Raw genomic sequence first — 72,089 nt, 5'->3', positions numbered from 1 at the left:
TTCTTGTTCTTAGTATAAAAAGACATACTTTGGACATACTAATTAATTATGCTTACTTTTAAGATGTAGTGGTACTCTATCTTCAGAAAAATATTGACTGAATATTTATCAAATTTTTAAGCTTTCTGTACTTACCATCAAATTTACTTTTTGAAGTATGACATGTTTTCGAACTCAAGTAATCAGCTGCATCACAAATTGAACTTTTGGAATCTCGTCCCATCATGTATAAATTTCTGTAGATGCCTTGGCATCTATTAGACAACATTTATTACTCATTAGTCAGTAAATAATAAATAAATTACGTATTACATAAAACAATAATTTTCACCATTTTATCGTTTTATGTATATGGGACAACTGATTTAATTACTCTCCTATCAATATTCAATAATTCAATAAATCTCAATATAACTTTCCCAGGCATAACCACACAACTAAAAGACCAAATTATTAATGAAATCAGTAATGTATAATCAATAGGGAGCTACTATATACCTCCATTGTCTGTAATTAGTATGCAGGCACTAAACATTAACAAGTCACATATTCAAACTACTTGAGCGAGTTGTCAGTTCACCCCTCTTCTCATTACATTTTGGATGATGTTTAGAGGTTGCTAATTCAGTCAATGTCATTGAACATCATTTAGTTGGAGATGAAGAACCTACATACAGGTGAGTGAGGAAGGATTAAGAACTGTGATTCTATGCCCCCCCCCCCCATTTTTATTTTTTAATTCCCTTTCAAACATCTTTCGTTATCTACATAAAATTGTGCAGTACTCCTTGCATGAAAGACATGTTCTGGTAAATTAATCACGCCAAGCCATTAAAAGTTTGTATTTTATTACTCTGCAACTACTGTCAACTTAAACGGTCGTCTTCTAGTAGAATCTGGGTTCAATACACAACCAATAAAATATTTTTTTACTAAGAAACAAGAGTAAAAGTGGAACAAAATATGGCATCCATTAAAACCATTAAGCACTTACCTTCAAAATTTTAAAAAATGTGGTGAATACCACACACCTAATGCTGAGTGAATATGTAGCCATACAAACACTAGTAGGATAAAAAAAGAACCTATATATATCATATTAGCTACATTAACATTTAGTGATAATATGCCTTGCATATAGTACGACATCATCAAGTTCAAAACTGAATTAGGTCTATACACTCATTTATAGATCATACATGGTATCTAGAACTGTCAATGTGTAAGATAACTAGTGTTACTTTATATATATATATATATATATATATATATATATATATATATATATATATATATAAACAGACAACTCCAAAGATATGATCCCCAATACTAATGCTAAAGGATAAAAACAATAAGACGGCCTATAGTGATAAAAGAAATTCAGAAATTTTAGCAACAACATTTAACAAACTACTAAACTGTGAGGATCCTCCTGAGCTTCTTGAAATAAACACAGAAACTCCAACAAAAACTCCACCAGAAAATATAAACCCACCGACAATTCAGGAAGTCTACAAAGCTTTGAGTGAACTCAACAACTAAAAAACAAGTGGAGAAGATCAAACATTTGTAGAACTCAGGAAATGTGCAGCAGAACCCATGAATATATCACTACATCAATGCATAGTTAAAATCTGGGTCAGAGAAGAGCTACCAGAACATTGGATTACAGCTATCATACACCCATTGCACAGAGAAGGAGAAAGATCAAATCTGGACAGCTACAGAGAGATTTCACTATTGGTTTGCACCTATAATATATTGTCAAGCATTCTCTACAATCGCTCTAAAGATCAACTTGAAAGAGAGCTAGGAGAATAGCAAGGAGGATTTAGACTCTGGAGAAGCTGCCCAGAACAGATTATCACATTAAAATTAATAATGGATGCCTACAAAAGGAGACAGAAGCAACTTGTCATAACTCTCATAAACTTCAAAAAACTTATGATTGCGTGCTATACTGGACATATTAAAAAATTTTGGACTTCATCCCAAATTAATAAAAATGATAAAAATAACCTTTACAAACATGAAGTCCAAAGTAAAATTCAGAGGAGAACTATCTGAGACATTTTCGATTAAAACAGGGTTAAGCCAAGGAGATGGTCTATCACCACTGCTCTTTAACTGTGCTCTTGAATACTTGATGTGATAATGGTACAAAGAAAAGCTTAAAAACATAAGAATAGGAACGAAGAAAAATGATCAACCTAATTTTTTTGGGATTCACAGTTGACTTGGCATTACTAGCTAATAATGTACAAGAAGCTAAAAATCCAATAATGAACCTGCACAATACAGTGCAGAAATTATAACTCCTGATATCTTTCAAAAACACCTATGGTAGCAGACCCACTAGTAATAGATCACGTAAAGTAGACAACAGAAAAATTAGAATAGTGAAGGAATTTAAATATCTTGGAGAGATTATAACACACAACTTGGATGAAAAATCTGTTTGGCAAGAAAGAACCAATAAAACGATAAAAGCTCAAAAACTAACATGGTCTACAAACGATAAGAAATGTCTATCAAGTCAAACAAAATTAAAACACAAGATAGTGGTTCAGCCAGAGGTTAACATACACAAGCAAGACTCTTTTTAAAGTCACTCAGAGAAACAGAGTCGACAAAATACTAGAAGTAGAGAGAAGAATATCTAGAACACGCATAAATAAAAAATACCAGAAGGAAGGGCAATGGCAGATAGTGTCAAATGAAGTAGTGTACAGGGATGGAGCCCATCACAGATACTATATGTAAAAAGAGGATTTCTGTCTTTGGTCACGTAATGAGGACACCAGAAACTAGATTAGCAAGAAAAATTATGCATAAACTGTGGAATCTTAAGCAACAATTAGGATGGATCAAGGAAATTAAAGAGGATATGGGAGAACTAGATATAACCTTGGATGATCTGCAAAACAAAACAGAAAATCTCAAGAAACTGAAAGACAATAAAATAAGATTTAAGCCACAAGTAGACAAACAACACACAATGACATGGATATAGACAGATGAGTAAAGACAGGAAAGACAGAAAGAACGAAACATGCACTTAGTGAAGAAGAGGACCAGGAAATGATTGTCTAAAGTGGTCCAATGAGGCTATAAAAGCAAATAATAATATACGAGGTGCGGCTAGAAAAAAACCGGACTGATGCTGGAAAAAACATTTATTTACAATTATTTACAATTTCATGTTATCTCCTTCAATGTACTCTCCTCCTCGGTCTCTACACCGCTCCATACGAATTTTCCACTGTTCATAGCAATGCTGCAGATCATTTTGGGTTAGTACATACATTACTTCCGTCGCTTTTTCTTTTACTGCTTCAACAGTCTCAAATCTAGTTCCTTTCAAAGCTGACTTGACTTTAGGGAAAAGAAAAAAGTCACAGGGGGCCAAATCAGGTGAGTAGGGTGGATGATCTAAGATAGGAATGTTGTGTTTTGCCAAAAACGTCTTCACTGACAACGCACTGTGAGCTGGGGCATTGTCTTGGTGAAGGATCCATGATTTTTTTCTCCACAAATCGTTCCGTTTTCTCCGTACTCGCTCACGTAGGGTAGCCAGGACGCTAATGTAGTAATGCTGATTCACTGTTTGTCCCTCTGGTACCCAATCAATGTGCACAATCCCTTTGATGTAAAAAAAAAAAAACAATCATCATTGCCTTGAATTTCGATTTTGACATTCGTGCTTTTTTTTGTCGTGGAGAACCAGGAGTTTTCCAATGCATCGATTGGCGTTTAGTTTCGGGATCGTAAGTAAAAAACCACGATTCATCGCAAGTAATAACATTTTGTAAGAAGGTGGGATCACTTTCAATGTTTTCCAGGATGTCAGAACAAATCATTCTTCGGCGTTCCTTCTGTTCAATTGTGAGACACTTTGGAACCATTTTTGAACACACTTTGTTCATGTTGAAACTTTCATGAAGAATCCGCCTAACACTTTCCTTGTCAACTCCTGTTAACTCAGACACTGCTCTGATTGTTAAACGGCGATCTTGTCGAACAAGTTTACCGATTTTTTCAATGTTTGCATCAGTTTTTGCTGACAATGGTCTGCCAGTGCGAGTGTCATCACTGGTGTCTTCGCGGCCATCTTTAAATCGTTTAAACCACTCAAACACTTGTGTTCGCGATAAACAATCATCGCCGTACACTTGTTGTAACATTACAAACGTTTCACTTGCAGATTTTCCTAGTTTGAAACAAAATTTGATGTTAACACGCTGTTCTTTCTGTACACTCAACATTTTCCGACGCACAGACAAAACGTCAACTACTTAAAACAGACGCCACGGGCAGACTGAGTGCAGGAGGCAGATGAAACTCGAGCAGTAGGCGGAGCGAGAGTCACGTGACAGGCCACGCGACTTTCAGCCTTATTGCATTCGTTTTATTGTTTCACCAGTACTAGTCCGGTTTTTTTCTAGCCACACCTCGTATATTAGCTACTTCATCTCCATATTATATTACACTTTACATGTACGTTCTCTGAGAGTGGAAAACATATCATTATAACATTATTAATCAATAATTAAATTATACAAATTAACTAACTTATGAAAACAGTATGTCACAAAATATAAAAACATTTTAGACTGTAAAAACACTTATCCATATGTCCCATATAATTCTTTACAAAAATTGTGTAATCATTATATGGTATGATAAATGTTACAGACTTTTATTATGATATTATAATCTGTTATATTAAAAGACATCATATGTAGCACATACTCAAGGATCTATACACATGTACTAAGGTGTTATCACATAAATAATCTAGCACTAATGTATTCCCAAATACTGATCATTTCAGAAGAGAAGCAATAACTGTAATATAAATGTACATTTTAAAATTCAAATCTTCAGGTATAAGTAACTCATCAGTTTACTAGTGGGAGTGGTATCTAGAACACCTAACTTTCATTGGTTTTTGACACATGTTTACTGGAACAAATTAATTGTAATGCACAGTTTATAGACACATTGAATAGTGAGATATAGTGGCTAGGGTACCACACATGTTGTGCACTGTGCATACGTATGTGTATTCTGTAAGTGTCATAGTCATAGATTAGAAATTTAAGGTATATATAATGTTGTTTTTCATTGTTCTTTTAGTGAGGGTACCATATCTAATAAATGAGTCTGTAGCACCTCTACTTATGTTTTCTGTTATTTATATGGCTATTATTACCAACATAGTATAGACTATGTGTAGAGGAGATAACTCAGAATTTTATTCTGTGTATAATACATGTATGTAATGAATAACAGTACTATCAAGATCAGCTTATGTATAGTTCCTAGAATAATTTAGCATTAGTTACACTAGTCAGTAGTAGTCAGTAGTATTTCTATTAGGACTCAACAGCCATATTTACTAGAACATTGCCATTAGTTCATTGCACATGATTATTACAGATATTACATTGGTAACTTCCCTTGTGCATTCAGCACACAAACAGACTGACATAATGTGTATACAGTAAAGTATAAAATCACGCCAATATATCAGATACACAATGTATGATACTGTGTGATGAAATAGCTTACTTATGTAAGGGAGACAGGTAGTCTTGTAAGGTTAATTTTGTGTGGCGAATTTGGTGACAACTAATAAAATTATTAACTGTTATAGTTCTGCATACTCTCAAATTAATATCAACATACGACATGTAAATTTTATTGACACAGTGACATGTAGACAGAAGTATAGATTTTTGATCACATCATTATTATTTTAATTGAGAGATTTGACTTAATGTAGGTTTTCATATCAGTTGTAACAACAGAAGAATGTATGCAGTACTTATGGTTGGTAATTCAAGGAGCAAACTTTACAGACGAAAAGACACCTCATTTGGAATTGTTCATTCCCTAATACTTGTGTTTCATTATATGTGGCCAGTGGTCTAAAATAAGTGTGAACAAATTAGGCAATATATGGCATTGTAATGTGTTAATTGTTCATTGACAAAATTTCATTAAAATTCCCAATAAACATCTCATTTCTGAACTATGTCTGTTCATGTATAATAAACTAAAGCCAATTTATCAGTAAATACATTTTCTACAGGATAGTTGACACTTAATAGAACACTTGACTATACACTTGACTCATTCAATGATTTTAAGTTATGGAGTAATGTAAGGTGGAATGACTACATAAAGTAAATTGTAAGAAAATCCGATACTAAGCTGAGATTAATCGGAAGAACCCTAAGGAAATGTAGCACTACTGCGTTGGATTTGTAGAAGAGAAAGAAAATATCTAAGAAAGGTCTGCACGTTTTGTCCGGGAATCGTTCAGTAAGTTCAAGAGCTTTACGGTGAAGTTCAACAAACTACAGCAGCAGCCACTGCAAGAGATGCGCTGTGTATCACAGCGAGGTTTCCTGCTGAAATTTCTTGAGCGTACATTCGAAGAAGAGTGGTGCGATGTATTACTTCCTCTCATATACGTAGGGACTTTAAAAAGTATGTTTCACACGTCATCCTTCGTTAAGACTATAGCGTAACGAGAGTGGTGCGCTGTCAGAAGAAAGTACATTTTCCAGGTTTTCTGTTGAAATAATTGTGTTCTGGTATGAATAACAAATACATCACAGTGTGAGAGTGCATCAGCCCAATAACTGGACATATACTCCAAACCTGAAGTACGCGGGGCAGTGTGATTCTTGTGGGCAAACGTCTAAACTGCATACAGATTCGCTATACTATGGAAATATGTGGACCAAATACAGTGTTCTGTCCAACCACAACGAAATGGTGTCAATAATTTGACCAAGGCCACACGGACCTGTGTAACGCTGATAGGGATGACTGGAGGAACTGGTTCACAGCAGTTGCAGAATAACTACTGCGAGAGTTTATCAGCTGATGTGCATCTCAACAATTGGCGCTCATTTCATCAGTTGAGATCGTCTACAATCTCGGAAATTGTCCTCACGCTGGGTTGCTCGATCCCTGTCAAGTATATACAAAGACTCAGGTCAACAAAGCCCAAGAAAGGTCGAATAGAGGAAAAATTTGGTATAATTTGGTATAGTAGTAGGGTCGAGTGCCATGAACAACACATAAGGCATAGTCAAATGAAAAGGAGACATACGGGTAAAAAGTAAATTGCTTGATATCTATTAATACATTTATCTCACTGTGAGACAAAACGGTCAACGTGTTCATGGAAAGATGTTTGTGGTTGTCTATGGCACCGTGGTTGTACCTAGACGTTCATCTTTTCGGCCGAAACAAATGGACGGCCACGAATGTTCCCAAAAGCATCGAAATAGGATGGGGAGAGATTAGGACTGTATGGAGGCCGTGTAAGCGGTTACCAGTGAAACTTCTGCAGTGTAGACAAAACATCCTTGGCAACATTTGGGCCCGCCTCAGGCTGGTGTGATGCATTTGATACCACTCACGCTGTAAGAAGTATTCGAGCCATTTATAGAGGAGACAATGAAACTGACATTGTCGAATACATAATGACAATACGTTACACTTGCGCCAGGTCCTTCAGTGTGGTAGACAGCTGAGACTTCCAGTTGTTGAGCTTCGTTACTTAATAGCTCACTTAAGAACTGGAACTAGCTACTACTGAAAACAACTGCACTGTGAAAACATGAGTCCAGTGAAATTATTTTGTCTATTCATGTATGAGAACTGGAAATGATGGAAGATATAGTATGTCTAAACTGAAAAGTGAGCAGCGCTTGTGGTGAGGGAAGTTGCCTTTCCCGAAAGAACACTACAACTGCCGTACAGGTTGACTGCATACCAATTCCCTGTCCAGCACTGTAGAATAGTGATCGGTGATTAACGTGGGTATTGTCCACGTGGGCTTCTCGTGTTAGTATTGTTAGTTACTAATATCCATATGCTATCCAGTGTTAAGGCGCTTTATGGAAAATACACTCTGCCCCAGGCATGTCTGCACAGAGAGTCGCCACTGATTTATGGGGTGCTCTGCAGGAGAGTCGGTCTAGCTTTGTGAAACACCCTGTTCTTGTAACGTAGTGGTGTAGAGAGAGATAGAGAGAGAGAGAGAGAGAGAGAGAGAGAGAGAGAGAGTGAGAGAGGGGATCCCCTGCTGTGTCTTCAGACCTACGAAGGGTGGAAGTGCGATCTGTCTGCCCTCACGGGTCCGCTCTTTCCCCCCTCTCCCAAAACCCTTCTCTTGCCGCAGCCCCCCCACCCCCCACCCTCGCTCCCATAGCTCGTCACCAGCCACCGGAACACAGTTAGTTTGTCCACGAATACGGTTCTGCTTCGCTTAGATGTGGTGCACCCATTCAATACTTGTTCTTAACAGTAACTTTATCTCTTAAAATATGTTTTTTAATAATCTGCTATTTTTTCATTCCTGAAAGGCGGAAACTTCAGTCCTAGAGAAGAAGTGAACAGTGCATTTTTGTAGGAAATTTAGGTTTGTTTAATTTTGCAGTGGGAAACACTTCCTCTAGAGACTGCAGTTTTCGGGCTATTCACGGAAAACATAAAACAGTAGCTTCTAAACGCCCCCTACCCCGCCCACCCCCACTGCGACACAGTGGTGGATACAGAGAAGCCTCAAGAAGGGGTGCTAAAGATATCTTGAACTACCTTTACTTTTACCGCAATAAAAAATAATCGGGTCACATGCAAAGTTTAAGAAAGTTTTATCTAAACGATTATATTCAAGACAATGCCATCTCATGATATAAAAAAGTTACAGTTGTGGTTCTCTTCCTTAAATGATGAATTCCATGCGCCAATTCTTCCTGGCAAATTACATTGTCAACAGGACAATCAATGTCAGGGTGAGTGTTCAACAGAGCTAAGCCATTAAGTCGATCCTCCTTCATTGTCGACCTCAGCCATGACTTTGTACGCCGTGATGTTGAAAAACTTCTTCCTATTGTAACAATAAATACAGGTAGACAAGGAAATATTTTGTACAGCGTGTACAATGTAGGATAGTCAGATCTAGTACAAATAGACAAAGCTTGCATAACAGACTCACGATCATTAAGGACGTTTATGCTTGCTTGCTTGTATTGAATCTCTCCCATTTGTCTCTTTTTCATCACAAAGTGATTCTTCTTCAGAGAATGGTAATTCAGTTAAGCACTGATTCAATTTATGTGCCAGATCATTAGCGTCATGTTTTAGTTGTTCTGAGTGCAAAAGTATGTTGAATTTTAAATGATAAATATTTTCTTCAGCAAATCGTTCTCTCACGTCATGGTTCAGTGTTGGAATAAAATTCTTTAGTCTTAATATTTCCGCTTCTGGTTGTAAACTAGCTACATATTCGGCGAATAGTCCGTATTTATAACGCTGCGTATCGAAGGTTCTCTGTACAAAACCAGTAGAATATTCGCGAGGTTTCTGGAACAAATGCCAGACAGAATAACGCATCGAGATCACTAGAATGGCCTCGACTTTTCTCGTAGGTATGTGTCAGCTATCTATGTGTCAGATAGAAATGAATAAAATACGATGACGCGGACGCGCATGCTACATAGGAAAGTACAGCTCCAGATCACATAAGAAACAGATTGACCGTCCTTACGGCGGAACAGGCAACCGTAAAAATAATTTTCCCGTCGGTCAACAGATGTCGCAGGCGACGCTACAATGCTAACTGACCTGTCCATGTCACGGAATTGGCAACGCTGTATCTTCGTTGACGTGAATTAGGCTGATTTGTGTTCGGCTAGAGCGCTGCGCGCGAAATGCATTCGTCACACAGCTGACTGTAGCTCATGATCGGCTGTGGTTTTTCCCGAGTTTTCAATCTAAGAATGTACATTAGCTCCTGTAATTCTACAAACCAAGTTTATTTCTACTAGGGATACTTCTCACAATCATATGCGAAATGAAATAAATGAAAAGCAACACACAAACATTTCTCGCGAGTTACTGTTGAAATGCAGACTGTATTGCAGTCGCATAGGTTTTACACTCGCCTTCCATGCCGTCTATTTCCTCTTTGTTATACAGCTCTTCCGATACGGATTATGGCGGTAAAAAAGATCTCCACGTGCAGGTTAACACTATAAAGCTTTCAAAAAGTTTAAGAAACAGATTTTGCTTCCTTTCTAAGTATTTCTGTAAGCGTTCTTAAGTATAACCACATTTTGCATTTGATTACTGTTAGCTGTATACGAATACAATTTCATGTACTCACTTAACAACGATATCTTCGAAAAAAATAAAGGAAGGGCTGCCACGTTATATCAGAATATAAGGTCGACAAAATTTAGACAGGATCGAATGCTTAGGGCTCTTTATTAATTCTTACTCGTAACTAATTCATTGATTTACCTGGATTTAAAATCCACTTCCGTAACCTTTCTTTATCTTTGACGGGAAATCTGAACATTTTTAGTTCAGGATTTGTCCGTCTACTCCATCCACAGTTGATACACTCGCAGGCACTCGGCATGACCACTCGATCCACTACCACCGGTATGTCAGAAACAGCTGTACTTCACAGACGCCAAACGGTGGAAAACTGCAAGCGTTCGGACGATGTTGCCACATATTTTACAGAACGTAGTGCCATCTAGTGGTTGGTGCCACAAGTAAGGGTGTGACACTGTCGCTGCCTGGTGGCCGTTCCCTGACAAGGGTTACGTGCTAGACCAAGCGATCGGGCAATCTGTTTCTTACGTGATCTGGGGTACAACTACTCGATAACACGATTCAGTCGAGTCGACTGACGAAAGGAACGAACGAATGGCATGCAGGCTGACTGGTGGGGGCGGCGCGGGGGACAGTGCGTGCGGCCCCGCGAGGGCGCGCCCCCCATATGTATACGCCACTGCTGTCACGTTTCACCGGTCAGAATATTTAGTAACTTGTTCATGGCATTCCCTGGCTGTAAGAAAATTGGGACTATACGATTTTTTTCCTTTTAATTTTCCTTCCTTGACTGGTCTACATTGCCATTAAGCACAAGAGGCGTCGAAAATTGAGCAAAGACACTATTCTTCTCCACGACAATGCAACGCCGCACCCAACGCACAAATCACAAACTTTCTTTGAACATTTCCAATGGATTTCTGTCGTATTCCAACAGAACATTCTGTAGAAGGCTCCGACTGTTGTTTACAGAATCTTGATGACTATGTTGAAAAATAGAGTTATTTGTCTGTGTCACTTTTAAATGTACTGCAGCATTCAATACATTTACTTGAACCCCACATTAATGTGTAACTTACTTTTTGAATTTCCCTTTTACATCTCGCGAAATGATCAAGACGAGAAAATATGAGAAACTGGAGCTCGTGTGGATGTTTATCCACAGTCGTTCTTTACGGACAGTCGAGGGGAGGGGGCGGTGGCAAAAGGTTGTGGCAGCAGAAGTAAACAGCCCCCCCCCCCCACCTCCCGTGCCACACACTGTAAGGCAGCTTGTGTGGTACTGTTGTAGGAGTATACGAGTAGATGCAGCTGTACAATCTCTTAGAAATTCTAAGATTATCTCGTAACCCTAACTTTAAGTACAGATCTGTGTTCAGGTCCTTCGGAGATAAGTAAGTTACGTTCTGCGGTGTCCTTGAGAACCACATATTCGTTTTGCTGAATTTCTCAAATGACAACATCTTACATTTGTACTGTTTTTACGACTGGTTATTCACGATCGCGATTCCGACCTGTTGTGCCGTTCTCAAGTGACAGCTCACTGTAAAATGCGTCTATGCATAACGGTTCTTTTTAAGAGAACTACATCTACGCTTTGCAGGACACATAATGCTGTGTGACGGAGGGTGGGTTTGTGTATCTCTGGCACTTTGCCCTTTTCTTATCCAGTTGTGAATGGTTCACGGGGAGAACGATTGCTGGTCAGCGTCCGTGTGAGCTCATATCCCTTTACTTTTACCTTCTCGGCCTATTCGCGAGATGGGCGTAGGAGGAGGCAACATATTGGTTGACTCTTCTGGAACGTACACTCTCGGAATTTTAACAATAAACCACACCGTGATGCAGAAAGCCTCTCTCGCAGCGCCTGTCACCTATTCTGCATGCATAATGAGACAGAAGTCTTCGTCTTTGATACAGAAGAACGTAGCACTCCGTGTAACAACCTTTATCAAATTGATATCGTCAGCGCCCTTCATTTCCAGTACGCATTCTCCACGTGTGACATTTGACAACTAACTTAACGGACCCACAAAAATTTCCAGGCGCTAGTGTGTAGAGAAGTTCCGCTATGGGAAACGTACTGCTACGGTCACCAGCAGTCGCAGTTGATCTCCGTATCCCCTCGAATAATTTCAAAAAATAAATTAAACAAAAAGGGGATTTTAATTTATTAAACTTGTTTTGAACAACTTTTCATGGGAACTGTGGAGAATATATAATATATTACATGTTGCCCTGACCGCACGTGGTCTGTGTACATCTTTTCTGTGCTAATACAATTTCTTTTTCATTTATTAGTCATCAATTCTTTTCTCATTCATTAGTCTTTAAATTCAACTTCAAGTATTTACACAATTTGTTGTGCAATCTCGATTTGACTACAGAAATGTTGTCAACAGCAGCACTGTATAATGCCGTAACTCTTGTTGTCAGTTGTATGGTGGAGAGTTAGACTATATGACATGGCAAAGGGCTTGAGCCTAGCTACATAAACAGACTCCCCCTGAACTTTTAAATTAAAATTCCCACTTAATATTACGGTACGTAATTCTGTTTATAAGTTAAAAACTTTGATAACGTGCGTAACTTTTTCAAAAGTAGCTCAAAATCATTAGATGGCGACCAGTGTATCGTGGCCATTACTTTGTGCTACCAATCATTTCTATTTCTACAGCATAAGTTTCAAAACGCTATTTTGTATTACTTCTTAATGTAAATGACACCCATGGTCTCAGCCTCTCTGAATAACTATAAGTTCCAACGTGAAGTTCTTAATCAATGTCGGCAAAGCGAAACGACGCAAAACTACACAAATGCTCTTAATGACTAGAGAAATGATTGGCAGCCTTACTGTCTGCTAACCGGCCACGCAGCTATACTGCATGTGCGAATCGCACGTCATGCGTCACACGGCCAGGGATTTCCATTTAATGAGCGATCGAGCAGCACGATTTGGCCGTTCATGTGCGATCTACGAAGCGATGGGCTTCCCATGTGTTTAGTACAATACGTGTGTAGAGCGTTTTAGTTCGTTTCCCCCTCCTTCTTTCTTCCGTGTCTAGATAACTTTCTTGGCATTTAAATCGTCTTAGTAGCTAAATAATGTGTAGTCATGTTTAGTTTTCGGGCCGTACATTAAACTGTTTACAAAATCACGAAAAAATCTCTAATGGACTATGGATAGTAATAATAATGATAATAATAATAATAATAATAATAATAATCCCCGTGGAGGCCCGGGAAAAGAATAGGCCTCCGGTATGTTCTGCCAGTCGTAAAAGGCGACGAAAAGAACAAAGCACTAATAGGGCTAACCCCCCTTTTAGTGTGATTAGTTGGTTCAGGACAGAACTAAAGAAGCCTCGGACAAGCGCCGTCATGGTCGGGGACGACGCTTGAACCCTATGCCCGCCCACAATGGTAACGACACTGCTAGCCAACTGGAAAATGATTTAAATCCAAATAGAGGTGTTTTGCAGGATATGCTTCCTGCAACCACCCTAGAAGGAAAACAAAGACAGAGGATGAGATGGTCAGATGAAGTTAATCGACACCTCATGTTCTGTTATTACCAAGCAACAAACCTAGGAACCAACACAACTGGATACAGATCACAAGTATACACAACATTTATTACCAGATACCCAGAATTAAAATTTTTAACAGAACAACGACTAGCTGATCAGATCCGTGTAATAATCAAAAATGACAGGATACCCCAGTCAGAATTAGAAAACATCAAACAACAAGTACAACAAATACTGGAACAAAATAATGTGCAATCAGAAGAAGAAGAAAATACAGTAATGGACTCAAACATCCCAGAGCAAACAAACAAAGAACAACACGCACCAATTAAACAATCAGAGGAAAACGAAATCTTAAGACAGCCACCAGAACAAGCACAAATAGAACACGAAGTGACACAGATGTTAGATATAGAAGAAAAATTTCAGCTAACATATATAGAATACAAAGACACAAATACAGACATTAGACCATTCTTGCATAGACCACCAAATAACCCACAAGTCGAAACAACAATAAAAACTATCAACACAATCATACACAACAAAATAAATGAAAACACAACTATGGAAGAGTTACAACTACTGGTTTATATAGGAGCACTCACTACACTAAATATACACACTAGGCAGAGATCAGAACCAACCAACACACAGAAGAAACCCACAAAACCAGCATGGCAACACAGGCTACCGATCAAAATAGAAAAACTGAGAAAAGACATCGGACAGCTAACACAATTTATAAGAAATGAAATCTCTGAAAAAAAACGAAAAAGGTTAGGTAAAATCTCACAACAAGGATCGACAGAGCAATTAGACGAAAAGAAGCAGAAATTACAAGCATTAGCCAAACGACTCAGAAGATACAAAAAAAGTGAAAATAGAAGGAAACAAAACCAAACATTCAACACAAACCAAAAGAAATTTTACCAGACAATAGATAACACACACATTAAAATAAACAATCCACCAAACATAACAGACATGGAACACTTCTGGAGCAACATATGGTCAAACCTGGTACAACATAACAGGCATGCACGGTGGATACAAGCACAAACAGACACATACAAGATGATACCACAAATGCCTGAAGTGATAATTTTGCAACATGAAGTCACCCAAGCAATTAATTCTATTCACAATTGGAAAGCCCCTGGAAATGATAAAATAGCAAATTTCTGGTTAAAGAATTTCACCTCAACACATTCACATCTAACTAAATTATTTAACAGTTACACTGCAGACCCATACACATTCCCTGATACACTTACACATGGAATAACTTATCTGAAACCTAAAGATCAAGCAGACACAGCGAACCCAGCTAAATATCGCCCCATAACATGCCTACCAACAATACACAAAATATTAACTTCAGTCATTAAACAGAAATTAATGACACATACAACACAGAACAAAATTATAAATGAAGAACAAAAAGGCAGAGGTGACATTTCAAGCTAAAACTAAACAAAGGTCGTTACACTACGCATACATTTATTACCAAAAAGCTTTTGATAGTGTACCCCACTCATGGTTACTACAAATATTGGAAATATACAAAGTAGATCCTAAATTGATACAGTTCCTAAACATAGTAATGAAAAATTGGAAAACCACACTTAATATCCAAACAAATTCAAATAATATCGCATCACAGCCAATACAAATTAAGCGTGGAATATACCAAGGAGACTCATTAAGTCCTTTCTGGTTCTGCCTTGCTCTGAACCCACTATCCAACATGCTAAATAATACAAATCATGGATACAATATTACTGGAACATACCCACACAAAATCACACATTTGCTATACATGGATGATCTAAAACTACTGGCAGCAACAAATCAACAACTCAACCAATTACTAAAGATAACAGAAGTATTCAGCAATGATATAAGTATGGCTTTTGGAACAGACAAATGTAAGAAAAATAGCATAGTCAAGGGAAAACACACTAAACAAGAAGATTATATATTGGATAACCACAGCGACTGCATAGAAGCGATGGAAAAAACGGATGCCTATAAATATCTAGGATACAGACAAAAAATAGGAATAGATAATACAAATATTAAAGAAGAACTAAAAGAAAAATATAGACAAAGACTAACAAAAATACTGAAAACAGAATTGACAGCAAGAAACAAGACAAAAGCTATAAATACTTATGCCATACCAATATTGACCTACTCATTTGGAGTAGTGAAATGGAGTAACACAGACCTAGAAGCACTCAATACACTTACACGATCACAATGCCAAAAATATAGAATAATCACATACGTTCAGCAACAGAAAGATTCACATTAAGCAGAAAGGAAGGAGCAAGGGGATTTATCGACATAAAAAACCTACATTATGGACAGGTAGACAATTTAAGAAAATTCTTTATAGAACGAGCAGAAACTAGCAAAATACACAAAGCAATCACTCATATAAATACATCGGCTACACCACTGCAATTTCATAACCACTTCTACAACCCTTTAGATCACATAACATCAACAGATACAAAGAAAGTACATTGGAAAAAGAAAACACTACATGGCAAGCACCCGTATCATCTAACACAGCCACACATCAATGAAGACGCATCCAACACATGGCTAAGAAAAGGCAATATATACAGTGAGACAGAAGGATTCATGATTGCAATACAGGATCAAACAATAAACACCAGATATTACAGCAAGCATATTATTAAAGATCCCAATACCAAAACAGATAAATGCAGACTTTGCAAACAACAAATAGGAACAGAAGATCACATCACAAGTGGATGTACAATACTAGCAAATACAGAATACCCCAGAAGACATGACAATGTAGCAAAAATAATACATCAACAGCTTGCCTTACAACATAAACTTACAAAACAACATGTTCCCACATACAAGTATGCACCACAAAATGTACTGGAGAACGATGAATACAAATTATACTGGAACAGAACCATTATAACAGATAAAACAACACCACGTAACAAACCTGACATCATACTCAATAAAAAGAAGAAATTAACACAACTAATCGAAATATCCATACCCAATACAACAAATATACAAAAGAAAACAGGAGAAAAAATAGAAAAATACATCCAACTGGCTGAGGAAGTCAAGGACATGTGGCATCAGGATAAAGTTGACATTATACCAATTATACTATCAACTACAGGAGTCATACCACACAATATCCACCAGTACATCAATGCAATACAGCTACATCCAAACTTATATATACAACTACAGAAATCTGTAATTATTGACACTTGTTTAATTACCCAAAAGTTCCTAAATGCAATGTAACATATACCGTACAGTTAAAAGGAAGTCACGCTTGATCAAGGTCCGCGTCACCTTCCATTTTTAACCAGACATAACGTCTGAGACAAGAAAGAAATAATAATAATAATGGTAATGATAATAACAGCACTGACCAGATGTCATGATTGTGGAGAAAATGTCACTGACATTGCCACATCCGGTGATAGTACAATGGACGAGAAAGAAATTGAAAACCGGCTCAGATACGAGAACTTGAAAATCGAAGCCCAGCGAACCAATGAAAGTGGTCCCAGTGGTTCTCGGCACACTAAAAGTCGTGCCAATAAATCTGGATCGGCACTTGACAACCTTTGTCACTGTGCGAACTATAAAAAGCAGCTTCACTAGTATCTGTTTGAATTATGCACCGGCGCATCGCTACTGATAAAATGCAAAATCCAGCATAATGACCTCATCTGCTGTGTCTATTGTTGTAATAATAATAATAATAATAATAATAATAACAGCAATAATAATAATAGTAATAATAGCAACTGTGCAAATTATGTGTTGTAGCTTCTAGGACACTGGTTATAAGTAGCGGTGGATACATAAGAATTAAAAATGAAATTGATAACACGACAGCACGACCGGAAACGCAACATCCATCTGTCATCCCAGGGAAACATCAGATACCACAACAGTAGATACTGGACCATTTTCTGGGAGATTATTAATGAATGAAGCGAAACTCCTCCTCAAGAGGCACTTATTAATTTAAGTCCTATTATTTCCTCCTTCTGTCGATGCTAATACAAATTTTCAGTTCTGTGTGACTGAAGAATTGTGAACTTTCACTGTCAGAGGGATCGATGAGCGAGTGCCATGTCGATATCCACACCACAGCACAAAGACGAGTCGCTTTCCCTTTTGTCATTGTCCGTTTGTATATTAATTACCTCTGCTGGAAAACACACTGAATTCTTAACGACGTAACAAGTGATGAAAGGAATTAAGCAACTTCTAAAGCAGAAAACAATTAACTATAAAACGGATACAATTATTTAAATTGTTTGCCACGCAAGGAGTTAATAATAAGGCCTGTTTTGTTTCTGGTACTAGATTTCTGTGCACGTGTCATGCTATACGCTCAGATCACGTTTCTTGCATGATACCAAACATATGGTTCTTCAAGCTTCATTGCTAGAAACAGCCCTAATAACTTTAATTTTTTGCGTTTTTATTCAAAAGTATTTTATGATCTCAGAACAAATTATTAGAACGTTTTGTACACTGGCGTCTCAGCAGTCAAGAGCACGAAATTAAACACAGCATCACAAACTTACTTAGTATATATACAGCATCATAAATTAAAGGAAATGAAGCCTATTCGTGTCAACAACACCAGCCGAATATCATTTAAATTCACGTTTTCTTCTCAACTTTCTAGTCCTCTTTTTCTAGTTTTAAGCATTGGGGACTTTTATCAATTGAAATATGTGTAAAGGTAAAAGAAATGTGGAATGCCGCAAATTAAATTAATGCTGACGGTAATGATGTTATTGAAAACTACTTTTGCCAACGAAAGAGTTGAAATCTATCTTTACAAGCACCTTCTGAAAAGTGGAAAAAGTATAAAGAATGGTCAGAAACAGTCTGCAGAGCTTGTAAGGGTGTTGCAGGGTAGGTTGTGCTGAGGGATAATTGTTAAGAAAAAAATTCGATACTTCGCGTCGTTTCCGAATTACTTAGCACTGAAGTTACTCAATCAGGCGTTGCGCGCGCAAGTTCAAGTGGTCCGGCAGAGACGGTGTCGCCAAAAAGTGTACTTCGTTTTGTTTCCTAAGACCAGAGAAGAGAGTGATACAAAAACTGGACATGGGACGGTAGAAAGGAGCACACCCTAACCAAAGGTTGAACATCCTCGCACGCTATTATCTACGCTGTGAGAACAGCTGACACTAGCTGAGGTGTTGAAATCAGAGGAGGGACATGCCACTCAACTGTAGATCTGAGATATATTGAAAAAACTGTGTAATCTTGAATAGTATTATTCCCCAATTTTATAGTTATTTCCCACATGCTCATCAGGAAGAATACAACCTTATAACTGAATTTGTAGTCATAGAATAAAGGCAAATAATGGAAAATGATAAGAGAAAATGACTGACGTATCCCTTTCTTGATCTAAACAATACTCATTTTATTATAAATATCGTCTAACTAAAAGAATATTATATTTTTACGCATAATATTCTTTGAAGTATTACAACATGTTCATACACAATCCTATTATTTAAAAACATTCATAACTAAACAATACATATCAAAACAGACAATACAGTGGAATACAATATCCTTTTTAGTGCCTTGACTTGTAACAAGGGGAGTTAATTCCACTTTGTTTACTTGTTAAGCAACCCTGTTTATTATGACGGACACACATGTTCATCAATTTTGTCACTCTTGATGTCTGTCCCAAACTTCACTTCTAGATTCATTCTCTTCCACTCCAACATTTACTTTATTAAAGGCACATTTTTTAAAACTTTATCAAAATACTCCTGAAACTACAAAGTGCAACATCCCATAATATCCGAGGTTTCAGGGGAATGGGGTACATGTATGCTCTCGGCACTTCCAGAAAATGAGGCATTATCCCAATCTTAACCAGGGGAAATACATATTTCACCATTCCATTGCTACTGGGTGAAACAGAGACGCATTTTGACTGTACAGTGCACTCGGATATTTTCTTACTGTGTTCCACTACAGTGCTGCCACCGCGCCTCAAGCTCTTTCATGTAATACATCTACATCTACATTTATACGCAGCAAGCCACCCAACGGTGTGTGGCGGAGGGCACTTTACGTGCCACTGTCATTACCTCCCTTTCCTGTTCCAGTCGCGTATGGTTCGCGGGAAGAACGACTGCCGGAAAGCCTCCGTGCGCGCTCGAATCTCTCTAATTTTACATTCGTGATCTCCTCGGGAGGTATAAGTAGGGGGAAGCAATATATTCGATACCTCATCCAGAAACGCACCCCATCGAAACCTGGACAGCAAGCTACACCGCGATGCAGAGCGCCTCCCTTGCAGAGTCTGCCACTTGAGTTTGCTAAACATATCCGTAACGCTATCACGCTTACCATATAACCCTGTGACGAAATGCACCGCTCTTCTTTGGATCTTCTCTATCTCCTCCGTCAACCCGACCTGGTACGGATCCCACACTGTTGAGCAATACTCAAGTATAGGTCGAACGAGGGTTTTGTAAGCCACCTCCTTTGTTGATGGACTACATTTTCTAAGGACTCTCCCAATGAATCTCAACCTGGCACCCGCCTTACCAACAATTAATTTTATATGATCATTCCACTTCAAATCGTTCCGTACGCATACTCCCAGATATTTTACGGAAGTAACTGCTACCAGTGTTTGTTCCGCTATCATATAGTCATACAATAAATGATTTTTCTTTCTATGTATTCGCAATACATTACATTTGTCTATGTTAAGGGACAGTTTCCACTCCCTGCACCAAGTGCCTATCCGCTGCAGAACTTCCTGCATTTCGCTACAATTTTCTAATACTGCAACTTCTCTGTATACTACAGCATCATCCGCGAAAAGCCGCATGGATATGGGGATTTGTCTCTGTGACAAGTCCTCTTTCTGCACGAAACGAAATTTCAACACTGGTTTAGACAGGAAAAAAAATCACTGAACAAATTCCGTCTGAGAACCAACAGATGCGGCACTGTGTGAACGTAACAACGACAGCAATAACTCATATACCCCAAAAATGATAAGTCCCCTTTTTGATCTCAGCGTCTCAATTGTATCTGGCGGGCCGTTTGAATCTGCCCGCGCTACGGTGTCTCTGGCTAACTTCAGTGCCAATTAAGTGGGTAACGGCGCAACGTATCGAATTTTTTCTTAAAAATTATTTCTCAGTGCAACCTACCCTGCAACACCCTTACAAGCTTTCCGGATTGTTTCTGAACACCTTGTATGTAGACCAAACACGAATGTGCCGACAAGAAACTTATTTGCGTTCAAGACCTCGTAAAATTTTTGATAAGAAAATTAAAGAAATAATATGACAAGAAAAGGCAGCCTTAGTCTCAGAAGGATCGAATTCTTGAAAGTGTGGGTACGGTTTTGGAGGTTAAGGTCCCAAGTATCACAGCTTTTCAGTCATTCACCCTGGTTAGCCGCTGTTTACAAGTAATCGACGAAAGGAAAATTCTCAGTTTCATATGATTAAAAAGGTACAAGAAAACAGAACAGTCACGGTTGTGGTGTAATGGTTAACGAGCATTTCTGATGTACAAATGTCAGGAGCTTCAAACATTTTTATTTTCAGTTCTTTACTGAAAGTACTTTCATTCCTACATTAGTTTCAATGTAATTTTTTTCCATTTCTCATCCTTCATCATTTCATTTTAATTGTCATATTCACTATGTCATTTGCTCTTATTTTGTCTTCCAATCATTCTTTTTTCACTTGGAATCTTTGTGCATGTGATTTTACTTATTTTTATTTGTTAACTTTTACGTATTTAATTTCTTTATCATTTTGTATTTTCGTCCATGTTGTTGCATTTATTATTTCCATTCCTCGTATTGCTTGGATTTCGTATTATTTATAATCCCTTCAAGAATTTCTGTTTTAAATGTTTGTATGACAATTAACACTGAAAAAATAACATACATCTTGTAACGAAAACTACATTTTTACACGATTTCACAGCCAGTGTAAAAAGATTATTTCGTCTTTTATTTTTTAATCGATTTTCAAAGTATTAAGCATTATGGTAGATACACAAAAAAAAATTAAAAACACACGCACAAAGATTCAAATCATTGTTTTTTCCAACATTAAACAAGAGCAATTGCAATTGTTTATACATTGATTAAAATGACATGACAAAGGATAATAAATTTTTAAAAGTTACATGTAAACCAATTAACTGAATAAAAATAATGATGAAAGAAATTGTGATGAAGATTTGAAAATAAAAAATTTTAAGGCACCTGATGAGATTCGAACCCACAGTCAGTAAGTAAGTAACAAACGTACCTCAACCACTGTGCCACAACACTGCTCTGCCTAATAGTATCGTTTTTAGGGGTCTCGACTATAACGCAAAATTCTGAATTTTCCTTTTGTCCATTACTTGCAAACAAGGGTCCACGAGGAACAACTGTAGGATGTAACACCTGGTACGTTAACCTACATCAGTGTATTGATCATTTCATAAATTCGAACCCACTCCTCTTGCCAGTCTTCCTGGAATTTAGAAAATTCCTTGTCAAAGCGATAGCAGTTACATTGATCATTCTATATGTGCGGTTTGAGAACTGAGGACAGAGCACTGACGCCACATCAAGAATAGTTATTTCGACGAATCTTGCTGCTGCAGAACACAGCTTCATAAACAAACAAATCATTACTCCTGATGAAAAGAAAATCTCATCCCATGCATGCGCCTACTGGGATTCTACCTCCAAAGAAGGCGTTGAGATCACTATGTGCAATAACAATTTACATCAGACTTCGTTGCGTTTGAAAGCGGGCGTTCGATGCTAACCACTGCTAACCTCTTAACCACCTCAGATGTTCAAGCGCGCCTTCATGACCGATCCAAACTTCCATATGTCATACTGTCTACGACCCCATTGTTCGCAACTTTACTTAGATTCCCGCCACAGGGTTCTAAGGAGACAAACGTATTCAACGCTAGTATTAAGAGTGTCATTTTGCCTGTCAGCGCTTGTAGTATTTACTTTGTACGACCCCTGAAGAAACAGACATTGGTAATGCTCTTGGAGCTGTACTAAATTTATGATATTTATTTGTAATTGCGGAATCTTTCTAACACTAGCTGCATTAGGTATACGTCACCAACAGGTAATATCTTCATTCCTAATGCACTAATGTCAAAAAGAGTACGCAGTTGCTAATAAATTTAATTCTTCTTCTTCTGCCTATCCATTAACGGATGCTGGCGACCACGCAATGCATCTTTGTTCTACGAACCGCAGTATGTAGTAGTTGTTCTGCTTTTTGTAATCCTATCCACTGATTTACATTATTCAACCAAGATTATTCTTGCATCCCTTTTTCTTCTTTTACCCCCGGTCTTACCTTCTCTTGTCGGTTTTAGATGCATATATGCTGACTGGACAAAATTCATATGACACTCCTAATATCATGTCGGACCTCCTTTTGCCTGGAGTAGCACAGAAACTCGACGTGGCAGGTACAGAACATGTCGCTGGAAGTCCCCTGCAGAAATATTGAGTAATGCTGCCTCTACAACCATTCACAATTGCGAAAGTGTTGCTGGTGCAGGGTGTTGTCCACGAACTGACCTCTCTATTATGTCCCATAAATGTTCGGTGGGACTCATATCGGACGAGCAGGGTAGCCAAATCATTCGGTTTAATTGTCCACCATGTTCTTCGAACTAATAGCGAACAATTGTGGCCTGATGACATGACAATATTGTTTGGGAACGTAAAGTCCATGAAGGGCTGGAAATGGTTGCCAGGTAGCCGAACACACCAATTTCCCGTCAATGAACGGTCCATTTGGATCGGAGGACCCAGTCCACTGCATGTAAACACGACTACACCATTACGAAGCCCCTATCAGCTTTCACTGTGCGTTGTTGACACCTTGGGTCCGTGGCTTCTTCGGGTCTGCGCCACTCTCGAACCCTGCCATTAGGTACTCATCTGACCAGGCCACGGTTTCCAGTAGTCAAGGGTCCAACCGAGATGATAACGAGCCCAGGAGGAACGCTGCTGGCAATGTTCAAATGGTTCAAATGGCTCTGAACACTATGGGACTCAACATCTTAAGTCATAAGTCCCCTAGAACTTAGAACTACTTAAACCTAACTAACCTAAGGACATCACACACACCCATGCCCGAGGCAGGATTCGAACCTGCGACCGTAGCAGTCCCGCGGTTCCGGACTGCAGCGCCAGAACCGCACGGCCACCGCGGCCGGCTGCTGGCAATGTGCTGGTAGCAAACGCACTCGTGTCAGGCGTTTGCTGCCATACGCTATTAACGCAAAATTTCACCCCATTGCCCTAACGGATACGCTCGTCATACGTCCCACATTGATTTCTGCAGCTACACTCCTGGAAATTGAAATAAGAACACCGTGAATTCATTGTCCCAGGAAGGGGAAACTTTATTGACACATTCCTGGGGTCAGATACATCACATGATCACACTGACAGAACCACAGGCACATAGACACAGGCAACAGAGCATGCACAATGTCGGCACTAGTACAGTGTATATCCACCTTTCGCAGCAATGCAGGCTGCTATTCTCCCATGGAGACGATCGTAGAGATGCTGGATGTAGTCCTGTGGAACGGCTTGCCATGCCATTTCCACCTGGCGCCTCAGTTGGACCAGCGTTCGTGCTGGACGTGCAGACCGCGTGAGACGACGCTTCATCCAGTCCCAAACATGCTCAATGGGGGACAGATCCGGAGATCTTGCTGGCCAGGGTAGTTGACTTACACCTTCTAGAGCACGTTGGGTGGCACGGGATACAGGCGGACGTGCATTGTCCTGTTGGAACAGCAAGTTCCCTTGCCGGTCTAGGAATGGTAGAACGATGGGTTCGATGACGGTTTGGATGTACCGTGCACTATTCAGTGTCCCCTCGACGATCACCAGTGGTGTACGGCCAGTGTAGGAGATCGCTCCCCACACCATGATGCCGGGTGTTGGCCCTGTGTGCCTCGGTCGTATGCAGTCCTGATTGTGGCGCTCACCTGCACGGCGCCAAACACGCATACGACCATCATTGGCACCAAGGCAGAAGCGACTCTCATCGCTGAAGACGACACGTCTCCATTCGTCCCTCCATTCACGCCTGTCGCGACACCACTGGAGGCGGGCTGCACGATGTTGGGGCGTGAGCGGAAGACGACCTAACGGTGTGCGGGACCGTAGCCCAGCTTCATGGAGACGGTTGCGAATGGTCCTCGCCGATACCCCAGGAGCAACAGTGTCCCTAATTTGCTGGGAAGTGGCGGTGCGGTCCCCTACGGCACTGCGTAGGATCCTACGGTCTTGGCGTGCATCCGTGCGTCGCTGCGGTCCGGTCCCAGGTCGACGGGCACGTGCACCTTCCGCCGACCACCGGCGACAACATCGATGTACTGTGGAGACCTCACGCCCCACGTGTTGAGCAATTCGGCGGTACGTCCACCTGGCCTCCCGCATGCCCACTATACGCCCTCGCTCAAAGTCCGTCAACTGCACATGCGGTTCACGTCCACGCTGTAGCGGCATGCTACCAGTGTTAAAGACTGCGATGGAGCTCCGTATGCCACGGCAAACTGGCTGACACTGACGGCGGCGGTGCACAAATGCTGCGCAGCTAGCGCCATTCGACGGCCAACACCGCGGTTCCTGGTGTGTCCGCTGTGCCGTGCGTGTGATCATTGCTTGTACAGCCCTCTCGCAGTGTCCGGAGCAAGTATGGTGGGTCTGACACACCGGTGTCAATGTGGTCTTTTTTCCATTTCCAGGAGTGTATTTCACGCAGCTGACAACTCAATGCGAACGCCGCTGCTCTCGGTCGTTAAGTGAAGGCCGTCGGCCACTACATTGTCCGTGGTGAGAGGTAACGCCCGAAATTTAGTATTCTCGGCACACTCTTGACACTGTGGATCTCGGAATATTGAACGGCCTAGCGATTTCGGAATTTCAATGTCCCATGCACCTAGCTCCAAGTACCATTCACATTCGAAGTCTGTTAATTCCCGTCTTGCGACCGAAATCACGTCGGCAACTTTTTCACGTGAATCACTTGAGTATGAATGACACCTCCGCCGGTGCACTGCCCTTTTATATTTTCTGTACGCAATACTAGCGCCATTTGTATACGTGCATATCGCAAGGTTGTTATCATTTCTCGCTGTTTATCTACTCTTTGCAATGCTTCAGTGTTTCTTACTATTACTGTCCAGGATATCTTAAGCGTTATGCGGTGAATCCACATTTCAAACGCACCGACCTTCTTCACTGTTGGAATATTTAGTGTGCATCGTTAAGAAACAATTAGAAGTCCAATCCAGATACAGCATCTCACAATTCGAACTCTAGGGTTAAGCTCTGAGTCTATATCTGTGAGAATTTTGTTGAATTTCATGAAAGCTTGTAACCTTTCCGCAGAAATTTATTTAAATGAAAAATAAGAAAATGGAACCATGCGTAACCTCCCCACAAAAATTAAGGAATGAAAATTGACCGAAAACCACACAATAATATTAATTAAATAATGAACCATGAACCAAATGGAACCTCTCAACAGAAATAATAATATCTGGTAAATTTTATAAGGACAGCAGCGCTGACCTTCGGCCCTGTATTCTGAATAACAAAAGCAAAATTCTTACCTCAATAAAAACTGCAACTATTTCTGCTCTTATTTATCGATACAGCTTCGTGCAATGCTGGCGTATATATATACAGGGTGAGTCACCTAACATTACCACTGGATATATTTCGTAAACCACATCAAATACTGACGAATCGATTCCACAGACCGAACGTGAGGAGAGGGGCTAGTGTAATTGGTTCATACAAACCATACAAAAATGCACGGAAGTATGTTTTTTAACACAAACCTACGTTTTTTTAAATGGAACCCCGTTAGTTTTGTTAGCACATGTGAACATATAAACAAATACGTAATCAGTGCCGTTTGTTGCATTGTAAAATGTTAATTACATCCGGAGATATTGTAACCTAAAGTTGACGCTTGAGTACCACTCCTCCGCTGTTCGATTGTGTGTATCGGAGAGCACCCAATTACGTAGGGATCCAAAGGGAACGGTGATGGACCTTAGGTATAGAAGAGACTGGAACAGCACATTACGTCCACATGCTAACACCTTTTTGTTGTTTTTTTTTCACTGACGCGCATGCACATTACCATGAGGGGTGAGGTACACGTACACACGTGGTTTCCATTTTCAATTACGGAGTGGAATAGAGTGTGTCCCGACATGTCAGGCCAATAGATGTTCAATGTGGTGGCCATCATTTGCTGCACACAATTGCAATCTCTGGCGTAATGAATGTCGTACACGCCGCAGTACATCTGGTGTAATGTCGCCGCAGTCTGCCACAATACGTTGTTTCATATCCTCTGGGGTTGTAGGCACATCACGGTACACATTCTCCTTTAACGTACCCCACAGAAAGAAGTCCAGAGGTGTAAGATCAGGAGAACGGACTGGCCAATTTATGCGTCCTCTACGTCCTATGAAACGCCCGTTGAACATCCAGTCAAGGGTCTGCCTAGTGTTAATTGCGGAATGTGCAGGTGCGCCATCATGCTGATACCACATACGTCGACGCGTTTCCAGTGGGACACACTCTATTCCACTTCGTAATTGAAAACGGAAACCACATGTGTACGTTTACCTCACTCCTCATGGTAATGTACATGTGCGTCAGTGAAAAAGACCAATAAAAAGGTGTTAGCATGTGGACGTAATGTGCTGTTCCAGTCTCTTCTCTACCTAAGGTCCATCACCGTTCCCTTTGGATCCCTACGTAATTTGGTGCTCTCCGATACACACGATCGAACAGCGGAGGAGAGGTACTCAAGCGTCAACTTTAGGTTGCAATATCTCCGGATGTAATTAACATTTTACAATGCAACAAACGGCACTGATTACGTATTTGTTTATATGTTCACATGTGCTAACAAAACTAACGGGGTTCCATTTAAAAAAACGTAGGTTTGTGTTAAAAAACATACTTCCGTGCATTTTTGTATGGTTTGTATGAACCAGTTACACTAACCCCTCTCCTCACGTTCGGTCTGTGGAATCGATTCGTCAGTATTTGATGTGGTTTACGAAATATATCCAGCGGTAACGTTAGGTGACTCACCCTGTATATATTTTTATTCTTGGAAGGAATGCATAGGAAAAATTCTTTAAATTGAAATGAATGCTTTTTCTTCAAAAGAGTGGAAAAATTCTTTAAATTGAAATGAATACTTTTCTTTAAAAGAGTTACTTTATAAAAAAATTATTATTGGGGCATTTTTTCTGAACAAATTAAATTTCAATTAACATACATTATTAAATATGCGCAAAGCTGCTTCTTTACCTTCTAAAACAATACTCATCCTCCAGAGTCCTGACCAGAGTCGCAACCAGAGCACACAGCCGACGCATGCCGACTCCCTACTACCGTATCCGACTGACTACTACTGCAGACCCGCGCAGACAAGCGCAGACTGACTTCTACTGTCGACTTGCGCAGACTCGCGACAAGCAACAACTAACAATAAACTACTCTCTGGTCAGAGATTCTGTCATGCCTCGCCCATCGCCGGCGAAGCATACACCTTACAAGCTTTACGGGAATTCTCTAAGTGACATTTTATCTTCATATCTGATCTCTAGCCATCACTGATCCACGTGCCAGATGTACTTCAAGTTGACCACTCTTTGTATTAAGCAGTCACTGAATCGCAGATTTCTATTTGTAAAGGAATCAGGGTGTCGTGTGACAATCATAAAATGCCTCTTTTTGGTCTTGACATTCATATCTAGATTAGTGCTGTAATGTCCTGCTAGGTATCCCGTTTCCGTTAAAAAAGATTGTGTGCTTATTTGACAACATAATTTGGCGCTGAAGATATTTTTCACAATATGACGTTTACCAGTGTGGGGGCTTGCAGAAGGTACCTACAATGAGGCAGACCACCTGGAAAATAGTTCTGGAAAGGGAGTACACAGTTGAGGAAAGCAAAGTTCCAGAGAAGCTGGAATCTTCAGTATGGCAACCATCATAGAAGTCACAGCACCTGAAGTTATTTCCGTGCAAGGATTAGAATGAAAAGAGTTCCTTGTGGCGGAGATTACGCAGACTGAATTAAATGCTTAAGTCATGGGAATGGGATGCACGAGCAGATGATTAAATGCTCTGAGTATTAAAATTCTAATTTGTTGGTTTTATTGGAGACTAGATTAGTTTTCGAAAGCAATTTATAATACCGTAGGAGAATATCGGACGAAGAGAATTAAATTGCAAATGGAGATTTAAAGCAATATTACGTTGGTTCCGCTTCGGCGGAGGTGATGACTTTCAGATAATTCGATTTGTAGATACGCCACGTCATTGCGAAGTTGCACAGAGTACTGAAATAACTTGCAAGAATCCTAAGTATTAAAACGATATGAACCATCAGGAAACACGAAATAACATGTAACGTTCATGTTTATTGAAAAGGTATATGTTTCCATTCACGCGTAAATATTGCAGCTACGTGACTAAGCCACGTCATCATAATTCGACCCCTGTATCTCATGCTGACTGCGGTTATGCTTACGCTGCTTGTAACACTAATAATATGGCGGTATGGTAAGAAACGCTGTTGTGTGCAGAAGGGTAGAGCATGGAGTTACAGAGTAAGTTTAGAGATCATGACGTAACTGGATTGGACGGTCAGGCAAATTCAATTTAAATTGGGTGATGTCAAGGACGAGCTGTATGATCATTATGGGCTGATTAGTGGGTACTGTGCTGGGCTAGGGAATATATACCATCTGTCCAAAAAGTTCCGACAGTGATTTTATTTCTGCTGTATAAATAAGGTCGGCGCGGTAAATAGGATAGCAGTTTGAACTAACAACTGTAAACAACAGATAAACATTCAAATGAAAATACGTGATTTCATAGACCTTTTCAAGTCTCAAACATCTGTGATGTATATATGGAGACTGAAGCGACGAATGAAAATTTGTACTAAGGCCAAGATGCGAACGTGAGTCTCCATGTAACTAGGCAGATAAGCAAACCATTACGCCACCATGGTATAACTGCACGGACTACTCTAGCACGCCTACCTCCTCAGTCCAAATTCCCACTCACGCCTCATCCCACGTGGCATTGTCCTCTAAACTCGAAAGTCTCAAACTTGAACAGATCTCTGGAACCATATAGTTTCATTTGACTGAAGCACCTATGCCTGAGTTTCAGGCAAAATTCCCCATTTCGTTCGATCTGAGGTGCTATTCCAGTACAGCTGGAGAGCTTGTGCAATGCTGGAACACTTTGACGACATAACCGACATTCAAGCCAATATCACGCACTAATTCGGAGTAGGTATTAAAATCCATGGAGAAGAAATTAAAACTGTAAGGTTCGCCGATGACATTGTAATTCTGTCAGAGACAGCAAAGGACTTGGAAGAACAGTTGAACGGAATGGATAGTGTCTTGAAAGGAGGATATAAGATGAGCATCAACAAAAGCAAAACGAGGACAATGGAATGTAGTCGAGTTAACTTGGGTGACGCTGAGGGAATTAGATTAGGAAATGAGACACTTAAACTAGTAAAGGAGTTTTGCTATTTGGGAAGCAAAATAACTGATGATGGTCAAAGTAGAGAGGATATAAAATACAGACTGGCAATGGCAAGGAAAGCGTTTTTGAAGAAGAGAAATTTGTTAACATCGAGTATAGATTCAAGTGTCAGGAAGTCGTTTCTAAAGTATTTGTACGGAGTGTAGCCATGTATGGAAGTGAAACGTGAACGATAAAGAGGTTGTACAAGAAGAGAATAGAAGCGTTCGAAATGTGGGGCTACAGAGTAATGCTGAAGATTAGATGGTTAGATCACATAACTAATGAGGAGGTATTGAATAGAATTGGGGAGTAGAGGAGCTTGTGGCACAACTTGAATAGAAGAAGGGATCGGTTGGTAGGACATGTTCTAAGGCATGAAGGGATCACCAATTTAGTATTGGAGGGCAGCTTGGAGGGTAAAAATCGTAGAGGGAGAACAAGAGATAAATATACTCAGCAGATTCAGAATGATGTAGGCTGCAGTACGTACTGGGAGATGAAGCAGCTTGCACAGGATAGAATAGTATGGAGAGCTGCATCAAACCAGTCTCTGGACTGAAGATTACAACAACAACAATATGACACACTAGTTGAACAACATACCAAAGGAATTTTCTGACAGTTCCACATGATTGTATGAACGTTCTCTGCACTGTACTCAAGTGGGAGAGACTATGTAAAACACATGAAGCACTGAAACAACCATCTCCCCTTATTTCTATGTTTTTTTAGTCGTCTCTCGGAAGTTTTAGGACTGAGGGAGAGCAAATGCTGGAAAATAAATGTGATTTGCACATCGAATTGTGTATGTAATCCAGATGACTCAATAAGGAATTTTTTAATCGACCATTTCGAGAGATGTACACGGGTAGGAGAAATACAATTTGAACCAACAAGTCCCTTATCCACATCTGCATCCGCAACTCTGTTACTGCATAAGTAGAAATTACAAAACTGATGAATCATTTTGAGTTGTTCGGTGCGCCGGGGCTGTGACAAAAGGCTTCAAGCTGGCTTGAGTTTTCGTTTGCTCAATTCCAACCTTTTAGTGACCGGTATTAACAACATTTTAATATAACAAGGCATGTTACATTTTTAATATGGTCCATAAGTTACGGCTTTCTGCCGTTATTAATGATACCGGTTTTGTGAATTTCTCTGCGGCACATGTCTACTACATTGGACACTATAATGAAGTCGTCACAAATTGTCGTCACATATTGCATAACGTCAAAGGTTTGTAATGTTGTTCCTGTATCTAATGTACGTTAACTCACTACAATGCGACATAATATCAGTGTGCTACCCTTCTAAATGTAATAGGCGTTGGAGTATGTGTTGTAGTTTAAGAGAAATGTTGTAAAATGGCTCTGAGCGCTATGGGACTTATCATTTGAGGTCATCAGACCCCAAGACTTACAACTACTTGAACCTAATCAACCTAAGTACATCACTCACATCCATGCCCGAGGCAGGATTCGAACCTGCGACCTCGGCAGCAGAGCGGCTCCGTACTGAAGTGGGTAGAACCGTTCGGTCACAGCGGCCGCCAGAAATGTTGAGAAAGTCATTTATTTTATACCGATGATTATTTATGTCGTAACTTAGCTGCTGGTAAGACGAAAGTAGGATGTTCGTGTACTTGTGAAGTAAAGGAGGAAAAAAGGGGTGTCTTCCATCTTCAGCTCTCCCAGGTATCAATATCGCTTCTTCCCTCTCTAGGACAGTGAGCATACCGGCCGACACTGTTGCACTCCTTTCAGAATGAGTGATAACAGTGACTTAAAACAATTATAATGTCCTTCATATGTAATCCAAATAGACAAAGATCGTACCACTGGCATAATCCTTTAACCTGTAACAATGAGGTAATTATTATTGAGGATGTCTTCAGATATACCTGGGGATATAGTCATCGGTGTGGGAATTTATCCACAAAATAATTGTTACTGAGAATATCCACATCCACCCAAGTCTTTAACCGTAAAGAGCTTGATTTGCGAAAGAGTTATACATTCGTCTGCGGTCTGAAACTAGTTTGTTCCACACAGTAGTTTTGTATATTTATGGCGCTAAATGTAAGCTATTTCGTTGAGATAGCGGAGCAAATCAGAAGCCGTTCATAAACAACAATTCATTTTAACCTGTGTTGTGGAGAATAAGATTTTTTCTGTAAGAAAACCATCAATAAGCTAATTATACATCTCAAACTGGTTCAATATTTTTATTACTTGCCTCCAGTTTCTGATTAAAGGATAGGAAATATAATTTATTTGCAAAAAAAAAAAAAAAAAAAAAAAACTGGTGAGCTGTCAAATACGTCTTCTGAGATGATTGGAAGCATAACAAGATTTTATTTAGAATCCACGATTCGAGAAGCCTGTAGCTGCCTACCACAAAAAAAATCAATTTAAAATAATGTGTTCCATTTTATTCTTCTTACAGCAGTATACAGGATTTTTCGGGAGGAAAGGCCAATATTTTAAACAGTGATAGTATAAGTAATTCTGAACAAAAACTGTTATATGAACATAGGTCCGCAAATTCTTCGTTAGGGAGGTATGGGTACTGAAAGGAACTTTAATTTTGCAAAATTAATGTGCACAACGTGAACGTATACGCAATACAACTGGATCGTAACGTGCTTTGCTTGCAAACAATGCACGGGTACATGCCATGTTTACGCTATGCAACCTCCCACGTATTTGGTCATGTGACGTACGTAGTACGTAGTACAGTCACCCGTTGTTTGCGCTGTAGTGCGGTGTAAGCCGCATTGTGTAGCGTACCGGCGACGGATCGGTTAGCTGTGTAGTGTATTTCAGCGACTTGCTAATTACAGAGCTGCGAAACGAAGTTGAATACAGGAAATCGAGTTATGGGGTGAAATTCTCGGAACTAGACGACTTCAACGTCGTCGAATTTTTCTTTGATAGATATCTACTTTGCACACCAGACTGGGAAGAATTCCGACTGATGAAAAACTTTTCTAACAGATTAGCTAGCTTCGCTATGGAGTGACGTGATATTGCGGTGTGTAGTTCATTAGTACCATTCTCATAGAAACAGTCTCACATTTCGTAAAATGTATCGTTTATTTCACTGTCTAAGTCGCAGTTTTATTTTTACGACGTCACTTTCGACCAAAGTTAATCATATTCAGATCTAAAAATAAAACAGAGTAAAAAAGAAAAGTATTTACTTTCTATTACTGTGTAATAAGTAGAAAAGTGTTACAGATAAGCATTTACCTATGTGGTTGCGTAAGCAGCATGTCATAAAGTAATGTAAATTAGACACTTACTATTTTGCTGTGTTTTATTTTTGGCTCTGAAGATGAGTAACTTTTATCGACACTAGTCATACCACAAAAATATATATATGAAACTGAGACGGCGAAACAAACGATACATTTTAGATATTAATGCAATTGCGGAACATCCCACGACGAAAATGTCGGAAAAATTGAATATACAATTTCTTAAAATCTAAACTGAGATGCCATACGTCGGTTATTGTTGTATGTTATGTCTCATCGTGGTCAGACTTTAGCGGAAACTGTTTGATCGTACACTGTATGTAGTCATTTCCTTAAGAAAGGGCGCCCTGTGTGTTCAGGATGAAACAGCAGTTGTGTCGACTCTCAGCTTAGTTGGAGACCTATCCACCAATCTAGCTGACAGTGGAAACGCTAACCAGTGCATTAAAAATTTTGTAACATGTCTGAATGAATCCACCCCTACTTTCTTACTAAGTGGTTAGCCATCCATGTGTATGAAGTGGACATTCAAAAAAGCTATTATCCCCGTTGAAAATGCCATTCACAGATGGGGACAAAACATTGGTTTTAAGGTGAAATCTGTTCGATCACGGCATAATAGCTCAGAACATTTTATTTATTGTGACATTTCCGGCCGTGAAAGTTTCAATTTTAGATGCGCTTTTAGGTTTTTTATTCAGATGATTTTTCGTACCATTAATTACGAGAAGCATCTCAAGCCAGGATCATTACTGTTTTCTTCAGCTAAGACTCTTGAGTGAGTGTACACTCTCATTAACCACCAACCGTCCAAATAGATGCATATTTCAAACGTTATATTTTAGTATATCATAAGGACGGGTTTTCCAAACGACTGGTGGATATTAAGTGGTGGCACGGTAACTGCCTGACATTCCGAAATTCTGAAGAAAATTATTAGTATGCATTCCTCAGGAATCGTCGCAGCAGTTTCGCTTATGACAACAGACATCGTTGAAACCACGAGATATGTAAAGTATTTTTATATCTAGTAAGGCTGCTGGTGACCAAGCTGTTGAATCCCTAACTTCAGCATCTCCCGCAAATTCAGGCAAGTCCATCTCCAGCAGAATACGAGCTGTTCATAGAGCACGCAATACAGAACACAGGTAGGTCGTCTGTACCGGGGTACTAAGGTGCGTTCGCATCTGGTTCATATAGATGATGACGATTGGTGTGTGGGGCACTCAACTGCGCGGTTATCAGCGCCCGTACAAAGTCCCAACCTTTGCTCAGTCCAATCTCGCGACTTTCCCCCATCCTTTTTCTACGATAGAAGATTAAGCTTTTATTGAACTGCTGTATTGTCTGTAATCCAGTTACATAATTCCAAATCGATATGTGCTAAGTGCCAGTTTACTAGGTGCTCAGTCAATGGTGACAAGTCTTCTTCTAACACCTTCTTATAACAAATTGTACCACCTTCAGTGCACTGGCGGATGGAAGCAGTAATTTTTCTTCTTCGCATCCAAGTTACGATACGGAATCGACTTCATATTGCACTTTCCCTTCCAAAACTGCGAAGTCATATATGTTGAGTGGTACTTAAGTAAATAAATTAGTGAAATTAAAGTGAACTAGAACTTAGAATATAAATGAAAAACTTGGTTTAGTTTAGAGAGTTACATACTGGCATTCAGCGGGCAAAACAGCAGAACAGAAGAGACAATGACCGTGAAGTCAGCAACTTCCACATAAGCGGGCGCTGTCGATTCAGCCGTCAGGGCATCGCCCGACCGGCTCACGTGTTTCTCAGTTGTCGTATGTGAGCAAAGGCCCTCGCCTACACCCCAAGAGCCAATGACCGACGTTAAGAAGATTCTTCGAGAAGCTTTTCAACGTGACAGAAGAGGCAATGACCGGCTCACGTGTTTCTCAGTTGTCACAGTCACATGTGAAAAAAGGCCCTCACCTACATTCCAAGAGCCAACGACCGACGTTAAGAAGATTCTTCGAGAAGCTTTTCAACGTGACAGACGAGGCAATGACCGTGAAGTCGTTCACCTCCAGTAAACTGAAGTGAATAAATACGCGAGACGCAGTGGGCCAGAGAGATGCAGATGAAGTCGAAGACGAAGACGGAGACGGAGATGGAGACGGAGAGGAGAGACGAAGAAGACGAAGACGTTTTCAGTCAGTTTCGGTGCTGAAGACCGTCATGCGAGAAGAGACTGCATCATGCACAGACGCACCAAGTCCGCCGCTGTAATGGAATAGCAAGCAGCAGCCGCGGCGCCAGAAGACAGAAGTTAAAAGGTATTTGAAGTCTGATTTTGACGTACCCGGGTGACTCGTGAGGACGGGAAGGAGACGCCCTCACCTCAGCAGTCACCTGTGAGCTGGGATGAAGACCTGACAGCCGAAGACTGGCAAGCGGGAGTCCGTGGTTCGAGTCCGGGACACTGGCCTTCCCCCGCCGCGCCGCTCCGCTGGTCGACGCACAACACACGCGGCCGCATAGAGAAGAGAAACACTGGGACGCCACATCAAAGGTATCACCATCCGATGCACGAATTCGCTCGCAATAATTAAACGGGCCACCTCGCGCTGCGCTTCTCCAGTCAGCTGGGCGAGACGGCGACACGAGATACACACCGCTACGCGTAATCAGACGCCGCCGCCGTCGCCGCCGCCGCCGCTGCCGCTGCCGCAGCAGAAGACTTCACAAACGACACAGCTGCCGCTCTCCGAACCAGAATATTCCGTAAGATACAGTTGTACAAATCTTCAATAAAAGTTATTCTTATGTAAAAATGATGTTTCATTCGACCTCATACCCGAGCCAAGGAAGAACCCACCCTGCCCACATGTTGTTAAGAGAGAAAAGTTAATTTATTTAATATTTTCACCCTGACAGAATGCCTTAGAATGCTCATCCTGACAATTGACTTGCATCAAAAGAGAAAACCCAGTTACATTTAGTGACAGAAGTGTCACATTTAGTAACACAATTGTTACATTTGATGTCAGAAGCCGTTTTAGTTGTTATATTTGGTGTCAGAGAAAAAACCCTTGGCTCAATATGAGGTGTGAATGACAGTCACTAAAGGTTCACAGTTAGTATTGTTTAATGTGTGAAAGGATAGAGGTTTGCACAGCAGTCGTAATATTTTCTTTATTTAGAAGTGTATTCTCTCTCATAATTTTAAGAGTTTGTCGAAAATATTTAAACATCTTTTGAATTCAGTGTGGTAATATTGTGTAACTAATAGTTTGTAAAATGATGACACGAAATCGTACAAAGTCAGAGTCAGCACCACAAGCGGTTTCTACTGATGAGGCTATTCAGAGCTTAGTTAATCAGATAGCACAGCTTAAAAATGATAATAATATATTATTTAAACAGTTGAGTGAGGTTAGGCAAACCAGTTCAATCCCTCCCACCCTAGATTCCTCAGCAGCAGCCTTAGTAACTCCTTTTTCAGGCAAACCTGGCGAAGACATAACAGCATTTTTTGATGATTTAGCAGCAGCTGCAAGGTTAGGATCATGGTCAGATGAACAGCTCTTACAAATGACAAAGTTAAGATTGACAGGAGAGGCTAAAGCACACGTCTTATACCATGAAGAATTACGGAATGCTCCAACATTTGAGGAATTGAAGAAAGGATTGCTTAAACGTTTTCAAAAACAGAACAGCTGTAGATTTTATAGGGAACAGTTAAACACTATCACTCAGAGGCAAAACGAGTCGTTGGAAAGCTTTGTAGATGGGATTAGAAAAGTTAATATTAACACCTATCAGTTGACAACCAGTGATGAAGCAAATAAAGTTATTTTACAAGAGGCAGAAAATAGAGCTCTGGATACATTTTTACGTGGGTTACCTCTTGAAACGTCCCGTCGTGTCAGGGCAGAGTTTCCTAAAAATTTAGCAGAAGCTGTATCTATGGCGACGGCTTTTGAAGAAATTGACATTGCCACCAGATACAAGGAGAAGCGAAATGTATTTTCAGCAGGAGTACGATGTTTTAGGTGCGATCGACAGGGACATATAGCAAAAAACTGCAGACAACCTCAATGCACTAATTGTCAAAGAGTAGGTCACACATTCAAGGAATGCAGGTCTAAGAAAGTGTTTGGAAATAGAAATCAGTTAAACTCAAACGGGAATGCCGGAGCCGCCGCCAGGCGTTCCCAATAAAATTTCATGCCATTAAGGCGAATGTGAAGGCGGAATGCTGGTTATCTGCTACCATACAGGATAAAGAGGCAAGGATACTAGTGGATACAGGCGCAAACGTATCAATAGTAAGTAATGAATGTATTGGAGAAAAGAAATATGACCCTCCAAGGTATAGATTGAGTGGAGTAGGAGGAGGTACAGTGAAGTCATTAGGATGTACATCATTGATTTTCTATATTCACGGTGTACAATTTCAAGAAGATGTAGAAGTGGTAACAAAGGTAACTGACGGGTACGACGCGATCCTAGGATTGGATTTCCTGAATAAACATCACGCTAAAATCGACCTCAGACAGCAAACTGTAGAACTTAGCGGAATAGTGTTTCAGCTAGGTGACACCGCTGCAAAGGGCCCTCTGCTGCAAGATTTCCCTAACCGGAAGGCGAAATCAACTATACTGCGTGCAACGTCCTTGAAGGTTGATTCGCGGGATCAGATACCAACTGGCTCAGGAAAACTTTTCTGGATGACAGTTGACCCCGAAGTACCTACAGATACAGTATGTCTAATAGAGCCTTTAGAGGAAAATGAGGAATTAGATGTATCACATTGTTTTGTACGAAGGAGTGTTGTACGGGTTCAAAACGTTGAAGGAGAAAGAAAAGTACCGGTACATATTGACAATTTCGGAGTGGAGGACAAAGAGTTGCATAAGGGAATATTAGTAGCTACAGTCAGTACTTTTGAAGAAGAAGATTTCATTTGGTCAGATATTAACGATGGTCAGAAACCAGACGCCTATAAAACCGCATTACGCCAGAAGATTGAGCATTTGAAAGGAAATGATAGAGACACGATAGAAGCAGTTTTAGTTGAGTTTCAAGAATTATTTAATGCAGAAGGTCCACTGCCAGCAACAGATATCACACAGCATAGGATCCCAACAGGAAATAGCCCCCCAGTTTATAGGAAGCCTTATAGAGTTCCGCATCACTTACAGCCAGTACTGGATGAATTTATAGAACAGCATCTAAAAGATGGAATTATAGAATATTCTGATTCTCCTTATAATTCAAATATTGTAATTATTCCAAAGAAGTCGCCCGACGGTACGAAACGATATAGATTTTGTTGTGACTACAGACACCTCAACAAACAAACTATCTCAGATGTTTATCCTCTTCCAAACATTACAGATATCATTGACAGTTTGGGTAACAGTAAATACTTTTCAACAATCGATCTACGTAGCGGATATCATCAATTGGAAGTTGCACCTGAAGATAGGCATAAAACAGCATTTTCTACCCCTGGAGGCCATTGGCAATTTAAAAGAATGCCTTTCGGTTTGAAAAATGCACCAGCAACTTTTCAAAGACTTCTCGATGGAGTATTGCGAGGACTCAAAACTCAGCAATGTTGTGTATATCTAGACGATATTATTGTATTTTCCAAAGACATTAATGAACATGCTGTGCGTCTTCGTAATGTTTTTCAGAGGCTTAGAAAAGCTAAATTAACATTAAATATAGAAAAATGTACTTTTGCATTGACAGAGGTTACATACCTAGGGCATGTCATTAGTGAAAAAGGAATTAAAACAGATCCTCGATTAATTTCGGCAGTTAAGGACTTCCCAACTCCACAACGCGTTAAGGAAGTGCAAAGTTTCATTGGTCTCGCATCGTACTACCGGAAATATGTTCTAAATTTCGCTGAAACTGCCCGACCCTTAACCCAATTATTGAAAAAGGGTGCAAAATTTCATTGGTCTGAAGATTGTGAATCAGCATTTCAAACCCTTAAAGATAAGTTAACACACAGTCCAGTATTAGCTTACCCAGATTATAATAAAGAATTTATTTTATCCTGTGACGCAAGTGGTCATTCAGTAGGAGTTGTTTTGAGTCAGAATATTAATGGCGCGGAACACCCCATAGCCTACGCTTCGAGACAACTAACAACAGCAGAAAGAAATTATTCCACAACGGAGAAAGAATTGTTAAGTGTTATTTATGGTATCAAATACTTTAAATGCTACTTGTACGGTAGGAAATTCAAGGTCATTACAGACCACGCAGCTTTAAAATGGTTGCTTGGATTAAAGGATCCATCTAGTCGTCTTACCCGTTGGGCCCTATGTCATTCCGAAATGGATTTCGAAGTTATCCATAAACCAGGCAAAAAACACATGAATGCAGATTGCCTAAGTCCGAAAATAGCACTTTTGGAAGCAACAGGCCGAGATACTGAGGACTGGAGAAAGGCACAAGATGAGGATACAGAATGCAAAAAATACGCAACTCAAAAACAATTTTGCTTTGAAGATGGTGTATTATGCCGTAAAACAAAACTTGGACCGCGAATTGTTGTTCCCCTACACCTTAGACAAGAAATAATGGCAGAGGCCCACGATCATATCCTTGCAGGACACGGTGGACAGCGGACAACCGAAAGACGTGTAGCAGAGCGATTTTGGTGGCAAACCAGAAAGCAGGATGTTGCGCAGTACGTTCGTAATTGCATTGCGTGCGCACAACGAGCTGAACTTTCTCGTTCAAAAATACCCTTACAGAGGCTCCCCGAGGCTTCATGTCCGTTTCAAATCTGTGGACTGGATCTCTACGGGCCATTTCATAAAACACCTGCTGGTAATAAGTATGTTCTTACAATTATAGATCACTTTTCACGCTATCTAGCTATGGTGAGTCTCCCAGATCAGCAAGCAAATACAGTTGCCCAAGCTTTAGTTAACAACTGGATACTTAAATTTGGCGTACCTGAAGCTATTATCACAGATCAGGGATCTAATTTTATGTCTGAATTAATGAAACAGCTATGCCACTTACTAAAAATACGTAAATTACGCACAACTCCGTTACACCCTCAGTGCAACGGGCGCACAGAAAGAGTTCATCGGACAATTGGCAAGATGCTTAGTTATTATATTAACGAACAACATTCTAATTGGGATACGTATTTACCAATAATCGTGTCGGTATACAACGCCAAAACGCATGAAGCAACTGGCATGTCACCTTATGAAGTGGTCTATGGGAGAAAAATGCCGTCCCCTTTTGATGTAATCAGGCAGAAAACCGGAAAAGTCGGAGAAACAGTAAGAGATTTCAGTCGAATGATGAAGGATGTATGGAAAAAGGTTCAAAAATCTAATACAAAGGCTTTGGAACGACAGGAAAGATTAGGTAATGCCCAAGGTAAATATCCAAATTACAAAATCGGTCAGTGGGTTATGCTTTCAACTCCTTATATTGCGAGAGGAAAAACGAAGAAATTTGTAACAAACTACAGAGGTCCTTATCAAATTATTGAGATCACGTCACCAGTCAACGTTAAATTGCAACTGCCCACCCGAACTACTATTGTCCATGCAAGTCGTTTAAAACCTTTCAAGGGCGCTCCAGATGTAATTCCTTCAACAATAGTGTCTGCTTTTCCGAAGGGTGGAGGAAGTTCCCGTAAAGGAAAAAGAGTGGCCACGCCAGCACAACATACAGACATGGCACCATACAATCTTCGATCAAAAGTGCGAATGTCCTAGTGGAATCTTAGTAGACTGTGGATAATATACAAATGTAAATAATTAATAAATTATAATGGTTTATTTTTTAAGAAAGAAAAGTTGAACGTAGAAACATGTAGATCTTGTAGTTAACAATGTATTCCTTCTTTTCTTTGTTTTTGTTTTTACTAGGTTGATAGGTCCATAACCATGTTTGCTTTTTTCAGAAAACGCCATGCAAGCATTTCCTACACAAAACCTATCCTACCTCAATGATTCCCTTGACAGTTCCCTTCTGAAGTCATTAGATATGTTCATAAACTCACAGCAAGGCAAAATTGATGCCAATGTTATGATGCAACATGTTTTAAAATTAAAAGGTGAACGCAAAACTAAAATTATAATGCTAGGAACGGGTATATCTGGAACCTTTGTGTTGGTGTTTCTGATTTGTACAGTTTTCTTTTATTTAAGACGAAAAAATAAGCCAAATAATAATATACCACTTCATCAAATCCCTGTTAACTGGATACCACACTCTTAACTGGTGTACTTCAGTGGTTACTTTTGAGCATTAGTGTATTAATTTTGTTTATTGTACTTCACTTTTTACTAAACAGTCTTATGTTAAAGTAAACAATACTGTAGAATAAATATTCTTGCATTCATATAGGGTTGATTAAACAGGTGTTGCTATGTAAATTTCTAAGTGAATAATCTATTTTTTGTTTATTCATTGTCATCAAGATTTGTTACACTTATTACAACCAATTATGTGTGAACTATGTGATTCATGAGCGTACAGTGCTTTAGTAAAGTGCTAAAGTATTTTCAACATACTTAATATGAAGCGTGTGTAATCTTTTAAGTCGAGAGTATTCATTGCTTGTGCTTTTGCCGTGTGAAGAATGGAGGAATGTTGAGTGGTAAATTGGAGGGCGAATTTCTCCGAAGGGTGGAGGAATGTTGAGTGGTACTTATGTAAATAAATTAGTGAAATTAAAGTGAACTAGAACTTAGAATATAAATGAAAAACTTGGTTTAGTTTAGAGAGTTACATACTGGCATTCAGCGGGCAAAACAGCAGAACAGAAGAGACAATGACCGTGAAGTCAGCAACTTCCACATAAGCGGGCGCTGTCGATTCAGCCGTCAGGGCATCGCCCGACCGGCTCACGTGTTTCTCAGTTGTCGTATGTGAGCAAAGGCCCTCGCCTACACCCCAAGAGCCAATGACCGACGTTAAGAAGATTCTTCGAGAAGCTTTTCAATGTGACAGAAGAGGCAATGACCGGCTCACGTGTTTCTCAGTCGTCACAGTCACATGTGATCAAAGGCCCTCACCTACATTCCAAGAGCCAACGACCGACGTTAAGAAGATTCTTCGAGAAGCTTTTCAACGTGACAGACGAGGCAATGACCGTGAAGTCGTTCACCTCCAGTAAACTGAAGTGAATAAATACGCGAGACGCAGTGGGCCAGAGAGATGCAGATGAAGTCGAAGACGAAGACGGAGACGGAGACGGAGACGGAGAGGAGAGACGAAGAAGACGAAGACGTTTTCAGTCAGTTTCGGTGCTGAAGACCGTCATGCGAGAAGAGACTGCATCATGCACAGACGCACCAAGTCCGCCGCTGTAATGGAATAGCAAGCAGCAGCCGCGGCGCCAGAAGACAGAAGTTAAAAGGTATTTGAAGTCTGATTTTGACGTACCCGGGTGACTCGTGAGGACGGGAAGGAGACGGCCTCACCTCGGCAGTCACCTGTGAGCTGGGATGAAGACCTGACAGCCGAAGACTGGCAAGCGGGAGTCCGTGGTTCGAGTCCGGGACACTGGCCTTCCCCCGCCGCGCCGCTCCGCTGGTCGACGCACAACACACGCGGCCGCATAGAGAAGAGAAACACTGGGACGCCACATCAAAGGTATCACCATCCGATGCACGAATTCGCTCGCAATAATTAAACGGGCCACCTCGCGCTGCGCTTCTCCAGTCAGCTGGGCGAGACGGCGACACGAGATACACACCGCTACGCGTAATCAGACGCCGCCGCCGCCGCCGCCGCCGCCGCCGCTGCCGCTGCCGCAGCAGAAGACTTCACAAACGACACAGCTGCCGCTCTCCGAACCAGAATATTCCGTAAGATACAGTTGTACAAATCTTCAATAAAAGTTATTCTTATGTAAAAATGATGTTTCATTCGACCTCATACCCGAGCCAAGGAAGAACCCACCCTGCCCACATGTTGTTAAGAGAGAAAAGTTAATTTATTTAATATTTTCACCCTGACAGAATGCCTTAGAATGCTCATCCTGACAATTGACTTGCATCAAAAGAGAAAACCCAGTTACATTTAGTGACAGAAGTGTCACATTTAGTAACACAACATTTTATTTATTGTGACATTTCCGGCCGTGAAAGTTTCAATTTTAGATGCGCTTTTAGGTTTTTTATTCAGATGATTTTTCGTACCATTAATTACGAGAAGCATCTCAAGCCAGGATCATTACTGTTTTCTTCAGCTAAGACTCTTGAGTGAGTGTACACTCTCATTAACCACCAACCGTCCAAATAGATGCATATTTCAAACGTTATATTTTAGTATATCATAAGGACGGGTTTTCCAAACGACTGGTGGATATTAAGTGGTGGCACGGTAACTGCCTGACATTCCGAAATTCTGAAGAAAATTATTAGTATGCATTCCTCAGGAATCGTCGCAGCAGTTTCGCTTATGACAACAGACATCGTTGAAACCACGAGATATGTAAAGTATTTTTATATCTAGTAAGGCTGCTGGTGACCAAGCTGTTGAATCCCTAACTTCAGCATCTCCCGCAAATTCAGGCAAGTCCATCTCCAGCAGAATACGAGCTGTTCATAGAGCACGCAATACAGAACACAGGTAGGTCGTCTGTACCGGGGTACTAAGGTGCGTTCGCATCTGGTTCATATAGATGATGACGATTGGTGTGTGGGGCACTCAACTGCGCGGTTATCAGCGCCCGTACAAAGTCCCAACCTTTGCTCAGTCCAATCTCGCGACTTTCCCCCATCCTTTTTCTACGATAGAAGATTAAGCTTTTATTGAACTGCTGTATTGTCTGTAATCCAGTTACATAATTCCAAATCGATATGTGCTAAGTGCCAGTTTACTAGGTGCTCAGTCAATGGTGACAAGTCTTCTTCTAACACCTTCTTATAACAAATTGTACCACCTTCAGTGCACTGGCGGATGGAAGCAGTAATTTTTCTTCTTCGCATCCAAGTTACGATACGGAATCGACTTCATATTGCACTTTCCCTTCCAAAACTGCGAAGTCATATATGACATCTAAAATAACTTTAACCGCTTTCAGTGGTAATTTCATGTTAATTGCCTTATCCTAATGAGATCTCGTAACAAAGTGACAAGTACGTAGCGGGTATGTGTCTCGACTACATCCGATACAATATTTAGACATTACTTTTTGAGTGCTACTGCTGTGGCTTGTAACGATGTGTACGGCGTTCTGTTGAGTTCCCCGTCCCAGCGTTGTGCTATATGCTGCGCATACCGCCCGGTCATCAGCCGTACATCAAACATCTTTGTGATCTTTCGTCTTTGTCGACGCCGGATGAGGGTACAACAGTAATCGGTAGTGAATTTAAGAATTATATACATGATGGGTTTCTCTAATACTGAACGGTCATGTAATACATAAAATGTGTCTCTCATCTCATTTACGCAGGGTCTCTGGATGATTCATTTCTTGAGCACGCATTTTTTATTTATCAATATGGTTATCTACACATATTATAAATTAAAGTTCCCCGCTACGCTTTTAAGTCTGTATGTGGAGACTAATACCAGGAGATGCTACAAAGTTTTTGATGCTGTTTTCACTAACTGATACTGAGATTCGCGAGGAAGGTTAGCGTATGTAATTTATTACCCCTACCCCATAAGTCGTCCGCCCGGAGATAGTGTTAACTGTGCGATACCATAGCGGGTCACTAACATAGCATAACTGTAACTGTGTGCATATACCTAATATTAAAGAATGCTCGATTGTTCTACGTATCAGTCAGCTACGAAGAAGATGAGAAACTTGCCCATTAGAAAAAAAAAGCAGAGACAAACACGACTGCTCCTTTTTCAGCGCAACGCACTATTACTGTAAAAAACATTTCGACTTTTTTTACGCTGCCCAAGTATTATCTCAGATGTTTTTTTTTTCAGTTAGTACAAATTTGCTATGCTGTTGGAATAAATATCTGATGAAGTGGTGCAGATTTACTGGCACAATGATAAGTGAAACTCCTTTCTCAGTATTACTGGACTCCAGCTTTTTTGCCAACCCAAACTCCACAAGCATCGGATTGTTAGTTGTCCTTTTCTAATACGGTTCCGCACGTCAATAAGTAAAAACGTAAGTATTATAAAATCACTTTGTTAACCGCCTGACTATCTGCCCGTCTGTTAAGACCCCTCTTTCTCAAGAACGGTTATAGCTATGAAGTTGAAATTTATGCCAAATACTAAGTTCTGCGATCCCTTTCAGCTCCTAAGTCAATGCACTAACGATACGGACACTTACGCCACATATTTTAATAGTTGCAAACTCACTCATCTAAACTTATAGCGTACTTTCCGTTGACCTGGAATCATGAAATTTGGCAAGAAGCAAGGTTTCAAAGTATAAGCAAGGGGAAAAAATCCGAAAGCGATTAATTTATAATTATATCACACGAATAAAACATTTTTTGTCATTTGTTGTCTGTCGGTGTGTCTGTACTTGGATAAGACACTTTTTTCTTTCTCAGGAATGGCTAGAGGTATAAAGTTGAAATTCATGTCCACTACTAAGGTCTACAGTCCCTTGGAGATGCAAAAATGTAAGCTTCAAAGTCAACGCAGTCAAAATATACGCCCATTTATGTCACATATTTTGAAATTCGCAAACTCACTCATCGAAATCTGTAAATCAATTATCTGTAAACGTAACTGAGTTTGAACTAAACCATCAGAGCTCGAGTCCTAGTGGCGCTTGTTCAGTATTCACCCCAACATAATAGACGAACAGTCAGGCGAGAGCACGTAAATCATTCAGCCTTGAGTTTGGTTTAGAAGATAGAGCGGTGGGCGACCTGTTGTTTACGTTGTTCCCCATAGGAGAGGCGCGCTGTTTTTCTTTCCGGGCTTTCGGCTGCCGCTGGATGTTGCGGCAGGTTTGTTGCTTTCTGCAGTACTCTTTTATTTTGTGTGCGTTCTCGTGTTTATGTTCACTCGGCGTCTTTTTTCACTTTGTTATTTTTGTAGCGACGCCATTGTAAATATTTAACTTTTAGACCCTCGGTTTCTTTTTATCTGTAACAGTTTAAACAGTCCATGCCTAACACACTCAGCATTCTACGGAACACATTTATTTCTAACGCTTTAGAAACTATTCTTAATATCGTAAAATGGTTATCGCAAGAGACATGGTGAAAAGGAGAGATTAATTTGGTGTTTATAGACATAACTGCTTTGTATGCAGAGATACTGACGCAAGCACGTCATATTTTTTACGCCACTGCCCTTCATCCATTGTGAAGATAGCGTAAAGGGACCCACATCACTCAAACTTGGATACTGTGTTATGGGGAAAATGCTATTACCAACTTAACTGTTTAGGCACAAGAAGGGAGTTGATTCAAATTTTAATTAGATAATGCCAATCTGGCACAGATTCCGAGTTCTAGTCAGACACAGTTCCAATCCAGCAATGAAGCGTTACCTTAGATTTTTTATTCAAAATGATTATGTATAAAGAAAAGTCAGTTGTTCGTGAATATATTCGGTGAAATATTATCCTGGAATCTACTTGTTGAGAAACGAGATCACACTTTTGTAACCATGGTGGACGTTTGTGTTTAACGACAGTACTAGACCTACGTAAGATGGGAGTCTATTTCTCCGAAAACAAGTGATGAATTTCACTTCGCTTGTTTTCTCCCTGCCTCCATATTTTGCCTTCTGTTCTGAGCTTATACTAACAACATGTAAGTGTGCTGTGTCTGTAACTGTTGGCTTAATAATTATATTATTTACTGTTTTTAGTCCTGTTAGTTATTTTAAACGTGGTCGCTAGCTCGTGTCCTTGTCATACAAATAACTTTGTATTTTGGATGTATTTTTCAGCGCAAAATATGAAAGATTACAGGCGGATTGTTCGGCGGTGAACAACCGAACACTGTTCGTGTTCTTTGATTAATTGTTTCGTTAACGGAAGCTAGAACCCCTCAGACATTTCTACTGTTGATCGGTCACCCGACGTCAAACAATGAAAGCAAACAGATCTACTCACTGACTTGGTGTGTCCCCAATTACAAAAAAGATTTGGGTGATAGAGTAAAACAGTTAAAGAGAAAATATTCAACCAAGCTCACATTTGTACCAGTGTAGTGCACTACTCGATCTCCTTGAATTGTTATCCGTCACCAGTGTGGCTTATCGTCTGGTCGCTACAATTAAATTACGTAAAAAATCATATATTTCATTCTGATGTCGCCCTGTGAGAAACTGTCAGTGAAACATGTCACTGTGAGACGAAATGCAAAGCTAAAGCAACAAATTTCTTTTCGCATTAATTTTAACGACATATGTCATTACTTAAAAATAGTTCTGTCATTCCATTGTTGAAAAAAAGAACATGGTTTAACATCCCTGTCCGGCATTGCAAACTAGTATGTAAACACTTCACTTATTCTTACTAGTGGTGGGACGTTTATCATTCAATGGAAACAGGCAGCCGCTGAAAATTGTCCAAAATCAGGTTGTAATTTAATGATATATGAATAGAAAAAACCGCGTCATCTATGTGCTCAACAGTATGATTTATTTTTCTGAATACAGTGATCGTGTTTTTTTTTGCACAGTGAGCATCCATGCAGTCATCCAGTCAGAACAGAAGTAAGTCGTTTCTTGCTTCTCTAATTCTTAAATTATTTTTTGATTCTTAATAGATAAAACTCAACAGAGCTGCCTATTAGAAACAGCAAAAAAATGTTCAGCGACGTTACTGACTAGAAGCTAGGCTCACTGCCTAACACCCCCCTCCCCCACCCCTCCATTGGTGATGATATCACAATGACTCCACTGAAACAAAATTGGCAGACAAGGGAAACTCCAGCACTGGTCGAATAAACTTGAAACCGTTTCTTTAATATTATTCAAATTTATACCGTATTCTACTGTTATTCAAATTTGTACGACCAATGCTGGAGTTTCCCTTGTTTACGTTGCTTGTTGTGTGGTCGTAGTGCACAAACATCCTAATGGAATCCAGTGTCACCGCAACAAAAGACAGCCTAATCAGTATAGCGGTAGACAAAGAAGTGCAAGACACAAAAATAATTACTCTCCTCTCCCTCACAGAAAATATCTGTTTTCTAACGTTGAGCGATTTGTGAAATAGCGCTCCGAGGGACACCTTCTACACATGGTAAACCTTATCTAGCCCGTAACCTTCTCAGCTACAGTGACCCCTCGTCAGGCAGCAGAATTTTTTTCAGACTATTCAGTTAGAACTTTTGCTTGGATATTTGTAAATATTACACAAACACACATTTGGTAGAATGTTTGCTTGAAGGTCTTTTTGTAACATCAATAAAAACGCAACGTTCTAGTCACTACATTAGGAAGCCTTCTTTAAAAAAAAAATTACCGCTCTCTTAGGAAGCTTTACTTCATTATAAGATGACAGTTCCGGATGGTTCAAAAATGTTCAGATGTATGTGAAAACTTATGCGACTTAACTGCTAAGGTCATCAGCCCCTAAGCTTACACACTACTTAACGTAAATTATCCGAAGGACAAACACACACACCCATGCCCGAGGGAGGACTCGAACCTCCGCTGGGACCAGCCGGATGGTTAGTTCAGGTGCATCACTCCTAGAAAAACACTGATGTTGCATGTGCGCAGTCCTGTACATCTGCGATTGGTACTTTTCTCTCGAGCACTTCGTTTGAGAGTAGGAGCTGTCGGCATAATTGTGGATAAGCATCGAAATTGGAAAGCACTAACATCTCGTATCTCGTTGAAAATAAGGTTTGTGACTCAATAAATGAGTATTATGTTAGATTTAAATTTCCTGTCACATGACTGTTGAAATTACGAGATACGAGAACAATTTGTTTTTCTCCACAACCTCGTCACTGTCCGGTAGCGTATTCTGCGAACATGAAAATCTGAGGGGATTAGTAGTGACTGTTAAATGATAGAGAGAAACCTTTATTTACTTTTCTTTATTCTTCCTATGAAGACTAAAAATCGTCGGTTGTCAACGTGCAGTTATATACGCTACTTTTATGTGCTAAACGGGTTACAACCCGCAGTAATAATTACTCATATTATGTTTCCACAAATTGGCACCGAGCTAATTACAAGTAGCGTCAATCCTCTACCGATAATTGGCCACAACTCATCTCTGATAATGTCTGCGCCTTTGCAGAATGGACATTTGCTCGATCAGAGACTAAAAAAGAATAAAAAAGAAGAAATCATGTACCTACGTCGCTGCCCTGCTAATAATCACAGAGGGCAGCGTATTAAAACACGTAGCAAGAAAATTACTTTCCTACATTGGTGTGCCGCGTGGGATAGCCGCGCTGTCTGAGGCACCTTACAACGGTTCGCGCGGCTCCCCCTCTCGGAGGTTCGAGTCCTCCCTCGGACATAGGTGTGTGTGTTGTCCTTAGCGTACGTTAAAGTTAAGTAGTGTGTAAGCCTACGGACCCATAGGCACTTTGTAAGGTGTCAGGCAAATCCAACACCTTCCATGAAAACCCTGAAATGATAAGCAAATCCAGCAGTATGTCACATAGCTCCGAATAAATCGTGACATTAAATTAACCAAAGTAATACGAGTAACGAGTGAGCAAATGAAATACCACAGACTAACACAAGAATGCCTAAATGCATGTCATACCTTCCCACCGTGAGACAGACGCAGTTCCGAGGGGAGAAACGAGAACATAAGCCGAGAGCAGAACCGTGTTAAGCTAGAAGGCCCTACAATAAGGGACGGACACCCACGTCGCCAGCCAACTGCAAGAACCACCCCCCAGGCCAGTTAAAAGATAGAGCCCTCCAGAAGAACAGTATAGATCTTACGATAACACTAAAAGGGCCACATCAGCTGCAAGTTTAGCGTGAGACTTTTTCGCGTCTCTGTTATGTTGCAAACGTTAAAAACATTGCCCCACCACGAAAAGTAATGGCCAGGACAACCCCCCAGCCCTTGATAAAAGATGGAGCCCTCCAGAAGAACAGTATAGATCTTACGATAACACTAAAAGGGCCACACCAGCTGCAAGTTTTAGCGTGAGACTTTTTCGCGTCTCTGTTACGTTGCAAACGTTAAAGACATTGCCCCACCACAAAAAGTATAACGTTTCTCATTGGATAGACAGAATTTTTGTAGGCGGAGCTTAAGGTTAACATTGAGAGCCTGATTGCTCAGATGAAAACACAGCCAGATAGTTTTTTTTAAACCAACTTCGGTAAATTTTAGTAAGGAGAAGTTAGGAGAGAGTTGCTTCCGAGACAGCGAGCTGTATGGAGCTGCGCCGCCCGCCGCCCCCTGACACTGTCTAACCAACGACAAGGTAATGAACACACGCGATGCTGCATAACAGCGCATAAAGCTTCACTCATAACTGTAGAAGTCTCATCTGTTACACCCCCTTTATGCGTAATACTAGTGTCGATCGTCGATTAAAGCTCATGGTATTCACGTTTGCTACGTAAGTTAAAATCTGAAGCACGATGATTTTTCTGTTATATAATTATTGAGAAGCCACATCAGGCACTGTAATTTACGACAAATCAAATAAGTAATTAAAGATAATTGAGGGTCACTGTAGACCATTTTGATAGTTTTCTCTTTTGTGAAAGTTAATTTAAACCTAGGTTATAGTTGTGATATGGCATAGGTCATCCTTCGATCCATTGTAGAACTTGGAAACCAATTCAGGGAATATTCGTTCACATTTTTGTTGAACACAGTTGGTTTTTATCATCCTGTATTAAATATTTCCTTTTATCAATTGTGCAATTTATAAACAATGTTTTGTGAGTAGAATAAAATTTCCAATGGTAAACTTAACTGCTTTTTCGACGTTATTTTACCAGCTAACTAAAAAATAGGAAAGCCTTGAACTCCTTCCACTAAATTTAGTTAGTATTAAGATTCTTTTACAGGGAGTGCAGTGGAGCTGACGCTGAAATCATTAAGTATTTGGTTATATCATCCCTAGCCTCACTGAACTCTTCTGAACTCTACATGTCGCGTATGGTCTGGCGTCTCCTTACCAGCAACAGGTCCCAGGTTCAAACTAGTCAATTCCCTAAAAAACACACTCAGAGCGTCGTTGCGCGAAAGTGGTGGGGAGACACGATTTAGAACAAACAGACACCACACAGAATGTTAGAACTTACAACAAATTTAAAAAAAAAAATTCCTACATTGGTGTCTTTAAGATAAATATGAGATGTCATCAGTGGACCTGCGATAGCGTTTGGCTCAATAATATGCTCTTGTATCGGTTGTTATATTTGTTGTTATTGCCCTTTGTTACGGGTTTCACTTTAATAGCATAGTACAGAGACGTCACATCTGATGGATGGAACGAACTTTTATAAAAACTATGTTTAGAGTAATTATTGTGATGACGCATTAGTTGCGCAAATAGCTTATGGATACATAGTATCTAGTCAGAGTTAAACATTTTACTCAACATCAAGAGCCAAACTGGCTCTTACCATTCAGCATATTGGAAAAGGAAAAATATTTGGCCTCCAGGTGGCTGTTGTGGACAGCCGACATCGAATATAATTTCCAATATAAATATTAATGTGAAACAATTATACCTTAAATATTCTAGTTACAACCTAAAAATATAACATTTTAAAATCATATTGCAGTACATGATAGAGTGCGTCAGAAGATATGTGTCGAATCACATTACGCTACTTTTTTACTACAAATATTTAAACATGATAACTGCATTTGTTACACCAAAACTGCAATTGTTACATGTGTAAAGGAATATAAGACTACCGTATTAGCACGCAACTAAAGTTAGTGGATTTACATGTATAGAGGAAAAAGGCACTTTATTTTGAGGCTGGGAGAGGAAAGAAAACATTTACATAACATTCTAGATGAGGATAATGCAAAATATTGAGATGACAGTGTTAACTTTAGTGCAAGAAATGACAGTATAAAGCAAAGACACTAAAAGCATGGACTACAATAATGACATTAATAACAATAATGACATTGAACAAGACTGAGAATGACAGTACATATGTGACACACCGACAGATTTCTCTAATATCTAACATTCTTGTGTGAAGTTTATATGCATTAACTGTAGCATTCTTATGCTAAATTAATATACTGTGAAAGCTGTAATTAATACTCAAAAGTGTGATCTGAACAATATGGCCAGTTATTAGAAGACATATCAACCACATCTGTAGGAATATGCAATGCACCTTGTGAGGTGTGTGTTACCGGAATGGCGATCCACAACAAATCCCGAGTAACCGTTATGCAATGTATTATATTTAAATACAAGTAAAATAAATTCTGAAAAGACTTGCTGAATGAGGAAAATGGCAGCAAGGTCATCGAAAGCCTAGTCAGTTAATATGCTAAGGTCGCCTTAGTGTCAGAGTCGTGCAAGAACAAGAACACAAAGGAAAGCAGATCCACTTGATTAAAACCTCACGTGGAATGCCGTCATACATGGAAGTAACAAAACACCATTAATACGTCACTTTATATTCGTTGAGTATGCTTCTGTTTTCACTACGAATCATTTCTTGAAACGTGTAAGGTGTCAGGCAAATCCAACACCTTCCATGAAAACCCTGACATGATAAGCAAATCCAGCAGTATGTCACATAGCTCCGAATAAATCGTGACATTAGAATTAACCAAAGTAATATGAGTAACGAGTGAGCAAATGGAATACCACAGACTAACGCAAGAATGCCTAAATACATGTCATACCTTCCCACCGTGAGACAGACGCAGTTCCGAGGGGAGAAACGAGAACAGAAGCCGAGAGCAGAACCGTGTTAAGCTAGAAGGCCCTACGATAAGGGGCGGACACCCACGTCGCCCGCCAACCACCAGGACCACCCCCCAGCCCATGTTAAAAGATAGAGCCCTCCAGAAGAACAGTATAGATCTTACGACAACACTAAAAGGGCCACAACAGCTGCAAGTTTTAGCGTGAGACTTTTTCGCGTCTCTGTTACGTTGCAAACGTTAAAAACATTGCCCCACCACGAAAAGTATAACGTTTCTCATTGGATAGACAGAATTTCTATAGGCGGAGCTTAAGGTTAACATTGAGACCCTGATTGGTCAGATGAAAACACAGGCAGATAGTTTTTCTTAAACCAACTTCGGTAAATTGTAGTAAGGAGAAGTTAGGAGAGAGTTGCTTCCGAGATGGCGAGCTGTATGGAGCTGCGCCGCCCGCCGCCTCCTGACACTGCCTAACCAACGACAAGGTAATGAATGCACGTGATGCTGCATAACAGCACATAAGGCTTCACTCATAACTGCAGAAGTCTCCTGTTACACCCCCTTTTTGCGTAATACTAGTGTCGATCGTCAATTAAAGCTAATGGTATTCACGTTTGCTACGTAAGTTAAAATCTGAAGTGCGATGATTTTTCTGTTATATAATTATTGAGAAGCCACATCAGGTACTGTAATTTACGACAAGTTAAATAAGTAATTAAAGATAATTGAGGGTCACTGTAGACCATTTTGATAGTTTTCTCTTTTGTGAAAGTTAATTTAAACCTAGATTGTTGTTGTTGTTGTGGTCTTCAGTCCTGAGACTGGTTTGATGCAGCTCTCCATGCTACTCTATCCTGTGCAAGCTTCTTCATCTCCCAGTACCTACTTCAACCTACATCCTTCTGAATCTGCTTAGTGTATTGATCTCTTGGTCTCCTTCTACGATTTTTACCCTCCACGCTGCCCTCCAATGCTAAATTTGTGATCCCTTGATGCCTCAAAACATGTCCTACCAACCGATCCCTTCGTCTAGTCAAGTTGTGCCACAAACGTCTCTTCTCCCCCATCCTATTCAATACCTCCTCATTAGTTACGTGATCTACCCACCTTATCTTCAGCATTCTTCTGTAGCACCACATTTCGAAAGCTTCTATTCTCTTCTTGTCCAAACTGGTTATCGTCCATGTTTCACTTCCATACATGGCAACACTCCATACAAATACTTTCAGAAACGACTTCCTGACACTTAAATCTATACTCGATCATAACAAATTTCTCTTCTTGAGAAACGCTTTCCTTGCCATTGCCAGTCTACATTTTATATCCTCTCTACTTCGACCTTCATCAGTTATTTTACTCCCTAAATAGCAAAACTCCTTTACTACTTTAAGTGTCTCATTTCCTAATCTAATCCCCTCAGCATCACCCGATTTAATTTGACTACATTCCATTATCCTCGTTTTGCTTTTGTTGATGTTCATCTTACATCCTCCTTTCAAGACACTGTCCATTCCGTTCAACTGCTCTTCCAAGTCCTTTGCTGTCTCTGACAGAATTACAATGTCATCGCCGAACCTCAAAGTTTTTACTTCTTCTCCATGAATTTTAATACCTACTCCGAACTTTTCTTTTGTTTCCTTTACTGCTTGCTCAATATACAGATTGAATAACATCAGGGAGAGGCTACATACAACCCTGTCTCACTCCTTTCCCAACCACTGCTTCCCTTTCATGCCCCTCGACTCTTATAACTGCCATCTGGTTTCTGTACAAATTGTAAATAGCCTTCCGCTCCCTGTATTTTACCCCTGCCACCTTCAGAATTTGAAAGAGAGTATTCCAGTTAACGTTGTCAAAAGCTTTCTCTAAGTCTACAAATCCTAGAAACGTAGGTTTGCCTTTTCTTAATCTTTCTTCTAAGATAAGTCGTAAGGTTAGTATTGCCTCACGTGTTCCAACATTTCTACGGAATCCAAACTGACCTTCCCCGAGGTCCGCTTCAACCAGTTTTTCCATTCGTCTGTAAAGAATTCGCGTTAGTATTTTGCAGCTGTGACTTATTAAACTGATAGTTCGGTAATTTTCACATCTGTCAACACCTGCTTTCTTTGGGATTGGAATTATTATATTCTTCTTGAAGTCTGTGGGTATTTCGCCTGTCTCATACATCTTGCTCACCAGATGGTAGAGTTCTGTCATGACTGGCTCTCCCAAGGCCATCAGTAGTTCTAATGGAATGTTGTCTACTCCCGGGGCCTTGCTTCGACTCAGGTCTTTCAGTGCTCTGTCAAACTCTTCACGCAGTATCTTATCTCCCATTTCATCTTCATCTACATCCTCTTCCATTTCCATAATATTGTCCTCAAGTACATCGCCCTTGTATAAACCCTCTATATACTCCTTCCACCTTTCTGCCTTCCCTTCTTTGCTTAGAACTGGGTTTCCATCTGAGCTCTTGATATTCATACAAGTGGTTCTCTTCTCTCCAAAGGTCTCTTTAATTTTCCTGTAGGCAGTATCTATCTTACCCCTAGTGAGACAAGCCTCTACATCCTTACATTTGTCCTCTAGCCATCCCTGCTTAGCCATTTTGCACTTCCTGTCGATCTCATTTTTGAGACGTTTGCATTTCCTTTTGCCTGCTTCATTTACTGCATTTTTATATTTTGTCCTTTCATCAATTAAATTCAATATTTCTTCTGTTACCCAAGGATTTCTACTAGCCCTCGTCTTTTTACCTACTTGATCCTCTGCTGCCTTCACTACTTCATCCCTCAGAGCTACCCATTCTTCTTCTACTGTATTTCTTTCCCCCATTCCTGTCAATTGTTCCCTTATGCTCTCCCTGAAACTCTCTACAACCTCTGGTTCTTTCAGTTTATCCAGGTCCCATCTCCTTAAATTCCCACCTTTTTGCAGTTTCTTCAGTTTCAATCTGCAGTTCATAACCAATAGATTGTGGTCAGAATCCACATCTGCCCCTGGAAATGTCTTACAATTTAAAACCTGGTTCCTAAATCTCTGTCTTACCATTATATAATCTATCTGATACCTGTTAGTATCTCCAGGATTCTTCCAGGTATACAACCTTCTTTTATGATTCTTGAACCAAGTGTTAGCTATGATTAAGTTATGCTCTGTGCAAAATTCTACAAGGCGGCTTCCTCTTTCATTTCTTCCCCCCAATTCATTTTCACCTACTATGTTTCCTTCTCTCCCTTTTCCTACTGACGAATTCCAGTCACCCATGGCTATTAAATTTTCGTCTCCCTTCACTACCTGAATAATTTCTTTTATCTCGTCATACATTTCATCAATTTCTTCATCATCTGCAGAGCTAGTTGACATATAAACTTATACTACTGTAGTAGGCATGGGCTTTGTGTCTATCTTGGCCACAATAATGCGTTCACTATGCTGTTTGTAGTAGCTAACCCGCACTCCTATTTTTTTATTCATTATTAAACCTACTCCTGCATTACCCCTATTTGATTTTGTTTTTATAACCCTGTAATTACCTGACCAAAAGTCTTGTTCCTCCTGCCACTGAACTTCACTAATTCCCACTATATCTAACTTTAACCTATCCATTTCCCTTTTTAAATTTTCTAACCTACCTGCCCGATTAAGGGATCTGACATTCCAAGCTCCGATCCGTAGAATGCTAGTTTTCATTCTCCTGATAACGACGTCCTTTTGAGTAGTCCCCGCCCGGAGATCCGAATGGGGCACTATTTTACCTCCGGAATATTTTACCCAAGAGGACGCCATCATCATTTAATCATACAGTAAAGCTGCATGTCCTCGGGAAAAATTACGGCTGTAGTTTCCCCTTGCTTTCAGCCGTTCGCAGTACCAGCACAGCAAGGCCGTTTTGGTTAATGTTACAAGGCCAGATCAGTCAATCATCCAGACTGTTGCCCCTGCAACTACTGAAAAGGCTGCTGCCCCTCTTCAGGAACCACATGTTTGTCTGGCCTCTCAACAGATACCCCTCCGTTGTGGTTTCACCTACGGTACGGCCATCTGTATCGCTGAGGCACGCAAGCCTCCCCACCAACGGCAAGGTCCATGGTTCATGGGGGATAGATGTGATATGGCATAGGTCATCCTTCGATCCATTGTAGAATTTGAAAACCCACTCAGGCAATATTCGTTCACATTTTTGCTGAACGCAGTTGGTTTTTATCATCCTGTATTAAAATATTTCCTTTTATCAATTGTGCAATTTATAAACAATGTTTTGTGAGTAGAATAAAATTTCCAGTGGTAAACTTAACTGCTTTTTCGACGTTATTTTACCAGCTAACTAAAAATAGGAAGGCCGTGAACCCCTTCCACTAAATTTAGTTAGTATTAAGATTCTTTTACAGGGAGTGCAGTGGAGCTGGCGCTGAAATCATTAAGTATTTGATTATATCATCGCTAGTCTCACTGAACTCTTCTGAACTCTACATGTCATGTGTGGTCTGGCGTCTCCTTACCAGCAACAGGTCCCAGGTTCAAACTAGTCAATTCCCTAAAAAACACACTCAGAGCGTCGTTGGGCGAAAGTGGTGGGGAGACACGAGTTAGAACAAACAGACACCACGCAGAATGTTAGAACCGCGGTTGCCGATACTGTGGTTTTCTGATGAAACTTTACGAGACTGATTAATGGTGTTTTGTAACTGTGGCGTAATATGGTATTCCAAGCGAGCTTTTAGCTAAGTGGAAGTACTTCCATACTGTTTGGGCTTTTGCTCTTACATGATTTTGACACTGAGCGACCCTTAAAGTGTTAATTGACGAGAACTTCGCATCTTGCTACCATTTTGACATTAGCAACATTTTTTCTGGATTTATTTTAGATGCATTTAAATATAGTTATAGTCTTGCAGATCACGCTGGATGTTGTGGATAGCCATTCCGGTATCGCACACCTCACATCCCACATTACTGTTGATGTTCTTGATGTATTTTTCGCCAAATAACTAAGCAGATTAGTTAAAATTACGTATACTTTCTGGTACCATTTAATTTTGATTTCATTGTGCACAAAATTCACACAAGAATGTTACATTTCATGCATATAAGTTTCACACAATAGTGTTAAGCCTTATATAATACATACAGGCGTGTCACATATGTACTGTCACTGTCACTCTTGTTCATTGCCGTTACCGTTATTACTGTCATTATTGTCAACAGTGTTTCTACAGTCACTAATGTTATTGCTGTCATCACTGTTTTTTATATGATCCTTTGTCTTGGATGCCGTATAAAACGTTTTGTTTCCTATCCTGGCCTCAAAATAAAGTTCCTTTCTCCTCTACACATGTAACACCGGTAGCTATAGTTTTGCGGCAATGCTGCATTCTTATATTACCCTGCACATGTAGTAAACATGTTTTGGTTTTTTGAGAGGTTATATTGAAAAAAATAGCGTCGTCATATCTTTTGAGGCACAATAACACACAGTGCAAAATGATTTTGAAATGTTATTTTCTTGACTGTAAATAGCTTATATAAGGAATAGTTATTTGACATTAAAATTTACGTAGGAAACTGTATTCGAGATGTGCCGTTCCCTTCAGCGACCTTGTAGTCGAAATGCTTCCGTTTGGAATGGGCTGCATGGCGAAAGCCAGTTAAGCTTTTGATGCTGAGCAAGATGTTTAACTCTGAGAAGATAGAATGTATCCATGAGGTATGTAATCAACTTAAGCGTCACCACAATTATGCTACAAATTGTTTTCATAAAAATTTGTTCCATCTATCTAATATTACTTCATTACACCACAGATCTGATCTGATAATGCTGTTAAAGCGAAACTCATAATCAGGAGCAGTCATAAAAATAATATAGTGACCAAGACATGAGTATATGATCGTCCATTTCCAACCAATATGGAGTCGAAAAATTTAGAGAAATATTCCACCCCAAATTAGACTTAAATTAGTCCTGCCAAATCTTTACTAACGTGATGTGGTTAATTACACACACAAAAATCCAGGTGACTCGAACTAGCTACTAACTCTCGTGTAAGACATGTGTATAACACCGATGACATCAGTCTTTTCCACAGTCATGCTAGATGCGACCGGATGGGCGATGTGCTTTACACACCGACCTGTTTATTTTATCGGTTTCTTAGCCACTGTTGTCATCAGTAGCTCTCCCCACATTTCAGGTACCTGTCGCCATTTAATATTGCAATACCAGATCTGTTACGTTCGCCATCTTGGCTGTACCTGTACGTAAAACTAAATATTCCTTTATTTCTGCCATATCAGTACGTTTCAAAATACCTAACTTGCGTCTTATCCCGCAACGACTATTCATTCAAGAGCAGATCAAAACCTGCATCTGTTATCGGCGTAGCTTTTTCCCTTCTGTCCAATTGTGAACGAGTATCTCAGTCACGGTGTAACTTGCTACGCTTTTTTCATCCTTTTCTATATCTGTTCTCTTCCTTCCATCTCATCGGCTAATCTTATCAGTTTATTTCTCGTTCTCGACCAGAACGTAACGAGGAAATTAGTCAATGGTAAAAAAAAACTGTCAGTTTTTACACTGAATATATTCATTATTCTAGATACAGGGTGATTCAAAAGATTGCCCACAAACTGAAGAAGCTAATAGAGGAGTACAAGAAAACATCTCTGGAACAGCAGTTTATAGTCTTGGAAGCAGTCGTGAATCAGAGAAAGCTTTGAAATCTCAAAAGCAACGACAGTCAATGCACACCAGCCATACGTTCGGCAGAGATGACGCACTGTTTCTGTTTATTTACATTTGCCTGTCACTCAAGCATGTTCATTCTGTTGTCATGTCATAAAGCCCTTGTGTAGTGGTTGCTGTGTTCATACATCTCCTTTCCATTCGTGCGCTCTGAGACAAGCGGGTTATTTGCATTGCGGTACTGCTGTGGATTGCCAATGTACACTGCGGAATTAGTACAGATAACTGCTGTGTTTGTGATACGTAAATTACTTGCGAAATGGAGCGGTACACCTTTACAGAACTTATAGACCAGCATTTCATGTATGGTAGAGCCACTGGCAATGCACGCGAAGCTCAACTCCTGTACAGCGCTCAATATCCACAGCCTTGAAAGTTTCATACCATTCACTGTCGTCACAGAGAAACAGCGTCTTTACATCCAGTACATTACGCGGGCCGCCCACGGAGTACTCGATCAGTCGACATGGAAGAGTAAGTACTTACGCATACACTGATCAGCCAAAACATTATAACTACGGCCCACCGGGACGTTGGATGGCGCCTGCTGGCGCTACGGACACGTGATTCGGTAACAAAAGCTTGTAAGCGCAGCAGACATGAGCGAGGGATCACCCTAGCGAAGATATGGTCTGCAAATAGGAAAATCCATTGAGATACGCGACTTTGACAAAGGACAGATTATTATTACACAGAGCCTACGAACGAGTAGCTCGAAAACGCCAAAGCTGGTCGAATATGCACGTGCTACTGACGTAGGCATCTAAGGAAAGAGGTAGAAGTACACTCAAACTACTACTAGGCGCTAAGTGGTTGTATGTCCACGACTCTTCACAGAACGTGGGGTTCGGAGGCTTGTTTGCTATGTAATGTACGATAGATGGTTACGTGTGGCATTTGACTTCATCGGCTTGGATTTCGTCAACGCACAAGTTTCACGACGTATTTCCTCAGCTGATTCAGGCGGACGTCGAGCTGCAACCTGTTCAACAGCACTATCAATTTCTGCGACCGGAGTGAACTTGGGGGTGGGAGCGAAGTTGAGACCTTTCTGCAAAACCGAGACCGCGTCATCACTTAACACCATGCCACTCAAATTGATGACAGTCTTGCCCGGAACCTGCAGAGATGGTTTGTCAAGGAGACGTGAGAACTTAGCTGTTTGACGTCCCGTTGCCTTCAAATATCACTAGTAAAGAGAGGGCGGCCATTCGTGATCTGAGGGAGCGCTCTGAAATTGTTGTCTTACCGGCTGACAAAGGCAATGCTACAGTTGTTGTCTCCCATAAGGACTACACTGATAAGATGCACAGCCTGCTAAATGACGATTCCTACCGGAAGATCAGCGTTGACCCTACAAAGAAGGTGGACAACAAGACGAGGTCGCTTCTCAAGGACGCAGATTTACCGGAGGGTGACGCTAAGAAATTGTTACCCCAAGGTCCGGTACCGCCTAGACTATATGGACTCCCGAAGGTTCACAAAGAGGGGGTACCATTACGCCCCATTGTCAGCAACATCAGGGCACCTACATATTTGTTGGCCAAATACCTGACGGGAATATTAAGTCCTTATGTGGGTAAATGCCCTCATCACATTCGTAATTCCGTGGATTTTGTTAAACGCCTTGATAGCTTCACGTTGGGTGAGTCAGATATCATGGTGAGTTTTGACGTCGTTTCCTTGTTCACGAGGGTACCCCTGCGAGAGTCACTAGAATTGATTAGTCAGAAGTTTGACGAGAAGACCACTGAACTTTTTAGGCATGTCTTGACTTCCACGTATTTTCTTTTTAATGGAGAATACTACGAACAAACGGAGGGAGTCGCCATGGGTAGCCCATTCTCACCGGTGGTAGCGAATTTGTACATGGAGAACTTCGTCATCCGAATGGAAACCTACTTGCTTTTTCCGTTACGTGGACGACACGTTCGTCATCTGGCCACATGGTATGGATAAACTCCTTGACTTCCTTACACATCTGAACTCCATACACCCCAACATCAGATTCACTATGGAGACTGAAACGGAGGGTAAACTACCTTTCCTTGACGTCTTGGTCAAGAGAAGGCCTGACGGCACCCTAGGCCATGGGGTGTATCGGAAGACAACGCACACTGATCTGTATTTGCACGCAGACAGCTGCCACCACCCTTCACAGAGGAATGGGGTGCTTAAAACTCTAGTACATAGGGGGCGCACTATCTCTGACGCAGAGAGTCTACCCCAGGAATTGGAACATCTGAGAACTGTATTTCGAAAAAATGGGTGCTCAGAGTGGCAGATTCAACGTGCTCTCCGCCAACCCACTACAGCACAACCTGTGGAGATGGATGAAATCACGAGGGAGGAGGTAGGCACTGCGTTTATCCCATATACAGGCGCACTCTCGGGGAAAATCGCCCGCATTTTGAAGAAACACCGGGTCGGAACTGTGTTTTGTCCTCCGAATAAAACTCGTGCACTGGTGGGGAGCGCCAAAGATGACCTCGGTTTGAGGAAGGCCGGCGTGTACCAGATTCCGTGTGAATGTGGCAAGTCGTATATTGGTCAGACGATGCGTACCGTCGAGGATCGATGCCGTGAACACCAGAGGCTCACTCGACTGATGTATCCGAGCAAGTCGGCGGTCGCTGAACATTGTTTGTCGGAAAATCACGCTATGGAGTATGAACGCACGAGGATTCTGGTACAGACGTAGAGATACTGGGACAGCGTTGTTAGAGAGGCCATCGAAATTCGCACCAATGACGACCTCATAAACCGTGACTGTGGCTATAATCTTAGCAAGGCTTGGGAACCAGCGATTAGGTTAATCAAGAGTAAATCGAGCAAATGTATAGTTGTGACGACCACGGCGGACAGAGCCAACACACCGACGTCATCTCAGACGCCGTCGCAATCTGTTCCACCGCGCGACCGTGGCGCGGGGCGCGGACGGCGGAGTGAGCGCGCCGCGGGCGGAGGGTATTTAAATCGGCCGCCGCCGCGACCGAACCCAGTTCCCCCTGAGCAGCCATAGTGTACGGATCTCCGTGCCGGCACGCTCACAGGAGCTCAGTCCGTCAGTTCACCTGATGATGGCGACATGTATGATCGCCGAAATATTGTGCCCGTTGGAGACTGTAGACCGGCAGTACACCCGTGATTTATTTTGATTATCAAATACGCCGGGAGAAACTCAAGAACCACATTTTCGAAGTTGTTCGAAAGTATCGTGACTTTTTGATCTAAGGTACTGAGACTTTGATCTAAACTGCCGAGACCAGTGTACACATATGTGATTTTTGTACTCATGTTGTACATAAAAAGTACTGATTTGTATTAATTTCTTTAAGTGTTGTTCCATGGTTGATACCTGCGAATAATGATTGTCTAATGTATTTATAGCCTGAGTGCGTGCGTGTTCGTTCCGTTCACTTAATATCGAGCTCGGAAAATTTCCTACTTTTGTGACATTATTTATGTCCATGTTATTTAAAGGAGACATTTCCTATTGAGGATTGTGAATCAACATCATCGACTATTAGCCATGTGTCATCATTTGGTCTAACATTCTGTCCATGCTTTTGGGTTGAGTTTAGTTGTATATTGTTTTAGACTGTGACATTGCCATCCAGTTGCGATGCATCGTCATTTTCATTATCTAATACATTAGATTCTGATTCGGCATTTTCGTGATCACTATCGTTAGTATTAATTTTCTCATTGGCACTTGATTCCATATTTACTGTCGATAGAAGGTGCATACTGAAATTGAGTTATTGAAATATAATAGAAACTCAACAGTTGTGGAAAATTTCACTCGTGATATACGCCCGCGATAAGATGGCTTTTCAGTATGTCACTGTTATGTGTACGAAAATCTTTTACTATTGCAATGAAAAATCAACCCTAGCCTAAATGTTGTTGCCTGCAAAAGGGTTTTAAGCAGTTGAAGGAAAAGGATATTGTGGCGAAATTGTTATAGCGTGCTATGATCAGTGGAATATTCAGGATCCTACCTTTGGTTGACGTATTTCTTCTGATGATCAGTTAAGTTCAATTGTTCCTGGAGAAAACTTTCTTCAGTTTCCGTAACTTCATTCAGTTTTTACTGTCAACATTCTTCTTTTCTCATAGCGCCCTCACTATAGAATATATGGAACAAAGAATACAAGTAGTATTTCAGCACTCACTGCTACAATTAAATAACGTTTTACTTGGGATCCGGAGATTGCGTGATCCTGTCTCTGTCCAGTCGCCAGTGTATTATATTCTATTTTTTAATACTGGGTGGATAATGGATTAGAGTTTTTGAATTGGTAATGTTTTCTGAGTTTAATTGTGAAGTCATAACTGGAAGTTAATGAAATGCGTTTACGGCCGGCTGCTGAACAGATATCATCGAACATATCTTAAATAAACTTTTTAGGAAATTAAGCAGTAAATGCTCTTAGTTGTATTTTCTTGTCAGTGGCAACCTGTAAGTTTTCCTTTTGCTGTGATTGTCGTCTCGAATACAGCTGCTGTAGAAGCTGCTAATTGTTGACTGCGTCGCCTAATGAATGAAACTCATGTTTCGATGCGATGAGATGAACTGTTTGTCAAATAAATAAACAGGCACTGTAATTCACTTCACGTTATTTATACCAACCCAGAATCCGTTATAATCAACAAAACTGTTACAGTAGGAAGAGCGATAAAAATGTTCGCGTCAGCTCTTCATCAAGAAGCACCAGTGACTCCTCTCTTCCTGCCGACTTAAGAAAAGGGTGACAGTCACATCTCTCTCATCAAACAGCTTCTCTGTGCAGCACATAGATTCCCTTTTCAATCTTGTATATCTCTTTGGAAACATCTGGCACGTGGCATTACCGTCATACAGACTGGTCAGCATGTTACACTTGAAAAGAACGTACAAAACTAAAAGTTAAATATTTACAACAACAAAATTTTAAACATGGCTGAAGCAGCAACTGTTGAAAATCTTCACGGTAAATGATAACAGCGAAACAGTTGCAGAATAAAGATTTATTGAAATCCTTGACCACGGTTTCGATGTATCTAAATATACCTTCATCAGAAGCAAAAATACACCTGAGCAGGAAGACACCTTCATTAGCAAAAAACACTAGTGCCCTCTCTCGTTAGGTGTGTTCCTTCATCTGCTTGACAGTAGGACACAGGCAAATTGGTTTCATATTTTCTATTGTATGTAGGTGTCTTAAATGGTTCTGATATGTTTTATTTATTAAGACAGAGGGTTTGAATTAGCACAACTTTTAAAATTTTGATGCGCATGAGTATGTATCCCTGGGTTTTAATGTGTGTGAGTGTCTCGCACATACCCCAAGTGCCCTCTCTCGGTGAAACTGTCTGCCCTAGAGCTTCCACACCCTCTTCAGGCTAGCTCACAGGCCAAGTACTGATGACGTGCCATGTTCGCATCGACCTTCTCTGCATAATTATGCTGTACAAATGGAGGTGATATTGTGAGCGAACGGGGGTTGATCTGTTATTCTGCGCAGCAGATTAATCTGAGATGTACCCTTTACCCTGTGGCTCCTGCAAGATGCAATTTCCACCCCCAACACTACTACACAAGTCAGACAGACGCTAGTTAGTGTAAAAAACATGAAACTAACGAAAGTTATTATTTATTTTGCAAAAATTCTGAGAAATCACAATGACACTTTTAGTTATGAATTGAACAAGTTATATCCTGGTTCTTTTCGGAATGTGAAGTTACCTTTCAAGGATAGGATTCGCTAATGAAATTTCTATACAAAGTTTAAAATGCTTGTTGCCTTGGCAGAATGGCTGAGAGGCACGCCTACTCAGCTTGAATAATTATCCTTTAGAATGTTGTTAGGTACGGTCGAGGCTGTCGTGTGTGAAATGCAGTGAAGTGTACTGTTGTGGAGGAAATATGGGGCTCGCAATAGCTGTAGCGCACAATACCGTAAGTTGCGATGATTGGTCTGCGCCGCTCGCTGCTGACAAATAAGATAACTCTCATTCTATCTGGATTGACCTTCGCCAATCAAACTCTCCCTATGCCTTGATGAAGTCAAGGATTCCTATTCGCCCCTAGTCTAACTATTGGCGTGGTACACCGGTCAGATAACCAGTCCACTGCGATGCCACTCAAAATTCGCTCGCAGGCGGTTAACTATAACTCTGTCCGTTCACACCGCACAGTAAGTGTGTCGGCCGACACAGTGAACAACGCTTAATCGCAAGGACTCACTATAGAGTCGCCCTTTGATTCGCTCTCGACAGAGGTGCTCTCCCAGTGAAGTACTGAGGAGAGACTTTTTCCTCGCTCTTTCGAGTACACGTACGAGCGCGCACGCTCTCGTTACGTGTTCTCGCTCCAAGAGCGACAACGGAACGGCCTCTCCACGCCAGACGTGAAGGGGTATATCTTTCGGTCTCTTCCATTATTCCTTCAGCTCAAGGCCTCAGAAATATCGTCTGCCAATCAGCATTGCTCTTCTAAAATGGGAGAATGACGTTTCGTTTAAGGCGACCAACCCGGAAACCTGTAACAATGGCGTTTGCTGTCTCCCTGTGAAAATCTCTGAAACTGCGTGCTATGTGTGAAGAATGTGCAGGCTGGCCGCTCCCACACAATGTAGCGGAATTTGCTTTTAAGCCGAACACGGGGTCGTTCCCCTTTTCACTCGAGCCCACACTGTCCGCTACGGGCGGTCACCGGCCGACATGGGCTGGGTCGTCCTCTGAAGGGCCTGGCGTCCCATTGTGTGGCCTCTCTCCTGAACTAAAAGCCTCTGTGACCGTCGTGTCTGGAATGTGTGTGTGCACGCCAGCCTCGAGTATTTCAACCACGGTGCGCTCACTTGTCAATTGCATATCGTTTACATGAATTTATACAACATTGACTTTATCTTATCGAGTTTTGGTTCGAATGAAGCGTCTTGATGTGCGGAGCATGATTGTGAGGGCGGAATATGTAAGCAATGAAGATCAGGAGACCACGACGTCTTACAATACTTTAATTTTAACTACTGACGACGCCTTTGGCACGATTGTGTCTCCACTGCAGGATGTGATTTTAGTAAGTGACTAAAAGTTTTTTTGCTTGTAATACTTTGGTAATTTTACGGTTACTTAAAGCTGTAAGTGTTTTTTCTTTGTCTGTTATGGTGCTAAGATTTTTGCGAAAGAATGTGTCTTACTGTTCAGGTGTATTTTTGCGTCTGATGAAGGTGTATTCAGATATACCGAAACCGTGGTCAAGGATTTCAATAAATCTTTATCCTGCTACTGTTTGGCTGTTATCATTTACCGTGAAGATTTACAATAACATAATTAAAAATATTAACAGGAAAGAATCTTCGGTAACCCAAATAACCGCTAGAACACACACAAAACAAAAGTGTCCCACAGAAAGCAACTATTATCCGAAACTTCCACATGACGATAGGGAAAATCTTCCGAAAGCGTCGAAAGGATAGGAACGGGCTTTAAATTAATGAATGGTTACGCCACTCATCTTCTGATACTGTACTTGCTGCATTTCCATTTGACATTTGCGTATTATATTAAAAAATTATTCTTAAAATAAAGTGTATTCGCTTTCTTGGAACTCATTCACATGAGCTGAAGGTTGCTGACTGCCGTAAAAATTAAGTATCACTTATTAATCAAGTTCACTAAAGATTCGACAATTACGAAAAATGTTTGAGATTACGAACAAACATGCGTAACCACACCAACCACACCCACCCACCCAACAAAACACACACACACACACACACACACACACACACACTCGACAAAATATCGTGTTTCGAGACGCTAGCTTATTTATTATTGAAAGTACTGCTCTGTTTATATTCCTGTTTAATCACTGATATTATTTTTGCCTAATGTGGTATCGAATGATGATAGCGTTCTTGCGAGGAGGTGGCGGGATGCGAAATATTTTATACTTTAAGCCAGTCGTAGAATCGCCAGCTTGGAAGAGTAACTGCCACCATGAACCAGTAGCGGAGGCAAATAAAAATACCGAGTTTGGCGCCAGGTCATACGAGTTCACTGAGAAAGTGGTGACGCCAGTCATGCGCTCGAACTTCGTTGAAGAGACTACCCGACCAATATTCCCGGTAATTTTTGTAATATAGAAGAGTCGTAAAAGGATGAGAAACCGGAAACCCTCAGCAGTAAGCACGTGCCTGAAATTGGAGAGCTTTTTTACCTTCATTTTCCTCGTCAACTCATAAAAGATGTCCTCTGATTGGCGGAGGTCGGAGCCCCATCCAGTGGCTAGATATCTGTGCGGATAATAATATACTTTGACAGATCTTCGGATATTCAAAATAATAATCACTTCTTGGATAAAAGTTAAAGGACGATATCAATATTACTGTACAGTTTTCGTCAATGATTGCAATTGACGTACATATGGTAAAAGGAAGTATGTGACTGACATTTAGCAGTATGCGACATGTGACAACCTGTATCAGGACTTCATCTGACTTCCCAATGTCACGGAAATGTTCCGCGAACGTAAAACAAAATAACGAGAGAGAGTTATAGTTGCGAAACAAAACGTGAATACGGCTGGCTATCTTGTAACGAAATGTCGTCATGACAGGACGCATCTACATCTACATTTATACTCCGCAAGCCACCCAACGGTGTGTGGCGGAGGGCACTTCACGTGCCACTGTCGTTACCTCCCTTTCCTGTTCCAGTCGCGTATGGTTCGCGGGAAGAACGACTGCCGGAAAGCCTCCGTGCGCGCTCGAATCTCTCTAATTTTACATTCGTGATCTCCTCTGGAGGTATAAGTAGGGGGAAGCAATATATTCGATACCTCATCCAGAAACGCACCTTCTCGAAACCTGGACAGCAAGCTACACCGCGATGCAGAGCGCCTCTCTTGAAGAGTCTGCCACTTGAGTTTGCTAAACATCTCCGTAACGCTATCACGGTTACCAAATAACCCTGTGACGAAACGCGCCGCTCTTCTTTGGATCTTCTGTATCTCCTCCGTCAACCCTACCTGGTACGGATCCCACACTGATGAGCAATACTCAAGTATAGGTCGAAAGAGTGTTTTGTAAGCCACCTCCTTTGTTGATGGACTACATTTTCTAAGTACTCTCCCAATGAATCTCAACCTGGTACCCGCCTTACCAACAGTTAATTTTATATGATCATTCCACTTCAAATCGTTCCGCACGCATACTCCCAGATATTTTACAGAAGTAACTGCTACCAGTATTTGTTCCGCTATCATATAATCATACAATAAAGGATCCTTCTTTCTATGTATTCGCAATACATTACATTTGTCTATGTTAAGGGACAGTTGCCACTCCCTGCACCAAGTTCCTATCCGCTGCAGATCTTCCTGCATTTCGCTACAATTTTCTAATGCTGCAACTTCTCTGTATACTACAGCATCATCCGCGAAAAGCCGCATGGAACTTCCGACACTATCTACTAGGTCATTTATATATATTGTGAAAAGCAATGGTCCCATAACACTCCCCTGTGGCACGCCAGAGGTTACTTTAACGTCTGTAGACGTCTCTCCATTGATAACAACATGCTGTGTTCTGTTTGCTATAAACTCTTCAATCCAGCCACACAGCTGGTCTGATATTCCGTAGGCTCTTACTTTGTTTATCAGGTGACAGTGCGGAACTGTATCGAACGCCTTCCGGAAGTCAAGAAAAATAGCATCTACCTGGGAGCCTGTATCTAATATTTTCTGGGTCTCACGAACAAATAAAGCGAGTTGGGTCTCACACGATCGCTGTTTCCGGAATCCATGTTGATTCCTACATACGTAGTAGATTCTGGGTTTCCAAAAACGACATGATACTCGAGTAAAAAACATGTTCTAAAATTCTACAACAGATCGACGTCAGAGATATAGGTCTATAGTTTTGCGCATCTGCTCGACGACCCTTCTTGAAGACTGGGACTACCTGTGCTCTTTTCCAATCATTTGGAACCCTCCGTTCCTCTAGAGACTTGCGGTACACGGCTGTTAGAAGGGGGGCAAGTTCTTTCGCGCACTCTGTGTAGAATCGAATTGGTATCCTGTCAGGTCCAGTGGACTTTCCTCTGTTGAGTGATTCCAGTTGCTTTTCTATTCCTTGGACACTTATTTCGATGTCAGCCATTTTTTCGTTTGTGCGAGGATTTAGAGAAGGAACTGCAGTGCGGTCTTCCTCTGTGGAACAGCTTTGGAAAAAGGTGTTTAGTATTTCAGCTTTACGCGTGTCATCCTCTGTTTCAATGCCATCATCATCCCGGAGTGTCCGGATATGCTGTTTCGAGCCACTTACTGATTTAACGTAAGACCAGAACTTCCTAGTATTTTCTGTCAAGTCGGTACATATAATTTTACTTTCGAATTCACTGAACGCTTCACGCATAGCCCTCCTTACGCTAACTTTGACATCGTTTAGCTTCTGTTTGTCTGAGAGGTTTTGGCTGCGTTTAAACTTGGAGTGAAGCTCTCTTTGCTTTCGCAGTTCGCAGTTCGCTTCGTCATTATTATACGAAATGCAGACTAGGAGGTCCCTCGGTCCCGTGTTAATAACTGGGGAAAAGAGTTTTGCCCACCAAAAGTCCTTAAACAAAAATGGTAGTATCGTAGCCTATCGATACTGCCGGAACCGACGCCTCGAAGATTCCTCCGTGGCCGCGAAGAAGCTTTGAACATCGCCACCAATGAAGAACCTCCAGGCCGCCGACAAATTAAGAACGTCAGGACGGTTTTGTAAGCAACGGCCACCTGGACACCAGTCTTCTGGTTGAGAGTACTTCCGTGTCGCTAGTAGGTGCCAAAAGATAGACTGCGTTGTTGGTAGCTCCACCGGCAGACATTCCGTGTACTTAAGTGCACGCCCGTGCCGGGCCTCTGCTTTAGCTAGCTAGCCACGGCAGCCACACGTTGTCAGCAGTGTAGTACCTAATTCGCCCAAATTGATTAAATTGTATTTATTTAACTTTTGTTCTTGGGGGCCCGCAGTGCAATATATGTCTTTTAATGATGTGGTTATTAGGAATAATAGCCAGCTACACTGTTATGTAAATTGTTTAAGTTTTATATCATTCACGATGAGCCCATTTCGGCAAATTGCCATCGTCAGGTGCTCTGTACATACATAAGTAAGCGATGGTCTTTCTTTATTTAAAGTGCACTTGTAGAACTAATCTTTTGCTTCCTGTCCAAATTCCAGATTACCATGGCGACAGATCCCTTTGGCCATCTTCCGCCAATTTATCATTAGCAACGAGGACATAACATTTGGCTCCTCGGAACACAAAGGCTGCCGACTCGCATCATAACACAAATAAAGAACAAAAATGTTTTGCTCCACTTTGAACACCGCTTATGTGTTAAATTTGACGTTACTGAAATTGAAGTGTTTCCAGCTCTTAATTTTCATTAATGTTTCAAATCCGAGTGCAGACTTCAGCAAGCAGAAATTCAGTCCAGGCGCAAGCGAATCGTCAGAGCTGAGGCGCACCGAATGGATTTAAGTCCTTTACTGAACTAGAATATCCACGCATGTGTATCAAAGACTTTTTGATGTGACTGTGTATGCGGGCAGCATATCCACAACCGCATGCCTCCGCCCGGTCTGCCGGGTGGGGTGGTATTCGCCACAAGAAATTACGTCGCAAGAGTGTGGGGCAAGGAGATTACCCATTAGCTTCCCAAGGTATAAGCTAGGCAACATTATATTCATCGTTCTCTGTTTTATTCGTTAAGTTATGTTGACTACATCGTTTTCTTTCTGTAGCAGGAAGATGGCAACCCTAACGATTTCTTAAGAGAAACTAGGAATTTGATCTCAGGAGGCCGTGACAGTAACCGCGACTCACACAAAGTAGGCGCCAACCAGTTTGAAAAGACGAAATTACCTTGCAGGATAGCTTCTTAAGACTTCTAAGGGAGCCGGCCGATGCGACCGAGCGGTTCTAGGCGCTTCAGTAC

The sequence above is a fragment of the Schistocerca nitens genome, chromosome 7 (genome assembly GCF_023898315.1).
Source record: "Schistocerca nitens isolate TAMUIC-IGC-003100 chromosome 7, iqSchNite1.1, whole genome shotgun sequence".
NCBI lineage: Eukaryota > Metazoa > Arthropoda > Insecta > Orthoptera > Acrididae > Schistocerca > Schistocerca nitens.
Note: the sequence above shows the minus strand (reverse complement) of the source record.